The sequence below is a fragment of the Cupressus sempervirens genome, chromosome 8, assembly GCF_028749045.1.
Source record: "Cupressus sempervirens isolate cs-2001-9-10 chromosome 8, ASM2874904v1, whole genome shotgun sequence".
Lineage (NCBI taxonomy): Eukaryota > Viridiplantae > Streptophyta > Pinopsida > Cupressales > Cupressaceae > Cupressus > Cupressus sempervirens.
In genome coordinates, this window is record NC_143125.1 from 551,217,345 (window position 1) to 551,289,433 (window position 72,089).

Here is a 72,089-nt window from a genome sequence, read left to right on the forward strand (position 1 = left end):
GACCAGACATTGCATTAGTTGTTGGAATAGTAGCAAGATTTTCTACCAATCCAAGAGAAAACCACTTAATGGTAGTGAAGAGAATATTAAGATACCTTAAAAGAACTGATGACTTTGGTTTATACTACAAGAGAATTGAGAAGTTTGAACTAAAAACTTACATTGATGTAGATTGGGGAGGTAACATTGATGATAAAAAAAGCACCAGTGGAGGAGCACTTTTCTTAGGAAAGAGGTTGATTACATGGACAATCAAAAAGCAAAGTTGCACCTCACAACCTACTATTGAAGCTGGATATGTGGTAGCTGCTATAAACTGCACCAATATTGTATGGATCAAACATTTGTTGCAAGGTATGAAGGAAGAAGTCATTGAGCCTGTGATACTCTATTGTGATAATACAAGTGCTATTAACATGTCAAAGAACCTTGTAATGCATGCCAAAACCAAGCATATTACAATCAAATATCACTATGTAAGAGAGTTGGTAGAAGACAAACAAGTGGAGTTGGAATATGTTAGCTCAAAGGAACAAATTGCTGATATTTTCACAAAATCACTACCTAAAGATGCCTTTGAGTATCTTAGAGGTAAGTTAGGGGTGATACCCCTAGCTAAGGCTACTTGAACCAAAAAAAAAAAGAAGAAGCAAGAATGCCTTGCATCAAATAAGCAGAGTGTTGAAGATTTTACACATTGATGCATAGGATGTTTACTTTGGGATCCATGCCTAAAGTAGTAGAAGTGCTAAAATTTCAAATCAGTCACAAGAAAGGGGATAGAGGGAGACATTAACTAAACCTATAAGAGCTACATCTACATATTAAGATGCTAATATGTCTTTGGCATTGTTGTCAAAGAGGGAGAAGTGAACAATTGATCAACAACTACTAAAGATAAAGAGAGATTTTAGAGGTTGGTCAGAACAAAAGAATATGAATAATAAAGAGGGAGAAAGATAAAGATAAAGGATACAACAACAAAGAGGGACAAGCAAAATGAAGCAATCAGAATAGTAATAGGAGATGTGATGTTACAATTTACTTTTTGGCATTTGACTTACTATTCTAACCTAGTAAAATCTTGGTGGAATAGTTTAGTCTGATGGTTGATCAGTTTGGTTTGCCATCAATGCCAAAGAGGGAGATTGTTGGAAATCTAATTGAAAAGCTCATTGTTGTTGAAGATCAAAGAGGGAGATGTTTGTAAAAGATTTTTTTCAATCATTGTTTTGCCATTGATGTCAAACCTACTATTTGTAGGGATGATATCTGCCTATAAGATCCAAGCACTATCACTTAGTTGATTGATGAAGAAGATTTGATCAACAAGATGTAAGAAGAGCACCTAAGGGAAAGGTTGAGTTATGATGTTGTAATAAAGTGTAAGGATCAGTTAAGACAATGGTTAAGAAATGCATTTATGATGTACTCAAAGATACAGAGGTTGGTCACACTTAGATACATTAGAAGAAGGATTTGTAACAAGGTTGATTGCAAAGCCTTAACTAAGATCTTTAGTAGATGCCAAGCAAGTTAGTTGAAGCCAAGCAAATTCTTAGTAGAAGCTAAGTAACAAACATTTCTAGTGTGTGCCGAATAATCTTCAAGTGTTGAGTAAGATCAGGTTTTGAGCATCAAAAATATTTCAATAGGTTTCGAGTGATCTTCAGGTGCCAAGCATTAGGAAAAACATAGTTGATGCCGAGTAACATAGTATATGCCAAACACTAGTATTTCAATAGTGCTAAGCTGTTGCATTATTTCAAATGATGAATATTTTCCATATCTAAGCTGACATGGTAGTTATATTAAATTTTGTGAATGAGTTGGAAGATAAGGATGATAAGTTGTTGGCACAAAATATCATGTAAAACATTTTTGGGTGAATTCTAAAGGATTATTCAAGAAGTTTCTAGAGGAAACAAAATATGGGTTAGATACAATGAATCCTACCTAATCCATGTGAATTAAAATTGAGAAATGGAAGAATCAAGTGGTAAAAGGAACTCTAAGACTTCTATTTAAGCAATCATAGACCAAGAAGCAGGGAGCTACTGATACTATTGATGTTGAAGTGCCAAATCTGCAAAGAGGTTAAAAAGGTGTCAAGGAGGAGACATCTAGGAGAAGGAAGAGCACAAAGGTTCTGCTTCTCTGAGTGGTCATGAAGAGATGATTGCATTGGTACATTGAGTATGAAGACTCAAGGAGATAAAGCTTGAAAGGGAAGGCAAGTTGTTAAGAGTTGTAGAGATTGAAGGCTAGGCAAGGGTATGAGTTGAGAAGTGATATGAGATCTGCAAGATAATTTGTATGCGTATGTTGTAATTAGGTCAATATTTTCTAATATTTTCTAGCAATTTTATTAGATCTGAAAATCCTATGGACTTAGGTTGGCCTAATAGCCATTTGTAAATCCTTTAACAGGGTGACATTCGAAGTGAATGTTCAAAATTCCTCTAACCAAGCCCACTTCTAATAGGGTAGTTAAATCCTCTAACATGGTCACATTTAACAGTGTGTTGTAAGTCTTTAACAAGGCAGGCCTTTCACAAGGCATCACTTCAAAAGGGTGAAAATTGAGTGGCATGATACTAGTGGTTTTTCCCAAAATTAGGCTTCCACATAAATCATTGTGTCATGTGTTGATTTCTTGCGTGTTTTACTTGCATGTTGATTTATAGTAACTTGTTGATTAGATGAATAGAAGCATGGATGGATAAATGGTTAAATGATTTCAAATTGGACATTTAGACCTTGAATAATTGATTCATCACCCCTGCCCCCCCCCCGCTCAGTTATTCTAAAGAAATTCTAACACTTTCAAATATGATTTTAACTCATTATAGGCTCATTAATGGTTGAACATCAACTAACTTTGACATATGAGAAAATTTGTCAATTGGGTCAATTTAAAAAATAAAAAAAATCTATGAAATAGGTTGTTAAGATAGCTTTTTATTAAAAAAAGAAAATTATATTTATGATAAATTGAGTTCAACTTATCTATTTCAAAATGAATGTATGTCTAAATTATGATTGATGTCACTTCAAAACTTCATAAACTATAAAATATTAAACCAAATTGAATCAAACTAAATGTATCCTCTAGATATTGATGTTACAAATCCAACACCAAAAGAATTATCTCATTATCATTTCTAAAAAAAAATTATGCATGTCAAGTGGACTATCACTCTTTAAGAATATTGATTTTTCATATGTACCACTTTTCAGAGGAGAATAAAAATTTGACTCAAATAACTTTTTTAAAATTAAAAAATATGGTTACAAAGTAGGAACAGAGTACTAGAATTTTCTAGTTTATGTCATCTTTAAATTATTCATATTTTTAGAGATATAGTCACTCAAATGTGGGGTTGGTTTCAAAAATATTGATTTTAGTGTCAAAATTGGTCAAAAAGTTGCACCCACTATTGTGGGATCACCAGTTTATAAAGAATTTTAGTGTTATTTGTAATACAATGAATGAGACAATGAGAGGTGATAAAAAGGAATTCAAGTGGACACATGGATCTGATAAGAGTTTTGAGACTTTGAAACAAAAGGTTACTGAGTTACCCGTATTGGCTTTGCCTGATTTCAATAAGGTATTTCAAGTTGAATGTGATGCAAGTGGTAGTGCAATAGGAGATGTATTAAGTCAAGAAGTTAAAGCTATTGCTTTCTTTAGTGAGAATTTGAATGATGCTAAAAGAAAGTATTCTATGTATGATCAAGATTTTTATACTATTGTTAAAGCTTTGAAAAAGTGGAAACATTATTTGATTACTAAAGAGTTTGTGTTGTATACTGATCATAAAGCTTTACAGTACTTGGGAAGCCAAAATAAATTGAATCAAAGACATATGAAGTGGTTTGAGTATTTGCAAAGTTTCACATTTTATGATTAAGCATAAGAGTGGAGTTACTAGTAGAGTTGTTGATGCATTGAGCAAAATATGTTCTTTGTTGATTGAAATGAAGGTTGAAGTTCCTTGTTTTGATGTAATAAAAGAGTTGTATGATATTGATCCTGATTTTTTTGAGGCATGGAGAGAATGCAGAGCACCAAATCTAATAGATCACATGACTAAGTATGATGAATATTTTATTCAAGAAGGTATGTTGTTCAAAGGTATTTAGTTGTGTATCCCTAGAAGTTTTATGAGGTTGAATCTAATTAAGGAAAAGCATAATGGTGGATTGGCTGGACATTTTGGAATTGATAAGACCTTGAGTTTTTTGAAGGAAAAGTATTATTGGCTATAGATGTATAATGATGTTCAGAAGTTTGTGAAGAGTTGTGGAGTTTGTCAAGTTGCAAAAGGAGTAACTTAGAATACTAGATTGTATACACCTATTTTTATTCCCAAGAAACCTTGGAGTGACATTAGTATGGATTTTGTTCTTGGATTGCCTAAAACACTAAAGTGGTATGATTCTATATTTTTTGTTCTAGATAGATTTTCTAAAATGGCTCATTTTTATATAATGTAAGAAGACATCAGATGTTGAGCATGTTGTTGAACTTTTCTTCAAAGAGATTGTTAGATTGCATGGATTACCAAGAAGTATTATTTTTGACAGAGACAGTAAGTTTGTTGGTTATTTTTGGATAACTTTGTGGAAGAAGATGGGTATCAAGTTGAAATTTAGTTCTACATTTCATCCACAGATCGATGGACAGATAGAGGTTGTGAATAGAAGCTGGTGTTATTTGCTAAGATGCTTAGTTGGAGATGAAACACATAATTGGAAGATGGTATTGGCACAAGTTGAGTTTGCATATAATAATTCTATGAATAGGAGTACAGGGAAGACAGCTTTTGAGATTTTTACTAGAATGAAGCCTAGAGGAGTATCAAATTTAAGGGATGTTACTAGTGAAGAGAAGAGAAGTGCTCTAGGAGAAGAATTTGTTGATTTTATAGAGTCTTTGCATAAGGAATGAAGCTAAAGTTGGAGTAAAGTAATAAAAAGTACATGGAGAATGTTGATAATTCTAGAAGACATCATTTTTTTGAAGTTGGTGATGAGGTGATGATTCATTTGAAGAAAAGAAGATTTCTAGTTGGAACATATAGTAAGCTAAAGATGGAGTTTAGATGTTGTAAGACCTTGAAGAAGTTTGATAGTGTAAATGCTTATGAAGTTGAGTTACCTAATGACATGGATATATCTCCTATATTCAATGTTGTTGATCTATATAAATATCATGAGTCAGATGGTGATGTTGCTATACTTGATGATTACCCTAAGAAGTAGATTGAAGAGGTTGAATAGATATTGGATTAGAGGGTTGGTAAAATCACAAGAGAAAAAAACTACTATTAATATTTGGTGAAGTGGAAAAAAAGACCAATTGAAGATGCTACATGGATTTCTCAATCTGAATTGGATTTAGCCCAGGTTGTGACATCTCAATGATTCAAGAGAATCATTTCTTTCTACCCTAGTTGTTTGATGCAGGAGCATCCTAGGTTGATGTATTATCCTACTCATTTGTATTTATTCTGCCAGTTGTTGCTAAGTTATAGTCATTGCCAAGTTGTAGCAATTGTTGGGTGCCAGTAATTTTATAGTATAAGCCAAGTTCAAGTTATCCCACATCATGTTAACACTCAGGTTAATGTGTTATCCCATCTCACTCTACAATGTGTGCCAAGTTCCATAGTGTGTGCCAAGCTATTCTTCATGTGTCAAGTGATCCTTCATGTGCCAAGTTTTCCTATTGATGTTGAGTGTCAGAATTTTTAATGTGTTTTCTATGTTTTTGGTGCAAGCCAACTTGTAGGATTTATTTTGATTTTGAAATTTATGCTAAGATCTTGTCCTGGGATGTGTCTAGACCATTGTTTATTCGGCCTAGCTATTTTGTAATGTTCTAGGATGTTCTATAGGCCATTTCAAAAAGTATGAATAGGAATGTTTAGGCTTAGAGTTAGGGTAGCTTTTGGAGAGATTTTTGTGGATCAATTTGGAGCAGAACTAGAAAGTATGAATTTGAAGCTAGATCCTAGATCTTGAATGTATATTGTATCTAGTTGTAACCTAGAAGGCCTTAAAACTAGGCATGTGTGTTGATATTTTGAAGAATCAATAAAATAATATTGTTCTCTCTCTCTATGGTGTTGTTCTCTTTGTGTGTTTTCTTTCATTGTGTTAACTCTACAAGGATGGTTTGGATTACTGGGTGTGCCTTTGGCCCTAGTTCTTTCCCTCCTTGCATCAATAGCTAAGGCAAAGTATGTAGTAGAAAAAAATAATTGTAATCAAGTTATGTGGATGAAACAGGTACTGAAGGATATCAAGATTGAATTTACAAAACCTGTTAACATATACTATGATAACATAAGTGTAGTAAGTATGTCTAAGAATCTTGTGTTGCATTCTAATACTAAGCATATATCTATTATGTATCATGCCTTGAGATAGAAGGCAATAGAAAAAGAGATCAAATTGGAATATGTGAGTACTAAAGATCAGATCATAGATATCTTTACAAAGCCCTCACCTAAAGAAACATTTGAGTACATGAGAGGTATGCTTGGGGTTATGACCTACCTACTTATAAGTAGATGATGTAGAGATTGCATCAGTCTAGTGGTACAGAGCACTATTGTTAGATTGGGCTAAATGTTGATGCTTCCCGTATGAGGGAGTATCTTTTATGAGCAGAGTCATTGATGACTCTTGGTACTTGGTCTTGAACAATGTCTTTAGACACTTGAGTTCATTGAAGACTCAGAGTAATAAATTGACATAATGAGGCTTTTGTCATTGATGTCAATGGGGGAGAATATGCATGAAAAATATCTCCTAAGTATGTATGGAGAGAAGAGTGAATGAGAGTGCATGAAAATCTCTACTTTATTAGGGATATTTAGAAAGATTCATGTAAAAAAGAAAGAGGAATATCCCTATGAGGAAGATATGCAACATGAGGAATTCTAATGTACGATGAGTTGTTTACTTTGAACAACTATTGTTGATCCTAGGAAGATGAAGACTAGAGTAGTGTTCCAAAGGTTTTTAGTTTTGATTGATGAAGATGATTTAATAAAATGAGAACAACAACAACAACAACAATAAAAAATTACTATTTTGGTATTCTCTGAACTTAGATATTTTTCATCTATGTTGCAATCAATAAAAAAGGGGGGGATTGTTAGCATAAATGCTAATGATAGTACGTTGGGGGAGTATCCCAAGCATTGGAGAGTATTTGCATGTTGCATTCATGACCATGTTTTTCATTGATCTCAACATAGCAGTAAGTCTGTGAAGATTGGTAAAGTAGTAGATAGAGATCTTAGTTGTACGAAAAATATTTTTATTTTCTAGTGATGCACATTCATGGACATGTTGGATATAGTGTTCTAATGTGAAGGTTCAATGCACATTAATGTATAGAAGATATGCCTAATTTATAGAGAGCAGTACAGAGACAGAGTACCTAAGAAGTAGTTTTTGATGTTTGTATTATATCATTTGACAGAGATATAATCTAGAGATGTGTGGTCTGATAGTGACATATGATAGTCTAATGATGATGCTAGCAAATTTTTAAGTCCTAGTGTCGTGCATGTGAGAAGTTGTATAGATTGTGAGCCGATAGTTCTATTGTAATTATGAATTAATTAATTATCTTAATATTATTAAATGGGAAAGCCTCAAGGATGACTCAAGGAATTATTTCAAAGATATGGTATAAAGAAAAGATGTTTTCCTTGTTTTTAATGTGTCTTGTGATCATTCTATTGAGTATTAAGTGTAAAAAGGAGTAGAGTGTTTCTTGAATATGAGTAAGTGATCCAAGGGATTATAGATGCAAGATTTGTGATCTAGTTATAAGATCAAGACGAGTAGAAGTCGAGTTGATAGGATAGAGGAAGAGGAAGGAGCAATACTATTCATTTATATTATTCTACAAGGAATAATATAAAGATCATTTAGACAATGGGTTCATTGGTTTTTCCTTGAAGTTGTTTATACAGTGGGTCCATCTATCTTCCAAAACTCCTAACAGGGTTGGAATCTCCTAACAAGGATTCAAAGTCTCCTAACAGGGATTGATATGTACTAAATGTTGTTATAGACTCCTAATAGGATCCATCCTCTAACAAGGAATATTTATATTAGTACATCATCTTGTGGGTACCATCCCCACTAGGCTTTTCCCTATATTCAAGGGTTTGCCTAGTTAACATATTGGGTGTTATTGTGTATGAGTATCTTTTTGTGGTTTTTGATTATAGTGCTCATACGGTTAAAATTTATTGAGGTTCATAATTGTGATATTAGTTGGATAACTGATTCACCACCCCCACCCCCCTTAGTTATATTGGTGGACTATATATTCTAACAAAATCATCTTGTTAGACAACCATGAATTTATCTATATACTCTTTAAATGCAACATTCATGGCTCTCTAGAATATAGCCCCTGCATTGATTAATCCAAAGGGCATATGAACATATACATATGTCCCATATGGAGTTATAAAGGTTGTCTTAAATTGTTCCTTATCATCAACCAACACTTGGTTGTACCTAGAAAAACCATCCATCATGGACATCAGTTTAGAACTAGTGACCTGGTGTAGCATAGCTTCAATGTTTAACAGACCATAATTATCCTTTAAGGAAGCAATATTCAAATTCCTAAAGTCTACACATAGCCTAATGTCACCATTCTTCTTCTTGACTGACACTAGGTTTGATACCCATGAGGAATGTCTTATAGGCTTAATAATTCCCCCATCCCAAAGCTTCATAAGCTCTTCTTGCATTTTGGGGTCTAGTGTAGGATTAATAGGTCTTTTCTTTTGTCTGAAGGGTTTTACATTCTCCTTTAAAGGGATAACATGTTGAAATAGTTCTTCCCTATTAGCCTTAAGTTCATCATATGACTATGCAAAAAACATGTCTAAATTTCCTTAGCAAATCAATCAAAGATTTTCTAATGGCAAGAGTTAAAGTCTTATCTATGTACACCTTCTTGGGAGACTCAGCTATTCTAAGGTTCACTTCTTCAAGATCCTATGGTTTCTTGTCTTTGGTATGAAGGTAAACTCTATCTTTATTATTAGACATACTCTCCAACTCTACCAATCATTTAGGCACCTTATTTATCTTCAGTTGCAAGATCTCTTGGCCAAAAATGGTTTCCCATCTACATTCTCAACCAATGTGCTACAATCCAACTCCTAGCCATAATATTTGCTTCGCTTAAAAGAAAATATAGAATGTCTTTATCATCCTCAAATACTTGTTAGTTCTCTATATTTTCATGAATTGATGGTTTGCTCTATATTTCAATTTTGGATACCTCAAAAAATAACATGTCATCTAAATTAATGGCTACATTGGCTATCAAATCAACCATCTTATTATTGCTTATGTCCATCTAAGAGATTACAAAAGCATCAAATGCTTCAATCTGATCCCACACAATATTTTTGTACTATTTCAACCTTTTGTTCTTGGATGCATATGTCTCCTTAATTTGAGACACAACTAGTTAAGAATCACCAATAACATGTAACATTTTAACACCATGACTTGTAGTCACTTTTAACCCAAGTAAAAGTTCTTTATACTCTACTATGTTATTTGTATAGGTAAATCTCAGGGTAAATGAATACCTAACTATAGTCTTCTCTGGAGAGATGAAAACTATTCCAACTGTTGATCCCTCTTTAAAATTAGCATCATCAAAATACATTGTCCAAACATTCTAAGAATCCATGCATTTTTTTGCTTCTTGTGAAATCAATGGGATTGTTCTTTCGCATTCTAGAATGGTACTCTTAGCTCTAAAAGAATTTACCTTTGTCTCTAGAAAACATGTGGAATATGTATCAATGTTATCCTCAATCATGTGGATAACCCTTGGTTCTCTATCAACTTTGATGGCCATGTCCCCTATGTGGAATTTGGTAAAAGAAAAATCACATTGTAGGTTACCTCCCATTGTAGTGCTCCATTTTGTAGAGACTAGCATTCCATATTTGGGAGGAATATCAACTACTAGGATAGTCATGGTCAGGTCAACATCAGGATAAGAAACTAATATGAAGGGTAATGTATAAATAGTACCAATAATAGGAACTTCTCTAGCATCCATAGCTCTACACCTATCATGCTTCATGTCTACCTTTAGACCATGAGCTTTCATGATTTTAAATGGAATGATATTATTAGAGGCACCTAAGTCAATCATGCAATTTTTTAAGGGCTTGTCATTTATGATCAGGCTAAGGAAGAAAGGGTCAATATTTTCTATATAAGTTGCAGATGAATTATCCAAATACATTTGAGGTATTTGGGATATGAGTCCTTTATCCTCCTTTTATTTTACTATAAGTGGTACTTCCTTCCCTACTAATGACTCTTTATGAATACCATTACTATTTCTAATCCCTTCTAACCAAGAAAAGGATTTACTCTTATGTTCCTATATCTTAAACATTTCAGATAAGGGAAATTTGATAGTAATATGAGATAACATTGAAATCATGTACAGAGGGTTAAAAACAAAAGGTCTACATAGACTACCCCTAGTTGCTTGCATTTGAACAACAGGCTCCTCCATTTGTCTAACAACATCAAGAGTTTACTTCCTTTCTTCTGTGATTGTCTTGACTGCCTCTATACCTTGAAGTTGCCCTTTCTTCTTAGGTTCCTACTTCTTGGCCTTACTAGCCTTGCTCTCAACTACCAATGGATTCTCTACTTTGTGGTGGCCATCATTCATCTTATGGGTTATATCTTTGATAAAAATACCGGATTCTTTTCCAACATTATTGTTCACTATCATATTGCTTAGATTATAGTTACTATGAACTTGAGCCACCATTTCAATAGTTATTCTATCAAAAAAAAATTTGGATTGTTTTCTCAAATTAATATTTTCAACATCTAATACCATGTTGCACATCTTATCTTCATCCTGATATTTGTCATCTAATAATGTAATTAGTAGATAATTCTCTAGTTATTAACATCAATTTTAGACTTTTCTAGATTAGATTCTTCACCACTATCACATAAATTAACCATGTTACATTCCACATCTTCATGGATCATTTCTTCCTCCCCTTCTTTAGGTTGTATTAGCTAATGTGTGGAAAATGATTGGTCAACATCATAGTAATCAAGAGAATGAGGAGACTAGAAAATAATAGAATAATGTATTTCCTCCATCATATTTACAAAACTCCTTTGCAATGGATCACGTGTGTTCTTGTCCATTTTTCCTTGGGTAGGGTTAGGAATGGGTTTACCATCCTTCCATTGTATATTAAATGGATAATTCTACAATTTGGTATGCCTATTATAACTATTATTGAATTGTGGTTTCTTACTAGAATTGGGCTTATTTGTAGAGTTTGTTGGAGGGATCAAGTTCTTTAATAGATTTGAAACCTGATCCATCTTGTCATCCCTAGGATTTTTGGTTGTGACAAGCCCATCACCTTCCTTTTTATTTCCTCTAGGATTGAATAGTTTAGGATCATCTCTTCTTCCTAGTTTACTAGAGGCTTTTCTATTGTTTTCAATGTTGATATCTATCTTGAAAGCATCCCTCAATGTCTTGGGATCTTTATCTCTTAGAATGTAGACCATCTTGCTATCAAAAACATTGAAATAGGCAGTAAGACACACATTATCACCTAGTCTCATAACTTGAAATGTTTTATACATTCCTTTCTAGAATCTCACATTAAAATCAAATGTTGACTCATTCTGATTTTTCTTAATATTATTGAACTCATTCAACATGAAGCTTACATTAGTGTTATCACCATTTTTTTCCTTAAAAATATTTTATAGTGTTAGAAATAGGGATTACCAAGAGGGAGAGGGGTGAATCAGTAATCTACAAACTTTAGTCACCAACTGAATATTTTTACTTACTTTATACCATACATCACCAAGTAACAAAGTAATGTTGAACAGTAATAGTAACCATGTACAAGGATAACTCATAACACCATATTTTGTTAACTAGGGAAATCCTGGCCAAGGGAAAACCCCGGTGGGAATGATACCCACTAGATAATATACTGATATATAAGTTCCTTGTTAGAGAATGGACCCTGTTAGGAGTTAACAAGAAAATTTAGTATAAGGTGTCCCTGTTAGGACACCTTGAATCCTTGTTAGGAGATTCCAACCCTATTAGGAGTTGTGGTATAGTAGATGTAAGATGAGCCCACTGCCCAAACATGCACTTCCAATTAAAAGAAGAGCTCACTGCCCAAACAAGTAATCAAAATTTTGGAATATAGAAACTTTCTCAATTTGATCTCAGATCTCAAAATAGCTTCACCAACATTACATATATCACTTTCATAAAAGTTCGCATATAATTTCTCAACATAACTTCTTTTTTTTATAGCACAATAACACATGTGAATCTACAAGATGTCCTTTGCATAAATACCATGCCTTAACACAAATTGTTGCTAGGTCATTTAAGATCAAAATACACCTTTCCAACTTAGAGTAAACATCTAGGATGTCAGCCCTAATTGGACAAGTGATTGTTTTGCAGACAAAATAATCCTTTCCTTCAATTTCGTTGTCTTATTTTATCAAAACATGAATATCTTTGTTTTGTACATTCCACATTGACTTTTGAGGTTATACACATCATCATCAACATGTATACAATCTCCATATAACTTCACTAGTCATAATATTATGTCAACAACAAGTTATAAAAAAAAATACACTATTGTATACCAAATTATATACTTAGACAATTTTCTTACTACCTAAAGCTAAGTATCTTTATTTATGAGGTTTCTTGTGAGCATGTACATCATTTGTTGCCATAAATGATAATAATAACATATCTCCATTAGCCAATTGACAACAATCTCCCCCTTCGGCATTGATGGAAATAAAATAGGAAAATTTGGATAAGTAACAAAAACTTTAACAAAATAATACATTCCCATTACAACTATTATAAATTGTCCATCTTCATTTATGCTCCCACTTTCAATATACATTTCAATCCTTTTTACCTAATTTACAATTTTTATTGTATCTCTCCCCTTAAATATACTTCTCCACTTACCAATTTTTATGTGTACTTATCCCCCCTTTGACATCAATGACAAAGGTTAAAAAGTCAAAAATTGTTCAAAAATGTTGTCAAAAATGTTGTCCTTCCATCTTAAGCTAATATGATCTTCATGCAATCATCAAAATTTTCTTTCAGACTATCCATACGTTTAGTCCATGTCTCCTTGGTCAATTTGGTAGAGGTGAGAATTACACATAATAATATGATGCAATCTCAACTACATTTAGGTTTGAGTATGAAGTTAGAATAAGTGTCCTTGGCCTTGACACATTCCTCCAATTTTTTCTCAACAAAAGATACTTTTAGAGCAATAGACTCTCTAAAATCCAATATATTCTATTCAAAATTTGTTCCTTCCAAAGTTCCAATTTCTTGATATCATCGTGAATACTGACCACTTGTCCTTCAAAATCATCAATCTTACAACATGGATATTGTACCTAGCTAGACAGAGTCTCTAACTCACTCATCTTTCCTCCAATCTGACTGTCAGTGTCTTTAGTCAGTTTGTATGATAGAGTACACTTAATGTATAGTATCTTCCCATCCCATTAGCACTTCTAAAGTTCCTTGATACAAGTATCAAGACTTATTAAATCATTCTTAATATTTTGGATAATGGTGCTAAAAAAGTTAGCATCATGTGAGATCTATGCCTTAGATTTTGCAACACTCAAAAAATTAGTAAATTCCTCATCAAATGATGTTAGCACTACCTGTGCCCTTTATTTTGAATCTACTTCTATGTACTGTATTGCTAGAGTACTATGTATTCTTTCATTGACCTCCATCAAGGTTTTTTGCAGGCTCTTCATTTATCTTTTATTTTGAATAAGTTTTGACAGGGATGCGATCAAGTTTGTTTGATTATCATCATCAATTTCTAGGCTTGAAAGCAATAGTGGAGTAGATGAATTAGAAGGTTTAGTGTTAGCCTCCCTTTGCTTCTTGGCTACCTCTTTGACTCTTCTCTCTTCCTCTTCTTTCTTTTCTCTTTCCTTCCTTTCATTTCCTTTCTTCTCTTCCTCTTCCAATTTCTTCTTCTTGTCTTACTCTATTTTCTTTCTTTCTATTCTTTTCTTTTCTTCCTCTTCTTTTCTTTTCTTCTCATCCTTAAGCAATTTCTACTTGGCCTCTTCTAATTTCTTCTTTTCTTCTTCAAGTAATCACTTCTCCTATTCAATTTGCCTTAGTTAGTCTTCAATATCCTAGGTATTAGGTTCATTAAGTTTGAAACATTCAAATGGATTAGTATCATCAATGTTAATGGTAACATTGGTCTGATCTATCTACATAGTGTCACTAATCACTAACACTTTTGAGGTTCTGGGTGCTGGTGGAGATTTTTCCTTAGACTCTATAAACATTCGACTTATTGTTGTTGTAGTCTTACTTCTTATTTTTTCTTTCTCACCCACCATAAATAAAAATGGTCTAACTTTATTCCTCAATTAAGGTGCAAGATTATTCAGTAATCTCTTAATCTCTTCTTCATCATCAGTCTTATAAATAGTTCTTAGCATAGACTTCTGAAGTTCTAAATCGTCTTCTCTTTTTGGTGCCTTCTTCTCAATAAGTTTGTCATAACTTTCTGGTTTACTATGTGCTCAATATCCTTTAATTTTATATTATATTATATAATGTATCTCACAGTAGAGAGATCAATTTGGTCTTTTTCAAAGTTATTATACAAATCATAAAATCTTCTCATCTAAACAAAGTTACCTTCAATAGCAATAGTTGAGTTTATCTTTTCTATCTTTGGCTTCTAGGGTTGTCAAGCTTTTCTTGCTAATTGCTTTGACGTTGTCACCTTCTCTACTTACTTAACTTCTTGTTCTTATTCTTCTTCATTGCTAGACTCAACAGTTGTCAACAATGTCTTTTATCTTTTGCCTAGTTCGGTGGCTTGTTGCTTAACCCTTTTAGTCTTTGTGGTCATCACTTCCACCAATCTCTTAGATTTTCTCTTTGGTTCACTAGGTTGCACATCTAACACTACTACATACAGAATGCTCTATTTTGAAGATGTCTCTGCAAAAGTTACTGACAAGGGTTATACATTCAATATACCTTGCTTCATGGTTTACCTAACTACCTCATACTCACTCTAAGTCATATCAACCTCTTATAAAGGTTTCTTCATAATAGACTCAACTTTCTTATGAGAAGTCTTTTCCAAGGATGTCTAATGAGTTGATTACGTAATATCATCATATGTTCCAAATCTTTATTCTGCTTTATCCTTCTTTGATTTCAATAACAAATCAATATACCCAACTACAATATCATTACTCAATTCATAACATAAGGGATCAAGAAATGTTTCTCGAGGTTCTACTACTTGAATATGGGTAAAATCTATATCATCCATAACACAAATGTCATCTTTAAATCTATCTACAATTGCAGGTGCAATTTTGAATCTTTGTCTCATTTCATTCTTAAATGTCCTCATTATCAGGTTTCCACTATCTAATATCTTATCTACAGGATGTCTTCTACATACTTTTGTGATCTTCTCCATTATACATCTATCAATACTCATTATCTCTATGAATGATAAATATGGAAATATTTTAAGAACATGAAAGAATATGTGATTGATTAGTGACTAAAATCTAAACACACTATTCTTAGTCCTCTTTATCTTTTCTAGGTTCTCTAGAAGTTTCATTCTCAAATTTCACCGAGGGTTACTTGTTCCTTCTCTACACATATCTTGTAGGCTGCATAGATGAATCCGATTGACAATTCATCAATATTTGAGCTTGCACATAAGGAGTAGGCAATAATTCTACTCATGAATCTTACATCATCTTGCTTAATTAGTGTTGATCACCATAGCCTTTCCATTATATACTGCCTTAGTATAACTCTCAACTTTCTTCTTGACCATTTTCTCACCTATAGGTACACTACCTTGTTTGATAAGACCAGTTATCTCATGAATTAGGTTGGTAGAAATATCAACTACACCATCTTGCATCCATAGTTTCCCATCATGTATTCTAGTTAATATGATTTTTGCCCACTCATTTGTGTCCAATTCATCATAGAAATGATACTTAAATAGGTTTAGTTCCTTTGAGTGTTCAAATCTAGGTTTCATAGTCATATCATGATTGAAAACCAATTCCATGTCCTTGTTCATGTATTCACACCCAATAGATCCAAACTTACTAGTAAGGTAACTTCCTACATCTTCTAGATATTCTACATTGTTTAGAGTAATGGATAATACTGAGTTAGGGTTTCCTTCTATGGGTTTCATGGAAACAACCTTTAACTTAGGTCTATCTTCATTCTCAACATTGTGTACTAATGACATATCCATGATTCTATTAAATATGAAGTTTTATCAAATAAATTTATAGAAAAATGATAAAATACCTCTTTCTAAAAATAGGGTTTGCTTCAAAATCACTCTGACAAGTCACTTCTGAGTGTTCTCTGCTTTATATGTAATCACAATGAAGCAAAAATCAAGTCCATACTCTATTTATTTCATCAACTTGAACTTGCATTAATTGTGTACTTTAAAAACACAAAAAGTTATCAATTATATTTTGTAATCAAATAACTACTCAAGATCATCTATCTGATCTTCAAATGCCACCTAAGGTTTTCCATAGCCTCCTTTCATCATGATAAAGCTCCACAAGAATTTTCTTTACAAAATTCTTTGTAAAAACATAGTTTTTATCTTCTGCTACAGAACTAACTTTCTTTGTATCAATAGTAACTTTGAATTCTTTCATAATTTGTTTAGATAAGCTCTAAATCACAAGTGAGCTTAGGTACCATATAAACTTATCTCAACACACCTTTTTCCAACTTTGCAACCTCTAATTCGATCTCTGAATGAAGTTTTCAAATTCTAGTGCTATGAACAAGTTTAATTTAACTTAATTGAATAAAACTCGATAACTGACTTCGATCTTCCGGTATCATAATCATCTAATGTATCTTTTTAGATGTTTGATCCTTTTACAAATTCCTAATTTAGTTCTTCTCGAAGTTCACTAACTACATTCCTTTGTTCCTCATTGTCTGTGTTAGTTCTAGAGTTCCTCTCATGGTTGTTTTTGTCATTTTTGACATTTCTTCCATCATTCCTTTTCATTCCAAAGTTTATTCCATTGTTCCTTCTATCTTTGAAGTTTTTGTCCATTCTGTTATACTTTGTTGTATGTCTAAAGTTGTTGCACAATTGACATATTGGTGCTCTGCTTCTAGGATTCTGTTGATCATCAGGTGGATGACAGTTTTGAGCTATGTGTCCAAAGTTGTTACATTATAACACATAATTTGTCTTCTTTCCTAATATTGTCTTCCTTCTCTCGATGTCCTTTCAATGGATCTTCTTGTATCTATAGGGTTAGTATTTCTATACATTCTACTATTCCTTCTATCATTATCATAATTAGGTTTCCTATAATCAATTGCTTTATGACCCATACCATGACAATTATGACAATAAAAGTCCTTAATGTGATTAAATGACTTATTTATACAATCTCTTTTCATATGAGCTATTTCATTACATAAAAAACATTTACCTCTAAATTCATACCTAGTTTCCTTAGGAGATTCCACTTGCTTTGGTTCATCCAAAATTTCTACTTTCTTGTCTTGTCCAACTTCTTTAGGTTTGTCATAAGTTTGACTAGATTCAATCTTATCATCAGATTTATCTTTTGGATCTAATCTAGATTCTCAGGTATCTTTGCAGACATGTTAAATAGATAGCCAAGCCTAGGTTTATCATAAGTAGGTCTCTATATTGACATTAAACCATCAAGTTTTTCTCTGCTAGAATAGAGTTTGTCAAGTTGTTGATTGCATTGAGTTAATTCACCTTTCACAATAGTATTGTATTTATGAATTTCTTCATGATCTTCTTTCAATGTTTCAAATACAGATGTCTTCTTTTCTAGTCTTGCTCTCAAATCTGCATTTTTAGTCTTCAAATTAGATTCAACTTTACTAGGATCATTCCTCAAAGACAACTTTAGATTCATAATCTTCAATTCATGCTTCAAGATATTGTATTCTATCTTCAGCTTTGAATAATCATCATTACTAGTTTTAGATCTAGTAGATTCAGGCTTGGATTTAAGATGTTCAATCTTTTCCTTCAAATGTCCAATGTATAATTTGTAGTCTTCATATCTATCTTTTAGCTTATCTCTTTATTCAGTAAGGAGATCAATTTGTTCAAGTGCCTCTTCAAGGTTCTTCATCAACTATTCCATATTCATAGGGATCTTACTCGATCTGTTAAACCTTTTCAAAGTAACTATGCTCTAATACTAATTATTAGAAATAGGGATTACTGAGGAGGGGGTGAATCACTAATTTACAAACTTTAGTCACCAATTGAATATTATTACTTAATTTAAACCATACATAACCAAGTAATAAAGTAATATTGAATAGTAATAGTAACCATGCACAAGGATAACTCATAACACCATATTTTGTTAACTAGGGAAACCCTAGCTAACGGAAAACTTCGATGGGGATCATACCCACTAGATAATATACTAATATATAAGTTCCTTGTTAGAGGATGGACCTTGTTAGGGGTCAATGAGAAAATTTAGTTTAAGGAGTCCCCATTAGGAGACTTTGAATCCCTATTAGGAGATTCCAACCCTATTAGGAGTTGTATAGTAGATGCAAGATGATCCCACTGCCCAAACATGCACTTCCAATTACATGAAGAGATCATCGTCCAAATAAGTAATCAAAATTTTGGAAAATAGAAACTTTCTCAATTCAATCTTGGATCTTGAAATAGCTTGACCAGCTTCACCTATATCGCTTTCACAAAAGTTTAGATACAATTGCTCAATATAACTTTTTTTTTATAGCACAATAACACATGTGAATTTGCAAGATGTCCTTTACATAAATACCATGTCTTTACACAAATTGCTGCTAGGTCAGTTAAGACCAAAATACACTTTTCCAACTTAGAGTAAACATCTAGTATGTCGGCCTTAATTGGACAAGTAATTATTTTGTAAACAAAATAATCCTTTCCTTCATTCTATTGTCCTGTTTCATCAAAACAAGAATATTTTTGTTCTATATAGTCCGTACTAACTTTTGAGTTTATACACGTCATCATCAACATGTATACAATCTCCATCTAACTTACCTAGTCATAATATGACATAAAAAACAAGTTATAAATAAAATAATACACTGTTGTATACTAAATTCTATACTTAGACAATTTTCTGATTACCAAAAGATAAGTATCTTTATTTGCAAGGTTTCCTGTGAGCATGTACATCATGTTTTTCCATAAATGACAACAATTAAACATCTCCATTAGCCAATTATCAACATATAGATCATCCCAAGAACCAATACTATCATTAGGCAATCTTCTTACCAGTCTCTTGCATCTTTTGTGAGTGAATGCACAAACAACTTCATGCTCCAATTCATAATCATTCAAAATGTCAGTGAATTTTTTGATACATTCTTCACCAGTTATAGCATTATTTCTTGAGAATTTAGTGACCTTATCTCTTCAGTCATTGGAGATAGGATGGGGAAAGCTAGGTATAGCTACAAAAGTCATCTATTTGTAGCTTTGCATGTAAATAGGCCTCTTCTAAAAACCTAAAAGATTTGAATTACTAGGTCTAGCTCCTGGGGTTTGCATGGGAATTTTGATCTGATGAGATGTACCTATTTAACCAGTAGCAGTGGAAGATGAAGATGGTATTGACTAGGATAAACTTTGGCTATTTACTACAGGTCCACTAGTTGGAACAAAAGGTATAGCTTGTGTAGTCAGATTTGACCAAGATACTAAGGTAGAGGTGGATTTGAGGAAATGGATCTTCCTCCTTGTCTCTGTAGCTTTGGCCTCATTTTCTACTTTCTCCATCTCTTTTGCAAGATCTCGATGTATCAACTTTTAGGAGTCATAACTTTTGACTTAGATATGGGTTTTGGCTAAAAATTTATAGGCAATCGCATGACAAAGAGTTATTTGGATTGCCGATGGAGCTTAGCTTGATAGGTGGCCATTTCAACATTTCCTTGGGACCCTAAAATTTTATCTTAACCTTCAAAATTGAGTTGTGTTTTTTTTTTTCAGTTTTTTAGAAAATTATGTTTTTAATAAATCTGAAATCATACTCTTGATTTCATAGATTATTTGTCAATTCATCTTGCCTTAGTTGGGGGCTATTCTTGGGAAAAATTAGGATTCATAGGATGGATTTTGGAAATTGCCAAAAATAGAAATCTCTATTTTCCTAAAAAACCTCCAAATATGGTAACTTTTAGAATTGTAACAAGTAGGCATTTTTTTCATTGTATGGTAGAATAGAGTTGGAGAAGTTGATCTATGAAGATAGAGTGCTTTGGGCTTTAGAAGGGAAAAACAAAGGGATCAAGATTGAAGTCCTAAACTATTCTGGTAGTCTTAAGCCAAAAGAGTTGATAGTCTGGTTAAATGAGATGGGTAAATTTTTTGAATGGAAGCCTATAGCAGAGGGAAAGAAGATGAAGTTTGCCTGCACAAAATTAAAGGGACATGCAATGATATGGTGGGACCATCTCCAAAAGGAAAAAACTAGAAAACAAAAGGAAAAGATTAAAACGTGGAGCAAGATGGAGAAAAAGCTTCGAGAAAAGTTCTTACCATTAGACTACTCACAAACCTTGTTCTGTAAGTTCTAGAATTTGAAGCAAAATATTTCTTCTATATAAGAGTACACAAATGAATTCTATAAGTTATCCATGAGAATAGAGCATAAAGAAGATGAGGAGGAGGTGGCTACCAGATATATGAATGGCCTTAAATTTTCTATCCAAGATGAACTAAGCATGCATCATGTCAACAGTATGGAGGAAGCCTACAAATTAGCTCTAAAGTTTGAAGAAAAGTAGAATCAATAGTACAATCAAAGGAATAGAAGAGGAAGAAGGGGTCCCTCAATATTATTTTGAGGAGGTTCTAAGTATGACCGAGGAGAATCCTCTGAAGGATTTGAAAGAAATACAGACTCTAGACAAGATCTCGCAAAACAAGAGAGAGGAGGGGGATTTTAGTGAGGATGAGGTTATGGTAGTGGAAGAGGATGGGAAAAAAAAAAAGAGGCCCTTTACCTATTTTAGATGTGGAGAAGGACATAGAGCCATTCAATGGTCAAATTATAGCATGCCAGAAATGAATTAAGGAAGATAGCCTAGAGCAAATCTGGCTCAACCAGAAGAGGAGGAGGAAGAAGTCTCACTAGATGTTGGAAAAACCCTCATGATGAGGAGATCAATGATCATCCTAGAAAAGGATGAAGTTCCTACAAAGAACTCTGATGATTTGTGGCTTTAGACCAACATTTTTAGAACTAGAAAGTAACAATTGAAGTAACAATTGATAAAAGATGTTTAGTTAGATTTACCGTTCAAAATTTTTATAAGGATGAGATATGGTGTGATGTCATCCCTATGGATGCTTCCCATATGTTGTTGGGAAGACCATGGTAGTATGATAGGAAGGTCATGCATGATGGGGACAAAAATACTTACACATTTTGGAAGGATGGATCTAAAGTGGCTTTGTTGCCTCTTAAGGATGAAAAGAAGAATGAAACCTTGTTGTCTGCAAGAGAAGTTGTCAAAGAAATGAAAGTAATAGATGTTTGTTATGCAGTAGTACTAGAAAAAGGAGAAGAACAAGAAAATGTGGTTCCACCTAAGGCAATGAAGGTGTTGGAGGAGTTTGTTGATGTATTTCCTGAGGAACTACCTGATGGTCTCCCACCCAAAAGAGATATTCAACATCATCTTGATTTTATTCCTAGAGAAACTTTGCCTAATGAAGTAGCCCATCTGTTGAATCCAACACAACATGCAAAGTTGAATAAACAAGTGACATAACTAATGCAAAAGGTTCTAGTCAAGGAAAGCATGATTTCATGTCTAGTACCCACATTGTGGACTCCAAAGAAGGATGGCACATGGAGGATGTGCACTGATAGAAGAGTAATCAATAAAATTACCATTAAGTACCATTTTCCTATTCCTCAGATAGAGGACAAGATGGATGAATTGGTGGAGGCTAAGTACTTCAACAAGATTGATCTCTAAAGTGGCTACCACTAGATTCACATTCGAGAGGGAGATGAATGGAAGACAACATTTAAGAGAAGAGATGGTTTGTATGAATGGATGGTTATGCATTTTGGGCTTTCAAATGCACCTAGCACATTCATGTGGCTAATGAATACAATGTTGTGACCTTACTTTGGTAAGTTTGTTGTAGTTTACTTTGATGATATTATGATCTATAGTAGAAGCAAGGAAGACCACTTAAAACATCTGAGGATCATCTTGAGTGTCTTAAGGGAGGAGAAACTCTTTGTGAACTTGAAGAAGTGTAGGTTCATGCAAACTAGTTTGACCTTTATGGGCTTTTTAATTTCTCAAGTTGATGTTCAAATTGATCTAGAAAAGGTAAGAGCAATCCTAGAATGGCTCAATCCTTCCTATATAATAGGAGTACAAATTTTTCATGGATTGGCAAAATTCTACCAAAAGTTTATTCAAAATTTTAGCAGTAATATAGCACCCATAACATATTATACTAGGGGAAGGGAGTTCACATGGACACTGAATGCTGAAGAGAGTTTTAAGTTCTTGAAAGAAAAGGTAACTAAAGCTCCTATATTGACACTTCCAAATTTTGATAAAGTTTTTGAAGTAGAGTGTGATGCTTCACCTGTTGGGATAGGTGTTGTTCTTAGCCAAGCAGGTATGCCTGTGGCCTTCTTTAGTGAGAAATTGAATGAAGTAAGAATGAATTACTCTACTTATAATCTAGAGTTTTATGCAATTGTTCAAGCATTAAGACATTGGAGGCACTATCTGGTCCCACATGAGTTTGTGTTGTTTACTAATCGTATTGCTCTAAAATATCTCAACACACAAAAGAAGTTGAATAGTCGACATACCAAGTGGGTATCTTTCTTACAGGGATACACTTTTGTCTTGAAGCGTTAATCTAGAAAAAAAATTAGGTTGATGATGCCTTGAGTAGGTGCACTACACTATTAATCACAATGGAAACTAAGGTGATTGGTTTTGATGCTATTAAGAACTTGTATAAAACTGATGATGATTTCTAGGAAATTGTAGAACAACTAAAGGCTTCATATTCTAGCAAGTTAGATCATGTGAAAGGTGACTATTTTATGCATGATGGCTACCTCTTTAAGGGTAAACAACTATGTATACTAGGCAGATCCATGCAAGAAAACATTATCAAGGAATTTCACAGTGGTGGACTAGCTTGACACTTTGGAAAGGACACAACAATACACTTGGTTGAAGATAAATATTACTATCCCAAGATAAAGAGGGACATCACTAAATGCATGGCAAGGTGTAGAATCTATCAAGTGGCTAAAGTACATTCACAGAATACAAGATTATACATGCCTTTACTAGTACCCACTAAACTGATCCGTCTCACAATAGGTGTCTCATAGTCATGTTGTAGGCCATGCTTAGGAATAATATAGTCAAATTAAAGACTATTTTTCCCACTATGAGGTGCATTTAATCTTGTTAACCCAGGGACATATACTTGAAATGGTCGGCATAGTATGTGCACTAGGTCTCTTAATGAGTCACTAAGCTTATGCTGGAGGAAAGTAAAATGCAAGGAAAAGAACTTATCCTATTGCTACAGGAAACTCACACACTTAACTCTATGAATAATGGAAATACAATGAAAGGATAAAAAATATTCCAACTCGGTTCATCCGCTGTAACTGTTCTCACATATGTTGCAGGAACATTCACAAAGTGCGATGTTATGGGAAGGACATTGCAACTTCTACTTACGAGACTAAGAATACTTGAAAATAAATCTATTATATCCTGATCTAATCCACCTTCCAAGTGGGCACCCTTGGTCATCTTCACTAAACTACTAACACAAAAGAGAAGCTAGAAACTATTTCATTAGATTTCAGAAATTCATTACATAACACAAAACTGTAAAAACACAACTGTAAAAGTTAACAATCTATTCTCATAAACTCTTTCTTCTAACTGGCTGAAAACTAACACACTTGGTTCTATTCCTATATATATAGGAAATCAACACTTATTCCATAACAAAAAAGTAAATGACCTAACTTTAGATATGCAAGAGAGAAAATAGGAGGATAACAACTAAAGGCGGGAAGAAGGAATAACGGCTTAAGGCAAGAATAATAAAGTTTGAACATCTACTCACCATAGAATAAATGTAGAGAAGGTAATAAGTCTTTATAGCTCCTCCTTACTCACTGTCATGTCTTCTAGAACCGTTGCAACTTTCCTCCATCGTGGTTGCTCCTTAGCATTCTCTTCTCCTTGAATGTTGTTGGTGCTCAACTTTTGAATTCCTCCAATCATCTTTTAGTCTTCATTAATAGGTTAGTTTTAGTACAAAGACATGTTTTCAAATAAACATTTATCAAATTAAATTCAAATATAGGAACATACATTTTGATAATTATATGAAATACTACATTATATATATATATATATATATATATATATATATATATATATATATATATATATATATATATATATATATATATATATATAACAAGCAAAAGATGGCATAATTTCTACCCATAGGTTTATCATAGGTTTGGTAAACATAGGTCCAAAAATGTTTTGACAAAGATAAAATAGAGTATTAACAAAGTATCTTAAAACTATCATGAAATAAAGGAAAATTTTGGTCTCATCATAAACCATGGACTGATGTGAGTATGGATTTTTTATTGGGTCTCCCACACACTCAACAAGGTAATAATTCTATTTTTGTGGTTGTTGATCAATTTTTTAAAATGGTCCACTTTATTGCTTGTAAAAAGACCAATGATGCAACTAGAGTAGTAGAACTTTTCTTCTCAGAAGTTGTTTGTTTACATGGTCTTCCAAAGACCATTACCTCTGATAGAGACACTAAGTTCTTGAGCCATTTTTGGAGGATACTTTGGAGGAAATTAGGAACATAGTTATAGTTTAGTAGTGCTTATCATCCTCAAATGGATGGACAAATAGAGGTAGTCAATCAAAGTTTGGGAAATATATTATGCTGCATTGTGGGTGAGAAGCCTAAACAGTGGGACTTGGCATTGCCCCAGGAAATTTTTTCCTATAATAGTTCTATTAATAGATCCACTAGAAAATATCTTTTTCAAATTGTCTATGGTCAAAACCTCAAGGTGTTCTAGATCTTGTGTCACTTCCCTTGGGAGACAGAATTAGTGATGATGGATTTGCTTTTGTTGAGCACCTTCACTAGCTCCAACAAGATGTTAGACAAAAGTTATAGGATAGTAATGTGAATTACAAGATTGTTGTAGATTCTACTCAACTACATCAAATATTTGATGTTGGTGAGTTGGTGTAGGTTTACTTGAGGTATTAACGGTTTCCTACAAGCACCTATCATAAATTGAAGTATAAAAAGATTTGGCCTTGCAAAATCATCAAAAAGATTAATGATAATGCTTATGAGGTCAGCTTACTAGTAAATGTTGACATTTCCCCTATTTTAAATATTTCTTATTTATACACATTCCATGGAGATGTTCCTAGTATAGATGAGGGCTAGGGAGTTGATTGGAAACATCACTCCCCAATAAGAAGAAGGAAAAGATTGCCAAAATTCTTGACAAGGAGACTACCTCCACAAGGCATGGTCATGATAACAGATACCTCATATAGAAGGATGGGTTACCTAAAATAGACAGTACATGGTTATTTGAGTGGGAAGTAATGTAGTTGGATCTAGTAAAATTGCAGAAATTCATAGACAGTCACTTGCAGGAGTTGCATTTCCGCGAGTCATAACTTTTGACTCGGATATGGGTTTTGGCTGAAATTTTATAGGTGGTTGCATGAGGAGGAGATATTTGGATTGTTGATGAGCTCATCTTGATAGGTGGCCATTTCGACAATTTTTGGGAGCTTAAAATTTCATCTTGACCTCTAAAATTGAGTCTTTTGTTTTTTTTTCTAATTTTTTAGAAAGTTTGTTTTTTAATAAATCCAAAATCATACTTTTGATTTCATAAATTAGTTGACAATTCATCTTGCCTTGGTTGGGGGCTTTTCTTGGGAAAAATCTGGATTCATAGGATGGATTTTGGAAATTACCAAAAATGGAAAATTCTATTTTCTCCAAAAATCTGCTAAATATAGTAATTTTCAGAATTGTAATAAGTAGGCATTTTACTTCATTGGAAGGTAGAATATAGTTGGAGAAGTTGAATGAAGAATCTGGTGTTTTGATAATTTGTGTTGTGTTATTATTTTTCAAGTATTATCTTGAAAGGGGTTTGGGCTACATGAGATCTTCCCTCTTTTTTTCTCTCTCCAATTCTAAATAAAGCTTTTCCATAACAATGGTTCTAGGAGGAACAAATGGCTCATTAATTTGTATTCCCACTACCTTTTTCTTACCCTTATTAGGATTCTTATTTGTAAGATCTATGACATTTTCTTCCATAAGTTTATAGGGTTGGACTTGGGCAAGGACAAGTCCTTCCTTCTCTCTTAGAAGGCATTCTTGATCTTGGATTTTTTACCTTATCTCTCCCACATCTCTAAAGATGTCTGAATGTAGAGTGGAGGATTTTTCTTCTAACTTCCTATTTTTCTCTTTTAGAGCTTTCATTCTTCTAAGTAAGCCTTCTCTCTCTATGAGAGAATTAATGGCGATGACTTCCTTTTCTTTTTCCAATCGAATGAATTTAGAATATTTCTCAACAACCTTCTTCCTAGGGTGTTTCAATTTCTGTCAACAATTCATTAGGGTCTATAGAGGTAGTTTTTGAATCTATAGGATCATTTAGATCTATGAGTTTTCTTTCAATATATGGAACTTGTCCTATGTTTGGCCTAATATTCAAAGTTTTCTTATATCCCACCTCTGGCTTACTTCCTTAACATATTGGGTTTGAAATTGTTATCCCCTATAGAAGAGACAACTTTATCCTGATATATTCTTTCTTTTGGTAATAGGGTTGTAAAAGTTACACCTAAAAGCTTCGGTATTCTCAGATTCAGAATGTAAGGATGGGGATTCTCTATCTACCACATGATGATATTGGGAATGGGATGAAGTGTCATCATGGGGTTTCCATCTTTGGTTAGGATCTTCTTTCCTTTTAGGATGGTTTTTCCTACCACCTTGAGGTAATTCTATATATAAAGGAATTTATGGATTTTCTTTTGTGTATGCTCTTGTGTTTTTTCTTCTTTGTACTATTTTAAACAACACTTAAAATATATAGCACTAGCTACTAAACCTTTGACTGAGTTGCCACCCATTAAGGGGAAAGAGTTTTAATATGTCTAGAATATAGAAAATAACATTAGAATAAAATTTTTGACTATAGATCCAACACAAAAAAAATTGTCATGACGCACTTTTGTAAATGAAAACTTTGTCACACAAATAAGGCACTATTTGGAAAGAATCCACATCATGTACTTCAAGCTGTATTGGAATTTTCTAAATTCTTAAGGTTTGTCTACTGAAAAAGACCAATACATGCAGTTCCCCAATAGAGTCACCATCTTGTTGGCTTTTAATTTGAATTTTTTTTAACATCCTCTTCCAAGATCAAAATCCTAGGAATTAGCTAGAACCATAATGGGAATTCTGAGAGGAAAAATAAAAGGACCAACTAATAAGACTCTGATGTCTTCTCTACTTCAAACTCTACAAGATTCAAGTGGTATACCTAGGAATTCAATCTTTATTTCTTCACAACTCACAACTCAGAAAAGAATTTCCTTATAGTAGATTATTTATCCTTAATTATTCTAACTCTAAGACTTTAACGAGATGAAAAAAATCTATTTTATCAAACCCTAGAACTCCATGAATCAATTACAAGCTAACGTTCTAAAACTTCAACAACAAAATATTAAAATAATTGATTTATATGAATTTTTTGCAACATATAAAATATTCCAAACTAGATCAACTTCAAGCATAACTAGTGCCTTATCTATCGGGCTATAAACTCATAGGAATTGGATATCTACTTCTCTATCTATCTTAACACTTTGTGAGAAGATTATCAATGTTCATTTCTAGATCTCATATTTATCAAAATCTTCAATGAAAACTATAATGTTCTTCCAACTCACATCAAGCATTTATATAACACATTAGATTATTAGAAAAAAGTAGATTGAAATATAATTCAAAATGAATTATAATTGAAATTTAATAAAATTTTCCATTAAATCCCAGAAAACAAAATGAAGGTAAAAGAAGAGACAAGATCTAGGATGAATAACTTGCTTTTTTCATTTTGTATTAACTTCTTTGAAATTGTATACAGGTCAATGACCATCCCTATCAGAAAAAAAACTCTATTAGACAAGCCGTTGTTAAATTTCTATTCAAACTCTAGAATAAAATCACACAACATGCATGGACCAATTCAAAACATGAACAAAACTTTGTTCAAAACTAGAAAGCTCAGAACCTCACTCCACATCTTGGAAATCCTTTTATAGAAGCAAGGATTGCAAAAAGATTCAGATGGGAGGACACTTGTTCAAAATCAAGTTACAACAACCTTTTCATATGAGACAAGACAGTTACAAGAAGAAATATTGAAGATAGCCAAACTTTGAGAAACTATTAATTCAGATGCTCAAGATCAAATTTTAAATTTGTAATGAGAGTACACCCACAATAGGTGAACAAAAAAGATAAGGTGTCTTTATCAGATAGTTGTGCTCCCTCTTGATGTTCTTTGACTTTTCTCTACATCCTCAGTCACTATCTATAGATGAAATTAACTCTATATTAGCTATCACCTCCTATATAATAATATCTAATTCTTTTCCTAGATAGGTGGCTTCTCTAACCGTATTTAGCTCTATTACACAATTATTCCATTTTACATTAGTTATAGCTCTAACTTTTGCAACTATCTTATTTATATCTTCCTCCAACTTGTATACAAGATCAACAATGTTAAAAACTATTTCTATGTCTATTTCTCCATTGTTGTAGGCAATATACCTCTTTTCTTTCAAAATGCTATTAAAAGAATCTGACCACTCTTGCCATTCCTTATCCTATTCTCATCATTGATAATTTTAGTTATGAAACCAGGTGTCCCATTGGAAATGGCCTTCATTTTATTATTTATTGACTGGAGCTTCGTACAAAAGAATGCATTTAAATCTTTTACTTTATTTACCATTTTTCTCATAAAAATAATGGTTTCTTTTTGCAGTTCTTTCTTTTGGGGAAAACTTGGGATCAACCTATCAAAGAATGAAATATATGGACCCCACCTAATGAACAAGGGAGAAATAATGGATAGTGCTCCTATGCATTGGTATTTTTCTCCTTGTAGTGCTTTATAATTACCATGAATACTCTAAGAAGCCTATATAAAAATACCTATTTTATGTGAGAGCATGCTCTCCATTGTTTCGATCCAAGTTTCTTTTCTAGCTTCTAGTTTATCCACCTTCATTTACTAATCTATACCCACATTTGTTTTATCAACATCAGTTTGGGTCTCCTAATCTTTGACCTCTATGATAGGTCTGGTTGCAGTCCTTAGAGTCCTTACCTCATTCTTGAGGGTAGCAACTCTTTGCTCTAGTACATATGTTTTATTTAGTTCTTCCTCATAGATTTTTCTAGTTTCAATGAATATGCTATAAGTTTGATACAATTATTCTTCAAGAATATCCATTTTTCTCTTCCCTGTGAATGATGCAATGTTTGTTAGATTATGAATCTAGTCACTTGAAGTAGTAGTGACATTCTAGAATATCACATTTCCTTGGGGAGAATCTCTAACTTGCATCAAAGTGGGCTTGTAGAATTCGGGAGCAATGCTCCATACTGCCATTGTCTTTGAGTCAATATTGAATCCAAACCCTTGCAAACCTCCTACAATATTTGTCTCCTCAAATGAGATAGATTTATCTTGTCTTCTTATCTAGTCTAGTATTAAGGATTAGCTAAGCTCCCATCTAGGGAAAAGTAACATCCCACTTCTTTGCACTAGCTCCTTGGCCTCATCCATAGTGAAAGTTCAACTATTTGGGTCATACTCCTAGAGTTTTCATACCAGTTCAGCTACTTTTTCTTATGAATCTCTTAGTGGAAGTTGGAGAGTGAGTTCATTTTGTTTAATCTTGAACAAGAATGATGTTGAACTCTTTTGAATTCATGAAGTCATCATCCTTCATAAATTCTTGAGCTTGGATTATCCTTTCATCTAACATCCTTGTTTGAAGCTTCAACTTATTAGGGATTCGTTTATTTTGGCCTACCTACCTTATTAAGAAGTTTTTCCTAATATCATCAAAATATTTTGTTCCTCTTGGCAAGATTTGTAGTGCCTTTTCCCTTGCCTTATCTATGATCTTTGTCAATTTTTGGTTCTTTCTACCACCTTGGGCCCATGATGAACATTTTGACTAACCATCTTCAGCACCAATCTCTATTACATCATCATATTATGGAGATTCAGGTGTTGTTCTTTCTCTTATATCAATAGCGACTTGAGACATTATGGCATCAAATTTGTCTAGGAATTTATTAAACCTATCCAGGTACCTCTCGTTGTGGTAGAAACCTTTAAAGGAGGGATCAACTCTTTTCTTCTCCTCTTCGACTCTCATAATTTCTTTCCATATTAAGGTCTTGCCTCTATAGTCCTCTATATTCAAACAATTCATAATTGCATCTTCTTCCCAATAGGGATAACTACTTAGCATAGTGAACTTTCTCATCCACTTGACAACATGCCTAACTAGGTCATTAGGATCATAAGTCCTAGCAAGAGAAGTAGGCAGTAGGAATTCATGAATTTATCTATCTCGTTAGTAGAATCCTTTCCTATAGAAAAATCTCCCATTTTAACATTTCTAGAAACAAAGGAACCATTTTTTAATTTTTGGCCCTAGGTATTCCCTGTTCATCATTATTAGTTGCCATAAAAATTCTATTGTCTCCATTTTCTTTGGAAGTATCTAGGAAAAACGTGAGGGGGTTGGGGGCATCCATAACCCCTTATTAAAGAAAAACTATCAAAAAGGAAAAGACTTGCCCAGTCATGCCCTTGCGTCCTATCTTCATTAGGGCATGTAGATGGTCTTATTAGAATTCAAACTCCCTAGAAACCCTCTTAGTTACATCAGCTAGCATATTGGAAATTGCAAAAAAAAAAAATCATTATAAAACATAACAAAATTGGATTAAGGGTAAAACCTTTGCCATAACCTCGTCCACAACTACAGCAACAAGTTTTCTCCATTCTACTCTATTCCCACAATGAAACCATGATTGATATGGCCTAAATATTTGTAGAGGATGATGTACATCAACAACAAGTAGTGGTGGAATTTGAAATTCCCCACCTCTCCCTTCTAAACTACAATAATCTCATTCTACATAACATTTATAATGTGGGTCACAAATTCATACCCTACATTATGATGCAAATCTTGAATTTCTAGGGCTATGATATAAACGTTTCTAGGAGAATTCATCGTGCTATCCAGTCCAATCACCTTATCTACTCTAAACACAGTATTTTGGAAGTATCTACTAAAAAATTCCAACGGAATGAAGCCTCCTACCTTCTTTGGGAGCTCACCCCTTTCTTACTTGGACTTAGGGATATATCTTCACATAACCCTTCCAGAGAAGAAATTATTTTGATTCTTGGATGTCTCATTGATCTTCTCTAGCAAAATTGGTTTTGTCATTGGTCCTTCAAGGTCAAAAACTTCAATGAAGGTTTCTCTATCCAAGGGGCACAGTAGACTCATATCCTTCTTACGAAATTTATGATGAGTTGTACAATTGTAGGATTTTATCAAAGCCTTCACTAAGTCTACATCCCCTATCACCTCTAGCATGATTAATTCTACCAATTTTTTGATCCAAGGGTTGCAGATTGGTGGTTTCTCAAACCTATTATTGTAAAAATACCAGAACAACTCATTTCCATTAGTCTCCAGCATAATCGCATCTTTGCAAAAACTATATGTATCTTTGAAAATGTGTGAATTTAATATATGGGCATGGGATGATCCTGGTAGAAAGTAAACCTTTCGTCAACATATAAGCTAGCTAGCTTAGTTTTGGATTTCTCAGTAGCTTGAGCGACCTCTTCTATGTTGACCTATGCTATCAACATTCCCTCTTCTTGTACCATTTTTGTATAAACTCAATTACTCCAAACACTTCTACTTTTGTAACTCAATTCTTTGAAAGAAACTCTGTGTTTAAATCTCTTTTGGCTTTAAAATTTTGTGAATGTTGTAATTAGAAATCTGTTGCATCATCTTTTAATATAAATTGAGCACATAAATAGTAATAATGATTTCTTTAAGTCTGCAAGCATGGGAAGTTTTGAAAACTCAAAAAACATCACAATTTGGCTTTATGGTACCTATACTATCAGCTCTCAAAATCTCTTTTTTGTGCTTTTCATAAGGTAAAAGCATAAACCTGTGTCACCTTTTATAAAGAAACATGATATCAGAATGTGACAATTCAACATTAATGACAAAAAAAATGGTATTTGTGTTTAAAATATGAAGATGATGTAAACTAATGAAATGTGTAGAATTGGATGAATTTTATGCCTATAATTTTTATAATTTTTTTGAGTAAGAATTTATTCATTTAATTTTATTTTGAAGTCCCTTTATTAACTATAAAAAATATAGGGTTTAGTTCTCGTCAAACAAGTATATGCAAATCATTTTTTTTTGTTCTAATTTGAAAATATCTTATAGAGGACATGTATAGCTAGTGAACAAGAAAAGAAATAATTATTTTTTATGTATATTTTCTTTGTTATAAGTACTCAAGTTTGACCTTATCAAAATCCAACAATTTTTTACTCCTGTCAAAACTTCCCTATCAAATTTATACCTTCTTGAAAAAAAAATTACATATTCATGAAGAGGATTCTCTGCTCTAGAGATAAATATATATTTTTTAATTTTTTAATATGATTTACTATTTTTTTCCTTTTTTGAGGGAGCATCTTCTGAAATGTTGAAATATCAACTTATAATATTTTGAGATTATAACATATTATAATCAATCAAAACACTCAAAATTTTATATAATGATGATATTGAATCTGAGATCTAAAAAATAGAATTTTTAGTTTTTGGAAAAAATTGAGTTTTGATAGAGAAATGAGATTTGACCAAAACATGTTTTGGTATCATAAATGGTGACACAGATCTGTGCTTTTACCCCATGCAATGCCTATATTTTTGGTAATCATGAGGTTATAATAGTCATTTTAATGTTAAAATCTTATGTTGAGACCATGCGAACACTACATACTACTAGCTATTAATGGCTTTACAAGCTTTATTCTTTAACTCATGTTCCTGCCTATGACTATGTAAAACCCTTGGTTGCAACATCACAATTTATCTTTATGCTAAACCCTTTATCCTTGCAAAAAAGAAAAACCTTTTGGAATTACCCTTTAACCACTTCATGAATTCCTCTTTACTTTATGTCTTTAGCTGCGCGACTGAGCGAACACTATACTCAGGCACTTTTTCGTTGATTTGTGGTCTATGCTTTACCTTGTGCCTTTAACTGTGCGACTGAATGACCATGTAAATCTTTCTCATCCTTTGACTATGTCACATGATCATTGCTTAACTTTAACATTCACTTAAGGTTTGCAAGCATGCAAAACTGTAAAATCTAAGGGATCACTTATTCAATTCCTCTATTTCCTTTTATCATTCTAACTATGCAATTGCACGATCAAAGCTTATTTTGTAAGATCTTAACCATGTTGTTATGTCGCAGCTTATATTTCTTGTTACCTTTCAAACCTTGTGACTATGTGATCAAAACTAGTCACTAACTCACTCCATTACTTTGACTGTTTGAACTTTAGGTTGCGAAATGATGACTAGCATTTCTCTACCCTTAGTCTCACTGTCGCACCATAACTTTCTTGTTTAAACATAAGAACTACCTTTCAAATGCCTCCACGTATCAAATCCTTGTGCTCTTAACGAGGTTGCAGCTTCAATTTTGACTTCACTCTTTAATCATGTGAGCTTGAGACCAAAGTTCTACTTACAAACCATGTCACGCTTTCATTGTCTAAAAAGACCTTTTGCAATAAACCATTGCGACTAGGAGAACATTGAACTCTTAATTGTATTGCATTGTTGCACCATAAAATATTAAGAGTTTCAACTATGTGATGACCATGCGATCACCTTAATCATATGGTTGCACCTTTAATTTGTTAAATCCTTTTAAGAACATGAAACAAAAAATAATTTAAAAAAGGGTTTTGATCAAAATACTCATGAGGATTATGAAGCTAGGGTTTTCCTAGGGTAACACTTTGTACCTAAAAATTTGCAAACCCTAACTGCATACAATGAACACTGGATTTTCATAATATATTTACAGGATTTCAACAAGGTGAAAATACAGGCCAACAACACATATGCTAGAAGAACGAGAAAAATAGTTAGATGAATGTGCATGAATCAATGATATGCTCAATATGTTTCTTTGTCTTCTCCTTTGAGGATTGTGAATATTTTAATTTTGTTAAAACCGTAAATATTATGAATATTTGTAATCAATTTAGTTAAATAATTTTGAAAGGGTCTAAAGCTTTGTTGCACCTCTCCATTTACTACAAGGAGAGGTACCAAGACCCTAAAAAAATCACATGTCATATACCAATATAATACTATATAGTAGAATACATATGAATCAGGGCATAACATAGAATCAAACAGCTTTTGAGTGGATATTGAAATCATCCATTGCTCTATTGTAGTCTTTTCTTGAAGTTAATAAAAATACTTTGTTTTCTTGAAGAATTGTGTAGGATTGTCTTCTATTTTTATAGATTTTCCTCTTGGATTTACATTGCCATTGATAGATTGATATTCAATACATTCCTTTGATAATTAAAATTCATAAGTTTTTTCTTAATTCAATTGGTCTTCCGAGATTGAAGTTAAAAATAATTGAACTAGGGTTACTATTTAAGATTCTCTATCTAGTGATTGATGGTAGGCATGCACCATCTATGAAGAGTTTTGATAATCTTGAACTCCATATTGAATTAACTCTATTTTCCCAACTAGGGTGAGGAACTAGTCTAATTTGATTTTAATAAAGCATATTATAGATTAAAGTTGATGGAGTTTTGTATCACACTGAACTGCTCTACAAATCTTAAACCCATATTTATTCAAACACATTTAAAACATTCATTCAAGCATTCAATCTTACACCATTGATTCCTCCTTGGGAATAACTTTCTATCCCTAGAGCATCAAGTAATAAAATCTGCATAAGCTATATTTAAAAAGTTTTCATCAAGTATACCCACCTAGGTTAGCAAATACTAAAGTGAAGATGGTTTGATCTCTAAGTATCAATCCTAGTCGTTGGCCAAATTGTGTTGGATTACCCAGTATTGATCAAGCAAGGTTCATATGTTTTCCAACCAACAAATTGAGGAACCAACACTAGGATTATTGTTAAGAAATCTAACCAAATAATAATGTATTGTCGCCAAAAAGAGTTATGGGTATAACTCCTAGTCAGATTACCAACCTTGATGTCTTTTCTAGGTAGAGATAATGTTTGCATGTTTAATGGTATGACTAAGGCCTTCCGTTATAATTGTAACAAGGAAGGGACTTACCTCAACCCCATAGATGAAGAAAAGAAACACCTAAGAGCACCATTGGATATGATATAAAATCTAGGGGTTGGGATGTAGGTTTAGATCAATTTAATCCACCAATAATGAAAACTAAGCTTTTATAAAACTAGAAGAAGAAAATTAAAATTAACTTGATCATAGGATTTCATAAAAATTCTTCTTATCTATAGAAATAGATTACATAGTTTCATGACCCAGAATAGCCCCTTCAAGGTTTTTCGTGACAAAGCCTCCTTGTTCCTGAAATATAATTTTAGAAATAATTTTAATCTTCCTTAAATAAAAAAGCTCCTAGCATTATCAACTTTCAAAATAAGAGTCATCCATGTTCACTTAAGTTCTTTTAAAAGTTTTTTTTTCCTTTTTCATGCTTCTTCCAAATCAAGAAATATATTTCAGCCAAAAATTCCAACATTTTTTTAAAGAACCTGGCATAATAAAGCCATGAAGGTCCAAGGATTCACCATAGGAAAAAAATAAATTTTAACTCTTCAATAGTGAATGGAGCCATAGCTATAGAGTTCAAAATTTGAGGCATGCTATTATTTGAATTAAGAATTAACTCTTTTGAGTCATTGGGGTTCCTTGGCAAGAAGATTTGTAGTTAATTAACTACTATCCGAATCTAAGATTTGTGGTTTTGGCTTTTGACTAATTTTGTAAAAATTATTAAATAACAAATTGTTAATTTGATATATAAAGATTAATAAATATTTAAATTAGATTTTATCATATGAATTTTTTTGTGTAAGTAATGAATCTCCAAACAATTTAAATTTAAAATCAAAAGAAAGAATATTAAAATCTAATTAAAAATGTTAATTTAAATTGTAAAAAATATAACAATTGCATTGTGATGTACCATATTTTCTAATGGATCTTCCACACCTCTCATGCCTACTCATTGCATACTTGCTATTATAAATAAAGAATATGATTTGAAAATATAAGACAACCTCAAACATATAAATTTACACATGCATATTAGATTATTAATATAAATTATTTAAATTGATTAAATATTCAAATATTATAAAAAAATAAATTAAACTAAGATAATATATATATATATATATATATATATAATTAATCAATTTACAAATAAAATAAAATATTCAAACCTAACTACACAAATTATAACATTTACAAATATTCACATAATTAAAAGTGAGTAGCTCAAATTAATATAACGATAAATTACATATCCTTTTTATCATTACAATATTTGCATATTTTCATAATTAATTTGAATTAATTTTATCTTACATACTAAATATTTATTATAATTCATAAAAAAAATAAAACATGCAACATTACAAAGAGAATGGAATAAATTAATAGACAAATCTGCACACTTAGTTTTCAACTAAATAATTTATTTACATAATATATTTTATGTACTTTAACTTATCGTAAATATTTGATGTCGTACCCCATCATTTAATGTATAAACTATTAATTAAAACCAATAGTAATATATACACCCGCTTCTTTTGAAAGTTTTCTACTAAAACATTAAAATAATCAGCAGTCATTATCAAACTTTTAATAATATTTGATATTTTAAAATCCCAACGTGGATTGCATTTTAGTGGGCCGACATATTAATTGTAGACATCATTTGTAGGCTCTTTCAAATTCAAAATAAGATAGCTGCGTATTCCAGAGATAGTCAGAGTAGGTTGGAAGAAAGGAGGAAAGAAGGCATGTCCAGCTAATGCGCTACTTTAGAAGATATAGCCACGTGGAAAAAGAAGATGGAATCAACAGAGGGGCCTACATCTTTACTTTCTTTTGATGCACATGTCTACTAATATGGAATCGGTGGAATAATGTTAGGTTGTAAAGGTAAGTAAATAGTAGCCAAAAAAATGAAATGGTTGGGGAGGAAATTACTCTTAAATTTTTTAAAAGTAATTGATTTGGTAAGTGTTTTCTTATAATTAAAGTTTCAAGTTCACTTCATTATTTTTATTTATAATGTCACATGGTATGTTTTTTATTAAGATGTTCAAAACAACCCAAATGAAAAGTGGGACCTATGCAAAAAGGGTACCTATACTTGTAGAGCTTTATCTTTGATTGTTTTTTCCAATAAAAGTACATTGCATTCAATAATAAGTAGTCATCATTGTACTAACAATATTGATGTCGCAACTGTTGAGACAATGTTGTCAACAAAAATTAGGCATTAAATTAATAAATACAAATATTTAATCAATAAGTATGAGAATCAAATTAATAGCTCCTATTACAACCATTGAAATGTGTTCAAAATAACATTGCATACATAAAAGAGGCTTGTTATGCATTCTAGACAATGCCATTAATAGAGAAAAGTTTTACATCCTTCTTTCAAGTGTGTACGGATTTCAATATCTCCATGCCTTGGCAATTTTTAAGGGCACATTTATGCATAGTGTAAACTAACACAATATTTCACTTGGCTTGCTATATAATAATCAAATTACATTTTCAATGCTCCCAATAAATTAATTTTGACTTGATGGGTGTGGAATATATATGCTTAGTGAAATAAATGGGTGTAGAATATATATGCTTAGTGAAATAAAAATAATTTGAGATTTAAAAAAAAAAATTGTAATAACTTATAATTAATAATTGTTTTACATTGTTACAATTTTTAATTATTATTATTATATATAATTTTATAATTAATTAAAATTAAAATTAGGATTCAAAATATATACCTAAATAATAATTGATATTTAAGATTATAATTAGGCAAGGCTTGTGAATATTTAATTATGTAAAAATTAATATATATTTTTGATAGTTAATCAACTGTAATAATTAATATTCTAAGCTAATAATTAAAGGCAAGTACTAAGTCACTACGTGTCACTTGATTACTATAATTCTTGCAATACATTTTTAATTTTGTTATAATAAATGATTGTAAAGATATATATGATATGTACTATTGAAATATAGATAATGTAATATATGATGTATCATAGATATAAATATAATATACAAATATATACTAAAATGATTAGTTAATATTATAATATCATATAAATAAAATAATTTTTTTCAACCAACAAATTAAGGAACCAACACTAGGATTATTGTCAAGAAATTTGACCAAATAATAATGTATTGTCACCAAAACGAGTTATGGGTATAACTCCTAGTCAAATTACCAACCTTGATGTCTTTTCTAGGTAGAAATAATTTTTGCATGTTTAATGGCTAAGGCCTTCTGTTCTAATTGTAACAAGGAAGGGACTTATCTCAACCCCCTAAATGAAGAAAAGAAACACCTAAGAGCACCATTGAATATGATATAAAATCTAGGTGTTGTGATGTAGGTTTAGATCAATTTAATCCACCAATAATGAAAACTAAGCTTTTATAAAACTAGAAGAAGAAAATTACAATTAACTCGATCATAGGATTTCATAAAATTTCTTCTCATCTATAGAAGTAGATTTCACAATTTCATGACCTAGAATAGACCCTTCAAAATTTGTCACGACAAAGCCTCCTTGTTCCTCAAATATAATTTTAGAAATAATTTTAATTTTCCTTAAATAAAAAAGCTCCTAGCATTATCAACTTTCAAAATAAGAGTAATCCATGTTCACTTAAGTTCTTTTTCCATGCTTCTTCCAAATCAAGAAATATATCTCAGCCAAAAATCCCAACATTTTTTAAAAGAAGGGCATAATAAAAATAAATAGATAAGGATCCTGTTGAAGAAAAGATAGGATCCTATTGAAGAGAATGATAGGATTCGTCTGCCATTGATCAAACTGGCGTCCGCAATGGTGGAAAATAAACGTCCACTCAATTTTCGCGTCTTGAAAAGCAACGTACTTTGATGAATATTTTATGGTTTTTTATCAAACTCGTCATTTGTGCCACTCCATGAATATGATGTAATAATAATGGTGACGAGCTTTCTTTTACCCTTTTAAGCTATTCATTTCTTTGGAATCTCCAAAAAAGTATGATGACCCCACGAAAAGCACGGCACCGGCTGGCCGGCTGCTAAAGCGTATTTAATGTAGACGTCATTCAAAGTAGGATAGCTGCGTGCTTATTCCGGAGATAGTCAGAGTAGGTTGGAAAAAAGGAGGAAAGAGGGCACGTCCAGCTAATGTGCTGCTTATCTATCAACGGAGGGGCCTACATCTTTACTTTCTTTTCCCGTATTATTCTTGTGATTGACTAGTGATTGGAACGGTTGATAATGTTGGGTTGGAAAGGTATGGTCTAGTAAAGAGCGGTTCCAATAAAAGAAGTGAAAAATGGTATTTTAAGTAGTTTATTTGGAAGTGTCTTTTTCTAGTGAAGTTTTCAAGTTCATTTCATTAATTATTATGTCACATTATTAATAACTCAAATAAATAGTGAGACTTATGGTCATGTAAAAAGTGTACTTATATTTGCACAATGTATCATTGGGGCTTTTTACAACTAAAAGTACATTTAATAATAATAAGTAGTCATCACTGTACTAACAATATTGTCGTCACAACTATTGAGACAATGTTGTCAACAAAAAATAGACGTTAAATTAATAAGTACATATATTTAATCAATAAGTGTGACAATCAAATCAACAACTTATATTACAATCATTGAGATATGTTCAAAATAACATGATGCATACATAAAAAATGTATGTTATGCATCATAGAGGATGTCATTAACCGAGGAAAGTTTTCCATCTCAACACATTTAAACTATAACAATATTTCACTTGATTTGCTATCTAATAATCAAATTACATTTTCAATGCTCCCATAAAATTGAGTGAATAAATTAATTTTGACTTGATGGTTACTGAAATAAAAATAGTTTGCTTTTTAATTAAAAAAAAAAACAAATTATTTTTGTGATTTCTGACTATTTCAAATAAAAAATTTATATTGAGATGATCTCAAATTAAATTTTCAACTAATTATGAATAAAATATTAATTTTCTTATTTTTGAATTTGTAATAACTTATAATTAATATTTGTTTTGCATTGTTACAATTTTAATTATTTTTAAAAATATTTATAATATTTATATAAATATGTTATTAATTAAAATTAAGATTAGAATTCAAAATAAATACTTAAATAATAATTGATACTCAAGATTATAATTGGGCAAGCCTTGTGAATATTTAATTATGTTAAAATTAGTATATTGAATACTTATAATTACTATATAATTAAATTATAATTAAATTTACATGCAAAATCTAAACTAATAATTAAAGGCAAGTACTAAGTCACTACGAGACACTTGATTAATATAATTCTTGTAGTACATTCTTAATTTTGTTATAATAAATGATTGTAAAGATATATATGATGTGTACTAAAATATAGATAATGTAATATATAGTGTATCATAGATATAAATATATACTAAAATGATTAATTAATATTATAATATCATATAAATAAAATAAAATATTTTTATTATGTTGTTTCATTCTATTGTATTTTTCAAAACAAATTAAGATTTGAGATGAGAGTCTAAATAAAATATTTCAAGTAATTTCAAATTTGTAAAAATAAAAGTAACTTATGTGAATTAAATTGAAATATAAAATTAATTCTAAATAAAAATAAAAATAACTATTAAAAATAACTAAATTATAATATTAATAATGTTTAGGGATGAAATCAAACTACTTTAATAGGAAGTAGGCCTCCACTTCACTCCCTAAAACATTCAAAATGTATGTGTAGGGAAGCGAGAATCTCCAAATATGACTTTTATTTGAATCCAAATTAGATTAGCAAGGCCCAAAAGGAAGAGATGCCAAAACCGAATTTGAATTATGGAAAATAATACAATATAAAGAAATACTCTCTTTGGCTCATTGTGTGATAATGTGTATGCAAAATTGAACTAATTGATTAAGTAATGTAAATCTAGAAGTCAAGAGTATACACTCATCCCAATTAAGATATAGATTCAAGCTAAATTAACGAATGAAAATGAAAGATAGAAGACACAACTTAAAATATATAGAAAAAGTTTGTTTATTTTTTGAAAAGTATAGAGTCAAACCTGTAATTGAAAATCTAACGGTAGATCCCTAAACATAATGAAAAACCTAGAGATTGATTTTTCAATCAAGAAGTAAAGAATAGATCAAGCACCATCCACAAAACTGGTTGTCCTTCTTACTTTACCAACTAACCTCATTATTACCCACTTTACAACTACTATCACGATATATATATAATAATAATAATAATAATAATAATAATAATAATAATAATAATATTTTTTTTTAAAAATCCCACACAAAAGAAATCTTCTAGGTGACATACATTTTATACATGGAAACCCTTGATGTGAGGATAAAAACTAGATTGGGAATAATATACCCTCTAGTCCTTATAGTGCATGTAAAGGGTTTCCCAATTAGGAGCTACAAATGTTTCTTCTATAAGCGCATCTTGTTAGGAATACCTACATCCTGCTAGAGTTACAAAATCCTATGAAAGCTAACTAGTTAGAGGGTTTACAAGTCTCCTTTTAAGAGACACCTTGTTAAAGGATTTGTACAATAATCTTACTAAAGAAGCTTCCATGTTTGGAGCTTACAAATAGATGAAATGATAAGAAAGCATACTAAGTATTTTGACCTTTAAATGTAGCATTGTCTTGTCATGTAGATCTTTGTTTAGCCTCCTTAAAGATGCTTTGATCTTGCTCATTGCTTGGTGAGTGCCTTGTTCTTCATTCTCACCTATCCCTTGGTTTCTTATAACAACCTGTCTATGTTCTCTCCTTACTCTATTGCTCTTCCTTCTATTAGATTTCTCTTCCTCAACTTTCCACTCTCTATTCACTTCTTCTTCTATAGTAGTGATGTTTCCTTACAACTCTCTCCACACAACTGCCACACTGATGTAGGAGCATCTTGCATCATAAAATAAAAGGGACGTAACTCCAATGTGGAGTCACATCCCATTAGGGACATGACTTGGTCCTTTATATATATAGCCTTCTCTAGCAAAAATGTCTACAAAAATTAATATAAATCACATTCCAGTCTTCTATGTTTGACTTTTGCACATTGCCTTCTCCTTTGTGATGTCATCGATGTATTTGGAAGTTTATGCAAAGAATAAAAATTGAATATTATCTATTAAGTAAAGAATATAACATACCTCACAAGTTCATTTCTATATTGCTCACAATATATCAAATCCTTATTAAATAAAGATATAAATAAATTGTTAAAAGGGTCAAAATTAAAGTCTAATAAATTTAACATTGTATTAGAGCAAGCCTAAGCATTGATCCTTATCAGACTTATCTATAGTACACTCTTGTATTCCTTATATTCATTTTTAAAAATGATGAGTGACATGATGATAGAAGACAGGTGCAAAGGAGATTCATATTTTATGGGATGGAAATTATGAATGAAGTTAACCTTGAAAGAGAATGGCTTAAAGCAATTCATTGCAAAATATGAGCCACCACCCAAAGGAAGTGATGAATTAGAAAATAGGAAAGCGATAACACTGAAGCCATGAAATTAATTATGGATGGTGTTAAGACCCATTTACTTCCAATAATATCAGAGCTAGACACAACATATGAAATGTACAAAGCTCTTCAAGATATGTTTGAGATTAAGAATACCATTTTAATTATCACATTAAGAGACAAACTCTCTAATGTCAAAATGAATAAGGTAGAAATGATACCCTATTATTTCATGAGGATAACTAAGTTAAGAAACCAACTCTCTACAATAGGTCATATTTTTGATGGCAAGGAATTAACCATAATGGCTCTAAAAGGGCTTTCAATATTGTGGGATACTTTCAGACAAGGAATATGTTCTCGGTCTAGGTTTCCTAAACTTGATAGGCTCAAAGTAGATTGCATACAAGAAGAATGTATGTTAATATCTAAAGGAATAGGTATCTTCTCTACAAAAGAAGATATACAAGTTCTTTCAGCTCAAGTAGGGTATGTGCAGGATCATGGTCAACCAAACTATGCTCTTAAGTGACAATAAACAATTAGAAAATTAGGTTTATGTCAACTTGACGTGCAATTTTCTACTTGTTATTGACTTTATATCAAAATGTTGAGAGAAAAGAATCTCTAGAAAATTAAATCTAGTTTCTAAAGTACTAGGACTTATCTCAAAAAAATAAAAATCCATTGGTTAAAATTTTAAATTTTAATGCAATATTACAAAAATTTCAAAACAAAAATAAGAAGTAGATGTATGTCTGATCAACTTAATCAAAATCAAATGATAATATTTTTTAACAATATTCTAGATATAAGTAGTAGACTTATGCTTGGATGTGACATATATTTTTTGGTATTTTTATTCTAAGTACATAATAATTAATTAATTTTTGACTTTAGTATTTTTGGGATTAAAAAACTCTCGTGTCTGACCACCTTAACTAATTCAAAACTCTGCAAAATTCAATTTTTCATTTTTTCCCTTATAGTAGAAGAAACATAAAATGTGATGCATCTTTTGGATTTTAAAAATGTTGTACCATTTGAAAGTTATAATTGTTTTTCAAGTAGTGTGTCAGTTAGCACTTTATACGTAACTCCATTAGAAAATAAGTAATAATTACTTACTAAACTCATAATTTGACAAACTTTACATTTATGGAAAGATAAGAACATTGTTAAGAAACTCTTTTCATTTCATCAAATTTTGGTGAAAAAAAAAGTCATCAACTACATGTTTGAAGTAAAAATCACATAAAATCATGCTAAAAGCACATTTTAAGGATGTTTTTAAAGTTGACCATATAGGTTTGGTATCAAAAGATATAGTAGACCTTATAAAGATATTAATTGTTTTCATTTAGTATCAAGGTGGGTGGGAAAAAAATTAGAAAAGATTTTGAAATGGTTTGAGATATTTCAGAACTACAGATTTTTCAAATTGCCACTTTTTGGCACACCATGATCCTGCACATACCTAGTAAATAAAAGAAACAAGAAACAAATATTTAAAGGAAAGTGAAAATAATCAGACTTCTCCAAAATGCAATGCTTTAGATGTGATAAGTATGGTCATCGAACATCTTAATGTCCTGATAGAATCAAACAATTAGCTTCTTTTTCTCAAGTCAACAATTCAAATGAAAATTTAGAAAATAATGCGTTTTATTCAACTCTCTCTAGTGAAGTATCAACCTGGTCAAATACATGGCTAATTGATAGTGGATCTTCCTGTCATATCACTAGTTTCAAAGAATAATTAGATTCAATCAAAGAAGACCATGTTGATGATGTAACCATTAGAAATGACATCTTCTATCTAGTAAAAGGAACTGGGACTTGTACTAGAAACCTAAAATTAGGAACTTCAATTGGAGATGAAATTTGATGTCTATATCTACACTTGAAGAAGATGCATACTAAGTCAAATTTATGGAGGGTAAATATTTAGCCTAGCCCAAAAATTAAAATGTAAAAAATACTCACAAAATTGGCTCTAGACATGGATGTTTATACAAGCTAAACTCATGCTCTCCTACTACTCTATTTCATGGATTCATCAAAGAAAATGAAATCTGGCATATGAGACTAGGTCATCTTCATTTCTCATAATTACCTTCTTTAGAGAAAATTGTTACAAGGTTACCCAAAATTCAACCTAATTATGAAGGCACCTGTAAAGGTTGTGCTTTAGGGAATAATATTAAATCTTCCTTTCAAAATAGCAAAATAAAAACCAAAGAAGTATTAGAGCTTGTTCACTCTAACTTATTTGGACTAATGTATGTTCCTTCACTAGGAGGTTTCTCTTTGTACATCATCTTTGTTGATGACCACTCTAGAAAGACATGGATTTACTTTCTAAGATGTAAAGAATTTGAAGATATTTTGACCAAATTTAAAGAATTCAAAGCTCTTGTAGAAAACCAATTTGGTAGGAAAATTAAAACTCTAAGAATAGATAATTGTAAGGAATATAATTCAAATATTTTTTTAAATTATTACAAAAATGATGGGATCAAGAGGGAGTTCTTAGTACCTTACAATCCCCAAAAAAAGTGGGTAGCAAAAAGAAAGAACAAAACCATTGTGGAATCCACTAAAGCCATGCTTCATGATCAAAACTTAGAAACCTACCTTTGGGCTGAAGCCACTAACACTACTATTTTTATTCAAAATAGATGCCCTCACTCTCATATTGAACATAAAAATCCTAAAGAAGCATTTTCTGGGAAGAAACTCGATCTCAGTGACCTAAGGATATTTGGGTGCCCTATCTTTATTTATATTCCAAAAGAGAAAAGATTTAAACTAGAACCCTTGAGAAAAAGAGGAATCTTTGTAGGATATAGTGAAATTTCTAAATTATATCACATATACATCCTTGGGAAAAGAAATATTGAATTAAGTAGAGATGTAATATTTAATGAAGATATTGCATACACAAGATCTAAATTTGAAAATGAGTGCAATGATGAAGAAAATATAGAAGATGAAACCTTTGATATTGAGAGAGAGAGAATCAAGTAGAAGAAGATAACTCTTATGAACCTATGGTTATGACTTACATTTGTAAAGAAAAGAAGATACCACTATGGGCCAAAAAAATAATCGAAGAAAATAGTACAACTCCTTCATAATCAGTTAGAGAAATAAAATGACTAAATATATTTTCTAGTTACATTGCACTCATGAGTGAGTTATCAAATTGTGAACCCTCTAATGTGAGAGAAGCCATGAAACAAAAAATTTGGAAAGATGTCATGATAGAGGAATATAATTCTATTCTCAAGAATGATGTTTAGGATATTGTACCTAGACCCAAAACAAATCAATGGTATCTTCTAAATGGTTATTTAAAATCAAACATGTTATAGATGGAGGTATTGACAAATACAAAGCTAGGTTTGTTGCAAGAGGCTTCTTACAAAAAGAAGGAATAGACTATGAAGAAACTTTTTCTCTCATAGCCAAATATACTTCAGTGAGAACTGTGATGGCTATTGATGCCTCTAAAAGATGGAAAATTCATCAAATGGATGTCAAATTACTTTTCTGAATGGATTTATAGAAGAAGAAGTTTATCTTTAACAACCTAAAGGATTTTTCGTACATGATAAATAGTCACATGTGTGCAAATTAAAGAAAGCATTATATGGGCTAAAACAAGCTCTGCTAGCTTGGTATTAGTGAATAGATCATCTTTTAACTAAACTTGGTTTCATTAAAAATGATATAGATCCTAACTTGTATTTCAAAATAGAACAAGGTGATAGGTTGATTCTGTTAGGATTAACCACAGACAAAAATTATAGTTACATGCAAATATAACCAATATCAAAAAATAATAAAGCACACAAATGAAAACACAAGACAAAGATTTAACATAATTCACCAAATCCTTGGAATACATCCACCAATAACAAGTACAATATTATTATTATCCAGTGATTACAATCTACAATCCCTTTCAGCTCAATACCACTACAAGAAGCTACAATATCACCATACATTATGAAATCATTAACCCTAAGCCATTTTATACAAGCTTTTTTCTAGTTACAAAATTAGGGCTAGAATAAGTCATCCAATAGAAAAATAGCAATTAACACATTTTAACATAAGGTCATTTTTGGCTTCAAGGGCACTATCCCCCAAAACCCCTATGGGGGCATTGCCCCTCGACCCCACCCTATACTATGACAGAGAGCTCACCTAGAGTGCTACCTTAGATCCTTGTAGGGGAACTACACCCAAACCATTATAGAAATAATTTGGGGAGAAACCATGCCAAATAAACCTTCAAGTTTGATTAGGCTCCACATCACAATAATCTCCTATTTGGAGATTGATCAAACTCCACAATAATGAGCTCCCACTTGGAGACTAGTCATAGCACTGCTAAACCTATAGCTCACGCTGGAATATCAAATTGCCCTAGACTCTATTGTTCTTTTATTCCATTTAGGATAGAAGACCAACCAAAGTTGAATAAGAGTTCACCTTCTCCCTTGTTACTACCTTGGTAAACATATCTACTAGATTATATCATTTGTATATATCTTCTCCAGCTTTAATTGTTGATCGTCTAGAATTGACTAAATGAAATGGTACCACAACTATATGTGTTTTGTCTTAGAATGTAGAGCATAATTCTTTGCAAGATGAATAGCACTCTGGCTATTTGTAAACAAATAATTACCCCTCTAAGGGTGTCCCAATTATTCTAGGGAGAATTGAATCCATATCATCTCCTTGGTTGCCTCTGTAGAAACAACATACTCTACCTCTATAGTGGATAAAACATTAACCTTCTACAATCAAGAAACATAACTCACTACTACCCCATGAATAGTAAATACATAACCTATAGTACTCTGCCTAGTATCAATATCCCCTACCAAATCTAAGTTGACATAGCCCTATAAATTAGTAGTAGAGCCCCCAAAATGTAAACACTTACTGCATGTTCCTCTAAAATATCTAAGAATCCATTTAACTACATTCCAATGCTCAAGCCCTAGATGACTCAAATACCTACTAACAAATCTGACTACATGTGCAATATCTAGCCTAGTACATACCATAGCATACATCAAGCTTCCTACAGCTGAAGCAAAGAATACCTTGGAAATATTATCCTCTTCTTCTTGCATCTTTGGACACATTTCCTTAGTCAACTTTAAATGACCAGGTAAAAATGCACTAACAACTTTGACATTCTCCATAGATAAATGTTGCAACACCTTCTCAATATAATCAAACCTAAGACAATGTCAATTTTCTGTTCTTCCCATCTCTATAAATCTTCATACCAAAGATTTGTTTTTCTGCCCCCAAATCCTTCATAGAAAAATAAATGTGCTAACTATTCTCTTAATCCCTTAATTTGATCCATGTTAGACCCAGCTACAAGTATATCATCAACATATAAGCATAAAATAATATAGCTATCAACACCTAACCTCTTAAAATAAACACAACGATGTGAATGACACCTACTATATTCATTTCAAAATACAACAAGGTGATATGTTGATTTTTGTATAATATGAGGATGATCTATTGATCAAAATAGAAGACCACCTCATTGTCGACTGCATGTAAGATCTAGCATCCAAATTTGATATGAAGGATTCAAGACTTCTACTCTATTTTCTGGGATTAGAAGTATAGAAACACACTAATGATATCATTTTAAATCAAGGAAAGTATACAGTGGATATACTTAAACACTTTGGAATGTTGGAAAGAAAACCCGTGAAGATTTCTATGGAAACAAATCTATAAAAGCTAAAAGAAGCAACTAAAGATTCTAAAAATTTAGATCCCACTCTCTGTGGACAAATTATTGGTTCCTTAATGTACTTATTAAGTACAAGACCTAAAACTTGTTATGCAATAAATGCCCTAAGTCAATTTATGTATGAACCCAAAAAACTTCACTTAGTGGTAGAAAAACATATTCATAGATATCTTCATGGCACAGTTGAATATGGTTTACGATGCACAAATTATGAATTAAATCTAAGTGGTTATACTAACTTAGATTGGAATGGGAACTCCTTAGATTGAAAAAGTGCATCAGGATATTGTTTTACTTTGGGATCAACATTGATATCACGGTTCAATAAAAAATAATGATTTGTAGCTTAGAGCTCCACTGAAGTAGAATATATAACAACATCCATGGGAGCTCGAGAAGCCATATGGTTAAGAAAGCTTCTAGTTGGATTATTCAGAAAGCCTCTACCACCTATTACTATCTATTATGATAAACATAGTTGCATCAGACTCTCCTTGAATCTAATATTTCATAAAAAATCAAAGCACATTGAGATACATATCACTATGTATGAGACATAGTTGAAAAGAATGTGATCAAGCTAAAATACATCAGCATAGAGAATCAGATTGTAGACATTCTTACCGCATCTCTTGCTAGAACAAAAATGGAACATTTTTGTAAGGAACTTGGTATGATTGTAAATTTTTAGAAAATATCTTAGAAAAAATGATAATTGTACATTGCATATATTTTAAATGTTATAATTTTATGAAACCTATGTATTTCATGAGAAAGTTATGACTTTCAAATGATTTGACTTGTATTTGTAGAAGTTATTGAAAGGTGGCGATCCTACAATAACTGAAATCATGATATCTATTTTGTATAAATATTGATCTAGATTATAAAAGGTTTTATCTTATTAACAAATGAGTATTAGATTTCACTTTGACTATCTATAAATTGTTTAATAGATATATTGTAGGTATTTGGTGAATATCCCACCTTGATATTGTGATAGGCCATTACCACTTTTTGAGTATTAGTGAATATCATTTAGTTGATGTTCTTATAGGCCATTTCTCAACATACTTGTTGAAAATAATTTGATTGATGTTATGATAGGCCATTGCTCATGCCACTTAAAAGATATTAAAAGTGTATTTGGTGAATGTCATGTGTTAACATTCTGATAGGCCAATATCATATGATATAATTTAATAGAAGTCTTTTGATCAAAGATTTCTTGAGATATTTCACATCAAATAGTGTCTTCTTATATTTCATGTGTCTATCCTTCTAAAACTAAGAGGGAGTGTTGATGTGTTAGTTTAATAAGGATATAGAAACATGTCAGATATAATTGATTAATTCTATGTTGTCTTTGATGTTACAAAAATGTCATATGAGGGTGACCGCAAGAAGTTTGGTTGCAATTCTGCAGAAGTTAGATCCGTAGAATTGTACTTCTTAGAAACAGGTACCTAATTTTTTAAAAATTGGGTACCCATTTCTAAAATTATGCTTCGGGCACCCGAGCCAAATTTTAAAAATTGGGTACTTGATATTCAAAATGGATCGGGTGCCTGAGCCGCTTAAGTATCGGGTGCCCGCCTTTTTAAGAATTAGGTACTCAAGTTTTAAAAAATTGGGTACCCGATTGCTTAGAAATTGGGTACTCGATTTTTTACAAATCGGGTACCCGATTGCTTAGAAATTGGGTACTCGATTTTTTACAAATCGGTTACCCGATTTGTAAAATTTTATATAAGCACTTTTTTGGCATTTTTGAGGTCATTTTCATGACCTCAAAAATGGGAGCCCAATTAGAGATGCATACGGGAGCTCATTTTTCAGCACTACCGACTACCCCCTTGCTGCTAGTTTTCGATACACAGGTATTTTAATATGTTTTATACTATTTTACTTTATTTTTTTCAATTTTCAATTTAATATGTATATTAATTTATTGTTTTTTCACTTTTAATATGTACGTAAAATTGTAAATTTACATTGTTAATGAACTTAAATGTTTAAATTTTTGTATTTGTTAATTAAAATATAGTTTCATAAATGTTTATTTAAAAAATTATTATTTTAGATGTTTTGAAATGTATTTAATTTATGTATTTATTACAATGTTGAATGATTAGATTAGATGTAAATTTATTGTTTAAACATGTAATTTTACAAATAAATACAACCTTGACCTAAAACCATATAACCTCGACCTTGTTTTAACTATAACCTCGACCTAAATTCATTGTTTAAACTATAATCTTGACCTAACCATATAAATAAAACCCTAAACATATATAAAATACTTAATCACATAACAGCTTGCCAAGGGATCCAAACAAAAAACTTATAGTATTTAACTTGATTTTACTTAAATTGTATTGTACTTTGTTTCATGGATCAAAAATGGATGATGTAAACTATTTTATAAATGTATATTCTTTCAGCCTTTCATACTCTGTGACATGAACAGTGGATGATTGTGCATTCCGAATTAATTTACCAAGTGGCATTCAGAACAAATGTATATAAATTATTTAAATGGATTGAACTGAAGTAGTTAATATGAACTTTCATGTGGATGTGTTATTTATTTTACTTTTAGTAGTTTATAATTATTTAAAAATGAAATGTAAAGGTGCTCATTAAGGAATGTAATCTCTTATGTTTTTTATAAATGTAAATTATTGTATGTATGTTATTGCTTTCTTAGTAAAACTTTTGATTAGTTCTTTGGATCCCTTGGTTGGGCGTCATTTAGGATTAGTTCTATAATGTCAATTTGTATTAAATTTAAATCTAATCATAACCCTTACTATCATCTTAACCTTAATCTTAATTTGCTAAAACCTACACCAGGTAATATATAAATAATTAAATAACTTTCCTATCTTACCTTGAGTACTAATTTTATAAATGTCAAACCCTAAGATTGAAAGGTAACCTTTGCCCTTAACTAATTAATATTATACTTATAAACCAAATTGAATTAAACCATGATCATAAACCTAATTATATATCCCAACTTAAGAGTAGAAACCTTGAATTTAACTTTAAAAATCCTTTCCCCAACCATTAACCAAATTGAACCATTACCCTAGAAGATTGAACCAAGTTAAACATTGACCTTAAGACTAAACCAAATCACCCTAAACTAGAACTCAATAATATATTGAACACTTTAAAACAAAATTCAAACCTAACTTTTTCAAATTAATGTTGGTTTTTAATCTAAAAGCTCTAACTATAATTCTATTTCTAAAACCAAATTTAGCACTTTAAAACTTAATTCAATTTATTAACTCTTGTCCTAATTGAAACCTAAGCATGTAAACCTAATCAAACAGTAAAAACCAAATTGAACCCTAATCCTAAAACTAATTAAACATTGATATCAAGGTCTCAAAATGATACATCATAAAAAAATTAGAAGAGACTTGAACGAATCAGGCATCTAATTAAGTAACCCTCCCTGACCATCAAGAGGTGGAGTTGTCCACATCAGTGCGAGTAGGAACCTGGACTAGACCCTTGGATGGGCAGCCTAAATGTTTATTACCTTTGTAGAATGGAAGGCCACATAACAAAATATTGCCTTATTCTATAAAAAGAAATACCCACCCCCTAGTGATATATTAAGTAAGATCTTTTTCCTAATTTTACTATCAATTTTTTTGGTTAGAAGACGATGATAGTTCAAAATGATTTAGAAGATAGGGATAAAATGAGAACCATCATTCCTAGAATGAAGATGCATTATTCCAAGTGATAAACCCATTTCTATCATAAATCAACTCCTCCATCCAAAAAATTAGTAATGAGAAATCCCCACATTAAGTAATCAATGGAGGGCTCATAAAATTGATCAAGTGATCAACAGAGGGATCATAAAATCCCTACGTCAAGTAATAAATTGATCCCCAAGGGGAGATAAGAATCTCATTAAAAATTAGAGACAAAACACTCCTAAATGCGTATCATACAAAATAATTATTGCCAAGGTCTTAGCCTCTAGACTAGAAGATATCCTACCCAAGATCATTAACCCTACACAAAAGTGTTTTGTTAAGGATATTTATGCATATTGGAGAACTTGATAACCTATTGAAAGACTTTGGATTGAGAAACATTTCTAGGATAGAGTGTAGGCATGCTCAAGTAATTGATTATGAAAATGTCTACAAAAGGGTGGAATGGAGTTTCACTATGATGATGTTGCAAGCCCTCCATCCAATATTAAATGTCAAATGGTGTCCTCTCTTATGATTGGTGTCAAGGTTTTAGTAAAGAAATTAATGGGGTTAGATCATAATTTTTAGGACTCTCTAGATCAATTATGAAAGGGTGTCCTCTTGCATCCTCTTTATTTTTTATTGTTGAACATTGACTCATTACATTATCTCCTTAGAGATAACCAGTTGTCTCTAAAAGTTAGAGGATCTATTCTCCAAATAATTAATAAGTATCTAATGTGCATAGTTTGTTGATAATATATTTGTATTCTTTTTAAGCTAGAAGAGTGCAACACGAGTCATTTAATGATCAAATTGGACCTCTTTTCTTTGTATTGGATAGTAAGATTTATGTCTCTACATCTATCTTATTGGGGCTAAATATTGAGTCCCCTACCTTGTCTAGTAAATATGGTATTGGATGGAGATTTCATAATTAAGCGGTTAGGTACCTAGGGATTCCATTTGTGGTAAACCCTAACATATAAATGAAATGTGTCTTTATATCAACAAGAAAATCTTTGGAAAACTCAACAACTGGAACTCTAATTATCTCACTTTGGTTGGTAGAATTCAAGTATGTTAAAAGATTCTCTCCTTGAATATTGGGTGTAAGTTTTTCTTCTTCCTTCTCATTTCATTTAAATCAATTTGGTCTTCTATATAAATCTATTAGGACCATTCTGTGGATAGCCAAGGGATTACTCTGGCAATAAAATTGATAGCCAAAGCTTCATAAGGTAATGAATTATGGATTATGATTAGAATTAGGATTATTATATGGTTAGGGATAGGGTTCACATGTAAATTAGTTCATTACCTGACATGATCTACACTTGTAGTTTGCATTAAAAAGCGGATAATAGTTAGGATTCAAACTACAATCATAAATATTTTTTAATCAAATCATAATTCTATCTCTAAGCTTTCATTAGATAATTGTAACCTTAACTCTCATCTTAGGACCATAATAAATATTTGAAATAGGTAAATATAATTTTAACTAAAACCATAATCCTAGGTAAGTTCCCTAACATTAAAGGATCACAATCATTATAATAATCTTAAGCTTAGCCATCATGAAAATTGTTAACATAACAAAATTGTAAACCATAACCTTTTCATAATCTTAACTTTGTTTCATCCTAAGACATGAACATGTATAATCCATAATGAGTTCATACTTAAAAATTTAGTATTTAATGTTTAATTTGACTTAAGTGTTTAACTTTATTTATTTAATTGATATGATTTTAATAAAGATATGTGCATTTATATAGATCCAGTTGATAAATTTTAGATTTAAATTTTATTAAATAGTAATTTTGTCATGTATTATGTTGTGATGTATTTTTGATGTGTTTTATGTTTTATGTTGTTTAAATATATATGTAGATTATATTTGATGGACCCACCGCCATCCCCTCCCCCTCCCATACCCCCACCTCTGCCACCTCCATCTCCACCTCCACCTCCACCTCCACCTCCACCTCCACCCACACCTCCACCACCCAATGCGGATGAGCTCCGCGAGACCATGAGGTGTAACCTCAACGACCTCATGAGTGATATAGAGGTTATTCGACATGAGAGGCATCCCCCCTCACCTACTACATCTTGCAGATATCATGCAAGGTGTGGTTGACTCCATTCATCATTTTGATTTAGACATCAATTCATTTAGATCATGGAGGGAAAGCATGCATGCCTTCTACTCTGATGGCTTATCATACAGAGAGGTTTATAACCTGCATATAGGTAAAGGAAATTTTCAATATTATTTTGTAAACCCTAAGATGGGTGAAACAATTAGTGATAAGAAGCCTCACATTTCCATTAGGTGGTGTACACATCCGCGCATAGCAGCACATTTTTGGGAGTGGTGGTGGATGGTATTTGACCATCCACCACATGCTAACCATGAGGTGCCCATGTACTTCCTTAGGAATTTATGGGCTGAGTTTGAGTTGGGTTTGAAACCCAACTATTTTGATATGAAAGCATTTCAGGGGGTTGGTAGAGGGATGCCTCAGGATAGGCTTGGGGCAAAGCTGAGTGACAGAATGAGAAACTGCAGGCAAGCTGAGCCCCGTGTACCTCTTCCTGCACCTGTTGTGCCTGCTCCTCACCATCATCATGCAATTTCATCTGCTTTTACCCATTTGAATGCCCTTTTGAGAAATTTAGTACATTAGTGGATGTAGGTGATACATGCTCCTCCACTTGGACATGTTTGTACTAGTTGTGGAGGCATATGCACAGGCCCCTAGAGCGATCCTGGTATAGCACATGCTGACCATTATGCTGAGGGTGAAAATTTTAATGATGATGTATACACTACCCGTGGTGATGGTAGTGACGAGATAGACGTGTCATCATTTGTTGACCTTATGCAACAGGGAGAGCCTGGAGAGAGTCAAGAGCAGCAGGTAAAATTTTAATTTCAATATAAATATAAAGTGCACATAATTATTTACTTTTTGCATACATGTGTACTTGTATTAACTATATTAATTTGTACTTTTCAAATAACAGAGGATGGATGACACTGTTCCTCCTAGGAGACAGTATAGTCTTTTTTTGAGACCTACAGATGTTGGCGTCCCTTATACATTATGCACTTTGAATTACACTGTAAAAATGTACATTCAAATTCAAATTTAATAACATGTGCTCATATGTTCTTTTTATTTGATTTTGTAGGGATTGTTTGCATCTACACATACTGATGTTAGTACAAGTCCTACTACAGTTACCACTGAGGCATAGCCTCAAATACATGCGGTATGAACTTTTGACTGAAGACAAATAATTTGTATTATTTCTATGTATGTACATTATTATTAACTTATAATCTAAACAATTTTGACTCACATGTATATATATTTTATGTGTTTTGATTTTACGAACAGGAGCATGGATATCATACTCATCCATACAGGCCTCAGTATAGTCTATTTTTGACTCCATCTTATGATTATCGTGCTAGCATACCTATAGACACATTTGTGACATTGGCTACTGTAGACACCTAAATTTGATTACACTACTTTGGTAATCTAATTTAGCCATCTCTAAAGGCATCATTAATTAAATTCTTATTTAATTAATCCTTTGTCATCCCCTAGTTGATTAATTTAATTAATCATCTATAGTCCTAATTGATAAATCAAATAATCTATTATTTATCAATTAAATCCTTTTCTCCTATCTAATTCCAAAAATCCCCATTTATTAAATAAATCTATTTGATAAATGAAATCCTCAAATTCAAAAAAACCCTAACCTATCTCTAATCCTCCATTTAGCCTAATCCACCCCATCCACCCATACTAACCAAGCTTAGCCACTAACTCACCCACCCTCATTAATTCCATCCACTTGCACATCTCTAACATCCCTAATCTAATCCTAAACCCAAGCCTAATCCACCCCCTAATGTTGTCACATTCCTTAAACAATTTTAAGACTTTCCTAATCCAAACCAAAGTCTCCCCTCAAAAAAACCCAACCACTAAGTCATGAGTGCTCTTACAAAACATAAAGACTCTTACAAGCCCACTCATGAATCTTACACCCATCTTCCACACTCTTCCCTCTTCCACACTCATTCCTCTTACATCCCTCTTACATACTCAACCCCACTCATCATGCCCTTAACCAACCCTTAACCCTACCCTCTCACACTCATCCTCCTTGTGACAAGTGTCACCTTCCCATTGGTGCTAAACAAGCACAATCCATGTGCTCCCCTTTGAGTGCACCTTAGCCCTCCTTAAGCCTTCATCCATCCTTGCATCTAAGCCCTCCATCCCTCTACCCCTTAGCCTATAAATTGAATCCCATCCCAAGCCATTTCATCAACAATCTTTGAGCTAAAGTTACCATGCTATTTTGAGAACCAAAGCCATCAATCATACCCTTATAATGCCAAATTGAGAGCTCACAAAGCTACCAATTTGCCATTACCCATCTCCATTGAAGCAGCTTTTGAGCATCTTGAGCATACATCCACAACAAAAGGACACATCTACAGAATCAAGAAAGCATGGAGTGTTTTCTCTTGTGAGGTTTGCACTTCTTATTTTCTTTCTTAGTCTAAGCATATATGTGAATTTAGTTTTTGGTTTGTGAATGTTTACTTCATTTGTTAATGTTCTTTGCATACTGATTCTGGTTCTACATTTTGGCACGCCCGATGGGACCCCACTATGGGTCATTTAATCATCTATTTTCATCTATATGTCATTTTTCTAACCATCTAATGTTTGATGTTGTTTGAGTGTGTTGTGAGGGTGTTTTGCTTTTTTTTGCAGGTTAAAGAACGCACTTAGGAAGAAGAAATACCATCTTAAAAAAAAAAAAAAAATTCGCATTTTTCAGCTTTTTTTGGCGCGGTTTTGGCCTCTGCAACCTGTTCTGTCTGCGAAAATTGACTTCTGCGAAAATCTGCGTCTGCGCAAATCAACATCTGCGAAAATCCGCGTCTGCGAAAATCGACGTCTGCGAAAATCTGTGTCTGCGAAAATCGACATCTCTGCTTGTCACCTGGGTTCTGTGCTGCAAATCTATTTTGTCCTCTTCATATTTTGGCGCCTCTGTAGTTTAGCATCTTCGTATTTTGGCAGACTGTGTTCTCTGCTTGCTTATGTTCCATTTTAAGCATTTTTACGCGTAGAAAAAACAACAAAAAAAGTTAAAATTTTTTTTCCCATAGTTAAGCTCTCATTTTTGAAGATTTTGGCTAACTAACTAAATTGCTTTTTTTTGTCTCATTGTAGGTTGGAGCACATATGGAACCACTAACCATGCTTCTTGCAGGTTTTCATGTTGCTAAAAAAATGAACTTGAATGTTTAACCATTTGTCTTTGAATGCATGTTGCTAAAAAAAAAATGAACTTGAATGGTTAAACACATTTTTCATTGAATGAATGTTGCTCAAAAACACACTTTTGAATGTCATGGATTAAAATCAATTTTCTTTGGAATGCATGCTTAAAACAAAAAAATTCAATCTTGAATGCCAAGGATCAATTAACCATTACAAATCTCTTTTTCACATGCAATCTAGGTAAAGTTGGATTTTTGGACATTTAAGAAACTTTGTTAAGTTAAAATACAAATTTACAAAAATCAATTTGAGTAGTTCCTTGGACTCACCTCTTTTCTAATCACCCATCAAATATTAACCATTGGTTGCAATCTCAGCGCCATTTATGGGGATGGGTCTACTTGAAAAAGGTGTTAAATGTTCCACAATCTAACTCACTCACTTGGTCTTTGAACGTTTGCTTTAACTTTATCAAAATTCTTAAATGGTCAAAACTCTAGATTAAATCGATCACACTTCAAGTTTGGGCACTAAAATTGAACAACAACTGACGTGGAGAGCCTCCGGGCGTGCGCTTGAAATCGAATCTCACACACTTTTGTTTTGGGCTTAAAAAAAACTCACACTCAATCTTGAATGCCTTAAAGAAAATTAATCGATACTTGACGTGGAGGGCCTCCGGGCGCGCGAGTTTGCTTTTTTTGACCCTAACTCTTCTTATTGTGTGCATTCTTCGATCGATTTACTTTTGTTGGCGCTTCAAGTTGGAATTGAACATTGTCTCTTAAACATGAGTGCTTGCAAAGTCTAGATTAGCACACATAAGAGTCATTTGGTAAAAGAACAAGCGTGTTTTTTAGCCCAAGGTCATCCGAGTCTTCTCTCCCCTTGTCGTCTTTCGAGGCCATCTTGGGTGCATAAGATTAGGATCCAAAACCTTGTTTCTTTTTTAGGAGGCCTGCTTGGGGATTTCATCACCCCTTGGATGACCTCAACTCCAGCGTTCCAACGGAGTATAAGAATCGGGAGGTGAATCGAAAGACACCTCTCTTGGGATCAAGATTTTGTCATTCGGGCTAAGCCTCAAGGAACTTTATACCCTTGAGAAGTGAAAGAGGAGAAGTGGGTTACCGCTCCTCTCGGCTGTGTGACATCCTTTTGGTCTCATCTACGGATTTGGGCCTCACGTACCTTGCGTATATCGAGGACTCCCTAGCTAAACCAATTGTCTGCCTTGCAGAAAACCATCTAGGATGTTAATGTGTTTGGAGTGACTGATCGAAACATTTGTAGAACATACACACTCCTTGGCGCAAGTACCACATTCTGAGAACCACAAACTTCTATCTGGGTGTTCCTATCTATTGCTTGTTTTTATTTTACTTGTTGAATGAATGTTTGCCAAACTTGGTCAATCCTAGCTTAGGGCACACTTAGCGTAGTCACTGCCTATTTTGGAAGTTGAACAAGTTGAAGAAAAACAACTGAGATTTTTCCCAAAGCCAAGCAGATTCAGGAATTTATGTCGAAACAACCCAAACCCAAACAGAAGTTTCACAAGGTCAAACTCAAGCCATCTCTAGCATACCAAGAACTTTCAGCCAAGAGAAAAGCAATAACACCAAGCCCACAAATTTCCAAACTCCACAAAGCAGAGGACAAAGCTACCGACGAAGCACTTCAAGAGGCCTGGTTAGAGCGTACCATCAAATTTAGCCAACATCTAGGAGTTAATCCTGCTTATGCCTTACCAACTAGGCATGATTTCTATGATTAGACACCCTTGTTTCTCCACATCTTCTTGGATAAGCTTCACTCTAGAGTCATCTTTGTAGAAAAGCCAACCATCTTAGGTTATCCCCTTAAGCATTATTAGCTCATCCATCTCATTTAGAATCATACCATCTAGCCAGTAATCAAAATTCTGCATATCTAAGCTTTCAAAATTGTTGTCACCTTGCTAAAAGTTTGCCATTCCTAAAATCTTCCAAATCCACCAATCTCACCAAGGTTATCCCTTTGACATAGCTTTGTCTAGGGTAATCTATCTTTGTCACTTGTTATCCCTCATCACCTTGAGCTAAAGGTTGGGATTCACAAGTGGTCAATCTCTTGTTCTTCCTAAAGGATCATCAGTCTATCCTTAAGTTGACACAATCACCACCAAGCTTCCACATAGGAAAGCAGACCTTTTGTACTTTGACAACATATCTTTGAAGTTAGAATCCCCAACCCAATCCTCCTTAGGTTTTGTCATATAGCTTTGCCTCAACCTAGGAAATCATTTGCATAGAAAAGCCTTCCCCCTTTTGCATCCATCAGCATTATTGCATCTCATCCCTAGGAGCATTTTTTCATGCCACCCGTCACTCGCTTAGCCAAGAAGAAAGAAACAATGGAGCCCTATCATTTAGATCGAACAGCCTCACCCCCCTTGAGCACTCAGCCATCCTTCAGCCCAGAGCCAGCTATGCCATCACCTACTGACATTGAAGCTTTCATGAACCAACCAGGAAATGCAGTATTGGTAAACGCCATTATAGACAAAAACAAAGAGACAATCATGGCTAATTTTCGAAGGGACAATGTAGGAACCTTTGACTTTGGAAGACCCCCTCCATTATCAGATCCATCTCACCCATTGTTTGGGCAGCTACCACCACCCATAGGCTCTTATGATCCAAATTATCCTCAATATATTCCAAAAGAAGAGCCTCCAGCCAATCCATATGACCCAACAGACCCAAACATACCATCATCCACCCAAGTTGAAATCTCCATGCCGTAAGCCAACCCAGCCACCACCACTCCATCCTTGGTTCATACCTCTCCACTCCAACCCCCCTTTACCCAAAACATCTCACCGTTCACCCCCTTCACTATTGCTACTGCTCCCACACCTGGCCTTCCAAATCCACCCATCTCCCAAATCAGTGCTAGCATCTTTGGCCAACCTCAACAATATACAACAGGGATGCCACCCATGGGGCCAAGTAATCAACCTTTTATCGCCCCCAGCTTGTTCACCACAGCCCAAAGCACAATCCCATCATTTCCATCAGGTCTCGGGAGCTCAATACCACCAGCCACAAATCCACAAGCTACTACCTTCACTCCACAAAGCTATCAAATCCCACAAGCTACTGCCAATCTTCTACCAAGCTCCCAAGTGACCCTAGCTCCCACCACCACTCTACCAAGCTTCCAAATCCAGCCACAAAGCTATCAAACCCCATCAGTTCCATTCCCAAGCTTTCAATTCCCACCACCTCCACCACCAACTAATCCATTACCTCCACTTACCAACTACTTTTCAATGCCACTTCTAGGAGGTAATCCACCACCCCAGCCAACCACCAATTATTTGCAGATGCCATCCCAAATGGGGGCACAACCCACATATATTGGTCAAACCCCACAAGCCCTCCGATCCTTTCCCCAAGCCTCACAACCATCTTATACCTTACCTCCACAAAGCAATCCATTTAACCCACAACCAGCTTATGTTTCTCAATCCCAACCTCAAATCCCATATCAACAGCAAGCCTCGTAGCACATGCAGCAATATGCGCCACCTCCCCCTCAACAACCCATCATCCACCATGCAGCTGCCCAAACAATGTACAATCCCTATCAGCAAATCCCTCATAACCATCCATATTCAATGGCCCCATCCAACACATACCTACCTCAAGGTACTCCTACATTGGGGGCACCCCAACCATCACCTATCAATTCAGAGTGGGAGCAAATGAAGACAGCCCTGAAAGCCATCCAAGAAGGGAATGATCCAAAGACATTCAAGTTTGAGAATGTGTGTCCTTACCCATTTGACAGAGCCATTACCGCAACACCATTTCCCAAACACTTTGAGGTACCTAAATTTGACAAATTCAGAGGAAAAGGAGACCCTGTCACACATATCAAAGAATTTTACATGCATTGCCAGGACGTGGCATACAATGATGTCTTCCTCTTGCGCCTTTTTCCCAAAAGCTTGGCTGGACCAGCTCTTGAATGGTTTTATAGAATCTCCTATGGCACAATTAAGAACTTTGCTAAATTATCTGAGGCAATTGTAGCCCAATATGCCCATCTTGTTGAAACAGAGCTATCAATAGTTGATCTTGTCCACACCAAGCAAAAAGGTGGAGAAAGCCTTGCCGAATACCTGCAAAGATGGCAAACCCTTACCACCTGCATATCCTGCACCTTGCCAGAATGCCATGTGGTGAAAATGTTTATTGATAATGCACATCCCAGCTTGGCTCACCACATGACCATGAACTATTTGCAGACCTATAAGGATATCAAAGAGAAAGGAATGATCCTTGAGCAAGGACTCATCAAAGATGGTGTGGTAAAGATTTACAAAGAGGCCAACCAAAATCAATCACATTCCAATGATAAGTCTAGGTATTGGAACAAAAACAAGCATGTTGCAACAGATGGGGTTACTGACACCAGACATGTGAATATCATTGGTCCTTCTCAAAACCAGTCTAACCCACCATATCAAACAAACAACCAACAAGCTACCAATTACCAACAACGAAATAACCAAAGCTATCAAAACCACAATACAAGACCCAACTTTCAAGGGTCTAACAATCAAGCTAATTCCATCAATGTAGCTGCAGGGCAAAAGCCCAGATTCCAACCTGCACCTAGAAACTATACAGCCCTTGGTAAGCCATTGGATGTTATTTTTGAGAAATTGGCTAAGGAAAACCTTATCAAATTTCCTCCTACCTAGCAAATTGATCCAAGCCAATCCAAAGCTGCATGGTACAAGGACAATGAGTATTGCAAGTTCCATAGGGTAAATGGTCACACCACCCTCAGATGCATGAAACTGAAAGATTATGTGCAAGACCTCATTGATCAGAAGGAAATCACTGTTGGTGCCCAAAACTCTCCCAATGCAGGCTTACAAATTTATCAAAATGCTTTTCCTCCACACAACAACCAAAATCTTGGAAAAGCACCTATCCAAAACAACACCAACAACCGCCAGCCAAACCAACAGCATGGGAAGAACAATGACCACACTTCATCCTATATAGACTATGGTAGCCTTATAGGTTGTATATCTAAGAAAGAGCCTTCAGTCAATGTTATCAATATCTGAGGACCAGACAATGAGTGTGCGGTCACCACTCGAAGAGCGCGATTTAACATCGCAAGCCCACCAGTTTCATCAACACCATCAGCTCCATCAAAAAGCCGGTACAATATCTTGGAACACCTTGGGAACATACCAGCCCAAATATCCATTTTAGACCTTCTCCACACTAGTCCTGTGTACAAAGACATCCTTGACAGTGCTCTCATAGAATCTCGTGTCCCTTCTGATATCAATGCTACTGATTTTCGTAATCTTGTTGGACACCTTTCATCCTCATGTGCCCTATCTTTCAAACCCACCGACATACCCGCGGTTGAGCCAGATCACACCCTTCCACTTCGCATAGCCATCATGGTATCCAATTTTGCCGTGAAAAAGAGTAATGATAGATAATGGATCAGCCTTGAACATTTGCACCCTAAAATTCATAAAACAAGCTAGGTATACTGAGGCAGATATGATCAGTGAGGTTATCACCATCAAAGCTTATGACAACTTGGAAAGGACCACAGAAGGGACTATCTTGCTACCAATCAAGGTTGGGCTAGTCATTCAAGAGACAGTTTGCCATGTTGTTGATCTAAACCTACCATTTAACATCCTCCTCGGTCGCTCATGGATTCATGCTATGAAGGCCGTTCCATCCACCTACCATCAGTGCATCAAATTTCTGCATCAAGGCACTGAGGTAACCATCCATGCTGATCCAGAACCCTTTGCTTACTGCAATGCAGTTGAAGCTTCATATACAAACCATTGCCCTGGAATAGACATCGGCACAGCCATCGCCAGCTCATCCCACACTTGTAATGACGCAAAAACCATCCTTGCCTCTACCCTATCTACTGTAAAGATCAACAACAAAGGATGTGGAGAATATAGTCTATCAGATGCATTTGTTGTCGGAGCAATCCCACTTGATCCACATACCCATGGACGGCCAACATATCACAAAGCTAAGGAGATTCCACCTCCTCGATACAAACAGTTTGGCCCAACCACCTTTGTGTCCTCAAAAACCCCTCTTCATGAGGAGCTCACTCCAGATATCAACAATTGGCTACATAAGGATGCACCTCCAAGAAATCAAGCACGCCTTGATCACTTCAGCCAAAAGTATCCCCAACAACATAAGCTCGTCACTGAAAAATGGAACTATCAAGGAGGTGGACTAGGACCAAAAGAAAGGGGCATGCAATGTCCCATCAAAGCACATGATTGGGAAATAAAGTCAGGTCTTGGCTTTGGCATACCCACAACTGGGGGCACCAATGAGAATGGTCATGCTTTTTCTAACATCCACCGTGACCTTGTTGAAATTGAAGACATTCCTGAGGAAGTTGAAAAGAGAGCCTACAACAATATCCCAGACCAAATCTTCCTAGGAGACTCTATTCTCCGAGAACTATCCATCCATCTCATTGACCTACCACTTTCTCATCCACAACTCATAGATTGGGACCAACCAAGTGTCATACATATTGATGAGTTCGCATCAGAGGAAGCGCTTCTAAGATTCATGGGAGCTGAAACTCCTCATAAGAAGACAAAGCCAGATTCTACCTACATCTACAAGCTAGATCCCAAGGGGTATTTTGGAGAAAATCCCCAACCTAGTTTTGATACACCCAAAACTGGAACTAAGGTAAATTTGGGACTAGCTAAGGTAGCGAAGAGAACCCCTCAGCAAGAAAATCCAAAGCCACAAGAAGAACATGAGGATTTAGTATTGCCTCCTCAAGATAATCGACCAGAGGTGTCTTCTATTCTAATAGAGGATACTAGAGAATTCAACATTGGTTCTTCAGAGATCCCTAGAATTGTTCACATTGCTGCATCCCTATCAAAAGACCAAGCTGACCTCCTCTTTGAGGTTTTACGAGAGAACATTGGCCGATTTGCATGGTCATATCAGGACATGCCAGGACTCGATCCAAAGCTTGTAGTTCATCATCTTGCAGTCGATCCAAAGATCAAGCCTGTCAGACAAAAGCTTAGGAAAATGCACCCCAAGGTGGCATTACTAGTCAAAGCTGAACTAGAAAGAATGTTAGCTGCTAAGGTTATCCGACCTATCGACTACTCAGAATGGATCTCCAACATGGTCCCTGTCACTAAGCCTTCCGGTGACATCAGAATCTGTACTGATTTTAGAGATCTTAACAAAGCTTGTCCAAAGGATGATTTTCCCTTGCCCAACATAGATATGATTGTAGATCGTACAGCTGGACATGAAATCCTGTCCCTTATGGATGGATTTTTTGGGTATAATTAGATCAAGATTGCAGAAGAGGACCAGCATAAGACATCATTCACTACCCCTTGGGGAACCTTTTGCTACACCATGATGCCTTTTGGCCTAAAGAATGCTGGGGCTACCTATCAAAGAGCTATGACAGCCATTTTCCATGATCTTATCCATAGCATTTTGGAGGATTATGTGGACGATATCCTAGTCAAATCTCACACCTTCATGGATCATCTTGCTGACCTAGAGAAAGTCTTTGATAGGTTGGCCCAATATCATCTCATGCTAAATCCCAAGAAGTGTGTCTTTGGGGTCACATTTGGCAAGCTTCTAGGCTTCATAGTTTCTAAACGAGGTATAGAGATCGACCCCAAAAAGGTCAAGGCTATCTTAAACATGCCTCCTCCCTAGACACTGCGACAGCTTCGCTCTCTTCAGGGAAAACTTTAATCTGTCCGACGCTTCATCTCCCAACTTGCAGATAAGTGTACACCATTTTCACACTTGCTAAAGAAGAATGAGAACTTAAGGTGGGATCTTTTATGTTAGCGCAGCTTCGATCAGCTCAAGCAGTATCTCACCAATCCCCCTATCTTGGTTCCACCAGTTCCTGGTCGTCCCTTGATCTTGTATATATCAACAACACCTACTGCTCTATGGGCACTTCTAGCACAACATGATGATTATAGCAGAGAGAGAGCCATCTACTATATCAGTAGAACCCTAGTTGGTTATGAAATCAATTACACTCCTATGGAAAAAGCTTGTTTGGCAGTTGTTTTCTCAACTCAAAAGCTTCGCCACTACATGCTAAGTCATACCATCCAACTAGTCTCCAAGATTGACCCTCTCAAGTATATGCTCTCCAGAACAACACTTACAGGCCGTTTGGCCAAATGGGTTATGCTACTAAGTGAGTTTGACATCCAGTATGTGGACAGAAAGGCAATCAAAGGGCAAGCTATATCAGATCACCTAGCTGATGCACCTCTAGTAGATGCATATCCTTTGCTCACAGAATTTCCAGATGAGCATATTTGCCTAATTGAAGAACAACCCCCATGGAAGCTTTATTTTGATGGCTCATACACCTCTCATGGATCAGGAGCAGGAATATTATTAGTTACACCTCAAGGAGATTACATTCCAAAAGCCTTCAAGCTACAATTCCCTAGCACCAACAATATAGCAGAATATGAAGCTCTTGTAGCAGGATTAAAGATAGCTGCAGAATGGAATATCACCGAGTTACAAGTCTTTGGTGATTCCCAACTCATCATCAAACAAGTCTTAAATGAATATCAAACCAAAGATGAAAAGCTATTACCCTACAAAGAGCTAGTTGATCAGCTGACCCAGCATTTTACAAAGCTTCGGTTTACACAAGTGCCTCGAATGCAGAACAAGGCAGCAGATGCCATGGCCACTATCGGCTTGCTCTTGGAAATTCCCCAAGAAGCTACACAGTATGAGTTTTTAGTTGAGCAGCTCCTCACACCTGCCTATGCGAATGAGGATTCAAACCATGTTTGTATCTTGGTTGGTCCCCAATCCCCTTGGTACCATGAAATTCATGCTTACCTTAACGATGGTATCATATCCCCTCACCTCACACATACCCAATGCCAGAACCTCATCCGAAAATCATCCCGCTATGTTATCATAGCCAATACCCTATATCGTCGGGGTTATCACGATACTCTCTCTCGATGTTTAGATGAAAATGAGGCCGCGATGGCATTAAAAGAAGTACATTCTGAACTTTGTGGTGCCCACACGAGTGGTATTGTCCTAGCACGAAAAATCCTTAGAGCAAGCTACTATTGGCCTACCATTGAAGAAGACTCTTGTGACTTTGTCAGAAAGTGTCTCCCATGTCAGCAGCATGCAAATCTTGTGCACGCTCCAGCACAGGATCTACAGTCTATTGCACCACCTTGGCCTTTCGCTTGTTGGGGCCTTGATCTAGTTGGAACTATCACCCCTCTCTCATCTGTTGGACATAAATGGATAATAAAAGCTACAGACTATTTCACTAAGTGGGTGGAAGCAGTCCCCCTAGTCTCAGCTACAGGAGTTCAAGTCTCCAAGTTCATCTTGTACCACATTGTTTGCCGCTTCGGCATCCCATCCACCATCTTCACTGACCATGGAGGTAATTTTGAAAATCTCAACATGGAAGAATTATGCACTTCCCTTCGTATCCATCACCGCTTTTCTAGCCCATATTTCCCACAAGGTAACGACCAGGCAGAGGCAACTAATAAAACCCTCCTCAAAATCCTAAAGAAAGTTGTCAATGATTCCGGCCGTGATTGGCACCTTCAAATAAATCTGGCTCTATGGGCCTATCGAACTTCCTTCCGTACATCCACAGGCACAACTCCATACTCCCTAGTCTATGGTGCCGAAGTGGTATTACCTATAGAAGTTGAACTTCCCTCACTACGCATATCTTTGCGAGGGCAAATCTCAGATGAAGAATACAGAGTAGCTCGACTCACCCAGCTAGATCTCTTAGACGAGAAGAGACAACAAGCCTATGACCATCTCACAGTCTATCAAACTCGTCTCAAAAGGAATTTCAACAAGAAGGTGCTCCCACGACACTTTTAGCCAGGTGACATGGTCCTCAAAGAAAATATGAAAGTCCAAGCAGATCGAGAAAAGAAAGGCAAGTTTGAACCTACATGGCTTGGTCCCTATGTGGTTACTGCCTCCTTTGGCTCCGGAGCCTATCAATTATCTACACCAGAAGGAGAACTCTTGAATGATCCCACTAACATCATTCACCTCAAGAAGTTCTATGCTTGAAGATCCTTGGTATACCCAGCTTTTGAAAAAATACAAAAAAAAAAAAAAAAATAGTAAAGAGAAATAAGCGTCCAATGGTGAAAACTTGGCAATTCAAGCACCTTGGATAGGTACCTTGGTGAAAACTTGGTAATTCAGGCGCCTTGTGTGCTAAAGACTAATCCATTATCTATCACTATCCTATCCCTCATCCATCCACCCACCATCCCATAAAACACCTGCTTGTTCCCTTGGTGTTCCAATCAAATATCCAAAATCTGATGGAGCTTGTCAATACCTCCTGTACAGCTTGTAAATCTTGTACCAAAGCTTGTATTATACCTTGTAAATATTGTACCATACCTTGTATATATCCAAATCTTGTCCAAAGCTTGTACCATATTCCAGCTTGTAAATAATCTTGTACCCTAGCCCGTATCCTATCACATGCATACACAGAATCCCATTTTTTTTAAGCTTTTCACAAACCATCTACCTATCCACCTATCAACTATTATAGACATCCCATCCTTCACAAAAATTTCCATCTCAAAAAAAACCAAAACATGAACAAACTTGTACATTTGTAACATATCTTGGTCTGTCAGCTTATACATCCTCTTTAGCTTAGTATCATTGTATCTATCCGGCTTTCATGTTAGTTCATCCTTGGTCAACATCTTGCACACATTGCACACCTTGGTTAGATATTCCAATGCATCCTTTAGCTAGATCTCCTATCACCAAAGTGTTATCCTTCTTAGCTCAGCTTTCCAGACACATCACTCATCCAGATCCATCAGCTTAGGTGCTCTCTGATAGATTTTTACAGGATATAGCTTTCCTCATGTCTGATCTTGGTCCGTTAGTACCTCGTCTTACCCATCTCATTGGCAAATAGTTCTCTTTTGGATTTTCACTTTCTTTTGATTTGGGATCTTCCCTTTTGGGTCTTGAAATATCTTTTCCAAGCAATCTCCTTGTTCCCTCCTCAAGGTTGCCATGATCTTCCATATCATGGTATGCTGCGAATGGGGCAATTAGAGCGTAAGGTCTTGATCAGGTCTTTTGCTTGTTTTCTTTTTCTGCTTGTGGGTTACCTAGTGTCATTTCCACGCTGCGTCCTCTGGGATTCATGTGTGATACTGGGGCAATCCTTGTGTGTTTGTTTTGAGTTAGTTCGTCAGTCCTCTGGACGGTTGGTGAAAAGGCCTTGATGTTCTTGGTAACCTTGGCAATTAACCAACAGTCCTATAGCAAATCTAGTGCTCAACTACATGGTGGTACTTCTCTTTGAAGTATGCCCCTGCTCAAAAAGCTTCAATGGATTCCTTTTATATTGCTCCGCTCCTCCATCTCCCCCCCCCCAATCTTGGAAATTCTTAAGCTTGCTTTACTATTGTGCCTCTGATTTCCCTTTATCATTCTCCCGTAGTGAGAGTTTGAGCTAATTCAGCCCCTTCTCTTCGCCAACCAGCGTCTCAGCTCATCTCAATTTCTTGTACTTTTCAAGAAGTCGTCAAGCCTCATTTCTCTCCCCGCCGCCTTCTTGAGGGGGCATCATCTAAGTCTAGTCTCTCCTCTTCTTATCCGAGACTGGGGCAACATTGTTGCTAAAACATCTTCCTCATGTTGTCTTCATTCAAACTTCTTTGAAATAGTGTTGTCTCAACACTATGTCAAAGAGGGGCAAAATGTAGACACCTAAATTTGATTACACTACTTTGGTAATCTAATTTAGCCATCTCTAAAGGCATCATTAATTAAATTCTTATTTAATTAATCCTTTGTCATCCCCTAGTTGATTAATTTAATTAATCATCTATAGTCCTAATTGATAAATCAAATAATCTATTATTTATCAATTAAATCCTTTTCTCCTATCTAATTCCAAAAATCCCCATTTATTAAATAAATCTATTTGATAAATGAAATCCCCAAATTCAAAAAAACCCTAACCTATCTCTAATCTTCCATTTAGCCTAATCCACCCCATCCACCCATACTAACCAAGCTTAGCCACTAACTCACCCACCCTCATTAATGCCATCCACTTGCACATCTCTAACATCCCTAATCTAATCCTAAACCCAAGCCTAATCCACCCCCTAATGTTGTCACATTCCTTAAACAAGTTTAAGACTTTCCTAATCCAAACCAAAGTCTCCCCTCAAAAAAACCCAACCACTAAGTCATGAGTGCTCTTACAAAACATAAAGACTCTTACAAGCCCACTCATGACTCTTACACCCATCTTCCACACTCTTCCCTCTTCCACACTCATTCCTCTTACATCCCTCTTACATACTCAACCCCACTCATCATGCCCTTAACCAACCCTTAACCCTACCCTCTCACACTCATCCTCCTTGTGACAAGTGTCACCTTCCCATTGGTGCTAAACAAGCACAATCCATGTGCTCCCCTTTGAGTGCATCTTAGCCCTCCTTAAGCCTTCATCCATCCTTGCATCTAAGCCCTCCATCCCTCTACCCCTTAGCCTATAAATTGAATCCCATCCCAAGCCATTTCATCAACAATCTTTGAGCTAAAGTTACCATGCTATTTTGAGAACCAAAGCCATCAATCATACCCTTATAATGCCAAATTGAGAGCTCACAAAGCTACCAATTTGCCATTACCCATCTCCATTGAAGCAGCTTTTGAGCATCTTGAGCATACATCCACAGCAAAAGGACACATCTACAGAATCAAGAAAGCATGGAGTGTTTTCTCTTGTGAGGTTTGCACTTCTTATTTTCTTTCTTAGTCTAAGCATATATGTGAATTTAGTTTTTGGTTTGTGAATGTTTACTTCATTTGTTAATGTTCTTTGCATACTGATTCTGGTTCTACAGCTACCACTCAGGTATGATATATACATTATATATACATGTTTAATTTATAGTGTATAAAAAATGTAGTGTACAAATTATGCACTTTGTAATTATTCATGTATATTTAATTTTGACTAAACATTTATGTATCCATAATTTTAGAACTATGCCACCGTGAGTGTTGCTAAGAGCACAGGACTTAGCCAGATGGAGGTACCTACATCGTCATTTGAGGTCAATATTGTGATTTATGTACATACTGTATAGTTCATTATGCTCTAAAATCAAATTAAAAAAAATGTGTGTATTGTAAATTACAGGACCTCATCACTGTTGCATTTGATAGTTTTGACAGTGTGCTGTTACCTCATGTTACCCGCCAAAGATTTAAATTCAAATTCATGGATTATTCAACGGTTAGTCTTGAATTAGTATTTTAATGCTATGATCTGTGAGTTTTCTGGCCGTTAGATCTGAGCGGTACCGACAGTTGGCATCATCGTGCTATAAAGGAAATGCATGATATTTATGATAGCGTGATGACGCCCTATCGACACGTTGTAGGGGTGGGTCCGGCGTTCGGCGGGTCAAGAAGTTTTTTAATGCCTTTGGCGCTATGTCGCTACTGCATATCAGCCGAAAAATATCCATAGCGACATAGCGCCCGGTGGAGATATTCACGGCGGTGAGTTCCAACGATCGAAAGAGTCAAGCATCGTGGCAAAAAATCAAAAGAAATGAAACCACGTGTGACTAGGTCAGAGTTTTTTTCGGCATGGCTAACATAGTCAGGGTTTATGATCACCACCGTCGGATCAGCTCGGATCAA